This window comes from Trichomycterus rosablanca, chromosome 19 (assembly GCF_030014385.1).
Source record: "Trichomycterus rosablanca isolate fTriRos1 chromosome 19, fTriRos1.hap1, whole genome shotgun sequence".
Taxonomy (NCBI): Eukaryota; Metazoa; Chordata; class Actinopteri; order Siluriformes; family Trichomycteridae; genus Trichomycterus; species Trichomycterus rosablanca.
The window spans coordinates 28,549,008-28,621,096 of NC_086006.1; the positions used below are offsets into that span (position 1 = coordinate 28,549,008).

Genomic DNA, 72,089 nt, shown 5'->3' on the forward strand with positions numbered 1-72,089 from the left:
AGATGAACTGATTCAACTTTGTGGATTTGTGTACCTGGATTATTGAGCATGCATCAACAGACTCTTAGATGGGTTGCAAGCCAAAAAAATGGATCCAAATAATAATAATAATTAAATAAACAAATTTGAACAGGCACATAAAAAAATGCACTTGTCCATTTACGCCCTCTTGTGGAGGCTTTATGTTACACCTTGTAAACCACAGTGGGACCAGACTGCCACTATTTTCTATTAATTAAGTATATTATAAATTATTAACAATAATATATCGTTTTGTGTTTTGTTTTGATGAATTTGATGTGTCGCCTGGGTCGCGGTAAATATCATGGACAAAATGTGGGTCACTTGAAAAGAAATTTTAAAAACCCTGACCTGAATGGGTCCTAAATCAGGAAATAATTATTATTATATGAAAATTTACTACTGTTTAATAGCTCCATACATGAAACAACCTTCAAACCACCTGAAGTTTTCTTTGAATTATGAATGACCACCATCAGAAAATAATATAATGAAATACATACAAAGGTGGATCGGCTGCTCTAAATGACACCTAGGCGGAAGTAGAGTCCAGTTTTTTCTGGATGTCACTGCACCAGGAACCCTGACCAGGATAAAGTTGTAGGTAAAACTTGACTATTTCAAAGTGGCGTCTACATACTTCTGGCTACATAGTGCAAATGTAAAAAAAAAAGGAGGGCTTGCTCTCTGTAACTTCTCTCTGATTCCTGGGTAGATTGTGAAAAATCTATTTTTATAGACACACACACACACACACACACACACACACAGCCAGCCGGGGTGTTATGTATGAAGGGAGTCTCTCAGTAGAGAAGTTGATGCTGTGTTAGAATGGTAGGAACTGTGAATTTAAAGTGTGTGTGTGTACGTGTGTGTGTGTGTGTGTGTGTGTGAGAGTGTGTTCGCAGATTCTATAGAAATCTAGACATTTCCACAAAGTCACAGCAATCACGGTCTCGCTGTCTTACACCTCCGAGGTGTACAAATGGCCCTGTCGTCGTCACACACTCGCTCATGTTTAGTGCTCGCTCCATGATTTTCACTCATTTCGTGTTGGGGGTGACAGAGTCACCTGAGTCACTTCTGTCATTACTTCTCAAACCAAACGATCTTTAATCTTACTAAAGTCGTTATGTGCAGCAAATCAACTCATTTCCTGAATAATCTGAATATAAAAGCACAAACCTACTGCAAACACCACTTTTTTATTAGCGTCAAACTTTATTTATACTTCCCACATAGGGTGTGTTGGAGAAGCTAGCTCTCTCTCCACATAGACGCATTTTACGTCGTCCTGTGCTGCGCTCCCGAGAACGAGGCTGTTCCAAATCCTAGATGCCGTAATATCCTCACTACTGAGGCATCTTAATATTTCAACGTTATTTTGACTCAAGACGCTGCCTTAGTGATCAAGGCAATCCCAGAATTCAGTGCGGCTCGGGTGCTCTTCTCTCACAGAAAAATAAACATGGCTGACGGTGCGGACAAACGAATGGAGTTATTTTCAAACGTAAATAAAATATTACTGATTTTTAACTTGTATAAACTTGTACCGAGTGTTTTTATTTGCAAGTTCGGGCTCGTCAGGAAATGCAACCGTTATCGGTACATGAAGGGTGACGCTATATTGACATGTTCGCGTGCTGTGCTACCTCAATCCATTGGTTTTAATGGCAAGATGCTAAACGCGAAACCCGATGTTATCGCTGTCTAAGTAGCGCGTTCGAATAACCTGCCTTATGAGTCGTTAACTTATTAGAATCCTCTCTACTGAGGCAGCTGCCTGTGTAGGCAGTAAGACAGCGAGGCAGCTCACTAGGTTTTCGAACACACCCATAGTGTGCGGCTGTTAATTCAGTAACCCACCAGTGCTGAGATCTCTAGCTCCTGAGTTCAAATCTCAGCTCTGCTATCAGCTGACCGGGCGCCTACACGGACATACGATTGGCCGCGAGTCCTTACGGCTGAAGCAGGGTTCCTCTGCTGACCAGTTTGAGGAGCCTGTACATGGCGGCTGAGCACGGATGGCATTACGTGACACTCCGCACACTACGCTGTGCTCTTGGCGGGTACGTCTGGGGTGGGGGTGCCAAGGTAACGAGGACGCAGAACAGTAGCTACTGATTTTTGGTAATCAATTAATTAATACCTTTTTTTAATTTAAGGTAACTTCTAAACTTTTGAACCAATCCAATTTAATATCTCTTACAACAGATATGCTACTATAAAGTAATTCATTCAGAACTCTGAGGAAACACAGGCGACTCGAGGAGAACATGCAAAACCCCTGACAAACAGTGATCAGAAAAGTGAATTGCGTGTGGAGAATAAGCTCAGCTTGCTGAAAGCACTGTGTACATGTAGGACTTGATCTGGTCTGCCGATTCTGGATTGTTTAAAAATAATTTATTCTCAATAGCCAAAAGCTATAATATTAGCTGCCATACAATCACAACTGACAATATAAACATGTCTGTTGGCAGAGATTTGGCTATTGGATCTGGTCCTCATATTAGACCTGGCACAGTTTTTACACTGGATGTCCTTCCTGAAGCAACCCTCCTATTTCTATCCGGGCTTGGGACCTGCACTAAGAGTGCACCGACTAGTGCACCTCCCAATGGCTAGGCTGTTTCAGCCATACACCTTCTCGGACATTGGCCAATCATGTCCGTGGAGACGGCTGGCCAGCCGATAGCACCTCTGAGATTTGAACCCTCGGTCTCCAGGTCTCAGCAGTAGTGGGCTAGCATACTTTACCGCTGTGCCACCTGTAGCGTTTATAGAGTAATATAAAAAACTCAATAGCATTGTGATGTAATCAGTAAACAGTTCTGCTGGATCATGAAAAGCAGCGCTGATCAGTCACATGGACTTGATTTAGTTCTTTAACTTCACAACAAGCGGAACAGAAAGTAGAACGTCAGCAATCTTCTCCACAAAAAACTACCAAACAGCCGAAAATTTGTGGGCAAGAGTTCGCTGGACATTCCAAAACCATGGGCATTAATATCTGGCTGCCTCTTTTATTCGACTCAAAATTTCCACAGGATTTGGGGTGGCGTCTGTAGGAATTTGCCCCAACTCAGTCATTTGTAAGGTCCGACACTGATGCCAGGCAAGAAGCCCTGGCTTACAATCAAAGTTCCAAATTAAAATGATGAGAAAATGAGAGAAGATGACCACCGTAAAAAAAAAAAAAAAAAAATAGGAACCATTTTTTTATTATTTAGAAACAGTACCTAAATGTCAAAAAGAATAGACACTCTGCAGCAGTAACACACCTAAAACAGGACACCAGTCCATCATGGCCCCCGAATAATTGCCATTGATGTCTGTATTTAGATTATGTAGATACCCGACTGGCCAGCAGCACTGCTCGGTATCTGTGGGCATCTGTGTGACTGAAAGGTCTGGCATGATGTACACAACAGCACATATTGTTTTTCTTATTTATGTGTATTTATAAAGGCACTCTATAACGTTTGCCCACCATTAATGACATCTGGGTGGAGCCTCTAAGCGATGCTATTAGCCGGCCGGGAGTCTACACAGACACGACTGGCTATATCTCTGGGGAAGATGGGTATCTAGAGTCCTATAACGTTTTGGCACCAGGGTATTCCCACTGAACCCACCACAACCTTGTCCAGGATAACCGTTTGATAAAATACAAGTTGGGACGTTGTAGTCTAGTGGTTAAGGTATTGGACTAATAATTGAAAGGTCGCTGGTTCAAGCCCCACCACTGCCAGGTTGGCACTGTTGGGCCCTTAACCCTCAATTGCTCAGCCAGTATTCTGTCACGATACTGTAAGTCGCTTTGGATAAAAGCGTCTGCTAAATGCCGAAAAAGTAAAATGTAAATAAAATGAAATCTAAATAAATTAATGCAGTTATAGACTATTTAATTTATACAAATAACCACGCCCATCTCTACTACACATAGAAAGAAAAGAATTGAGGAATAGAAAGGAAAGCAAGAAATGAAAGTAGAGTCAGCGGTTCTCAGAGTGCAACTTTTATAAACACTGCTCTTTACACACCTGCTTTACAAAGACAAAGCAATGCAGATTCAGCATCTCACACACACACACACACACACACACACACACACACACACACACACACACACACACACACACACACACACACACACACACACACACACACACACACACACACACACACACACACACACGTCCTTGTTATGTTAGAAGGTACTGTAAACGCATGAACAATGCTATAAATGTCCAGGGTGACAGCACAATGTGTGTGTGTGTGTGTGTGTGTCAGGATTACAAAGAGAATCCTTTACTATCACTGAAGAAAATTGGCTTACACTGTGTAACTCTTGACTCATGGGATCACCAGCACACACACACACACACACACACACTTAAAACTCCTGCTGAATACAAAACTACAAAAACTGCATGTGTCAGTAAGCTCTTAGTGCAAGTCCCAAGTCCGGATACAAATAGACGGGTTGCGTCAGAAACGTAGTTCGAAATAAAAACTGTGCTGGTATGCGGACCAGAACGGCCCCTAAATGTGGGCATTTTTTGTTTGGACCACACCTGACCATCCGGTTTGGTTGCTTTTGAGATCTGGGCATACGAGCACAGTTCTGTGCAGTACAGCTAGCCCTATTTATATGGACACAGACATGTCATCAGGTATAGTCAATCTTAGTGACTAATTGTGAATGCATGAGCCACGCCAAGTTTTCACCAAATTGACCAATTCTGTTATATTATGAACACAGATATAAATAAAAATTAATAAATAAACATATATAAAAGATAATGCATCACACACTTACCCAAGCAATGAGGCAATTTAAAGCAGCCAATTCTTGTACTGGCACGATTGGCACATACTATAAACCCATGTGGACACAGAGATATACCAGCTTCTTACCAACAGCTACCTCAGATAAGGTTCTAAACAGAACCAACAGAATTCTGGAGCTGTGCACCACCTACACTATATGATATATTCATTTATTTACAATGTTTATGTGTGTAATGCAATACAACAGTTTTCTGTTAGCATTACCAGTGTTACATATAGAGACTCAGTTGCTTATTTTACCCCATAAAAGTGATTAAAATGATTAAAAGTTAGACACGATGGAGATTGAGATAATTAGCCCTGTTGCTGGGTCACATTAAATGAACGTTATACTGTGGACTTATGTTAGCCGTTAGCTCCTTAGCTTGGTTGCTTGGTAGAGTTAGGCAAAACTTTTTTCCTCTGAATAACTGTGATCGATTTAAAAAATATACATTTAATAATAAAGAAAAGATATGTATTTAATCCAGTTTCTGAGTAAACTATATTAATTTTCAGTGGTAAATATGATTAAAGACGTTTCTTACCTCAGCTCATTCACTTGCTGTCTGAGGTAAAATTGGCCGCAATTCAAACCACATCCTGCACGCTACACATACAAGCTACATAGTGTGCCTAAATAGAATACCACCATGGTTAGTCCACTAATCAGTGCACACTATGTAGTGAGGTCTAGTGTATTTTGAAACACAGCCTCAGTTTAGCAGCTTCCAGAAGTTTCTCTCAGCACTTTTGCCGCCACAAATATGAACAATAGTTTAAGAGTAATTAATAAAAGATTGTTAGGAGATTTAACAGCATAAAAATAATTTATTTATAAAAATGACTAAAGTTAATGTTAATGTTGACAGAAATATGTGTATACATGAAAAACAAATGTTTTAAAATAATCTGTTTGTTTTGTTTATGCTTTATGTCATGTATACATACAAACCACCGATAAAATGCTACAACATATTAAAATAAGTTATAATTAATATAAACAAATGTAAAACAGGTAGATTTGTTTATATTAACATGTCAAAGAAATAATATTACACAAAGACAATTGTAATGAATATGAAACTTCTCTATTGTAATATTTTATAAAAAAAAAAAAAAAAAAAACTAAATATCAAATAGAATTTTGAAGTCAAATAGAATTGGAAGTTTTGTAAAACAAATTTACATAGATAGATATAAATATAGATAGTAATAGACAGACTGCAGCAGTAACACACCCCGGACAGGACACCACTCCATCGTGGCCCCTGAATAATTGCCAGTCACGTTTGTATGTAGGTGCCCGACTGGTCAATAGCACCACTGGGTATCTGTGTGAGAATTCATGACTGTTTGTGTACTGGTGCCACAGCATTAAAAACAAATGATTCTATTATTAATAATATGCTGCAGCATTTAAATTCTACTAAGGAACCCAAACCCTCACTGGGGCCTCGAAAACTTTGGGGACCGTGGTAGCCTAGTGGATAGAGCTTTGGGCTATCAATTGAAAGGTTGAGGGTTTGAATCCCAGCTCTGCCATACAGCCACTGCTGGGCCCTTGAGCAAGGCCCTTAACCCTGTCAAACAAGCTGGGATACACGGAGAAAGAATTTTGTTGTACTGTACACCAGTCTATGTATATATGGCAAATAAAGGCATTCCAGGCATTCCATTTCATCAAAAATCCCACATCATCATTCCTCCCTCACCAAATTTTACAGTTGGCACTTTTCATTCAGGCTGGTGAACTTATCTTGGTATTTACCAAACCCAGAGTCACCAGTTTCAGAGATGGTATGGCTTCACGGCTGAGCTATTGTTACTTCAACAAATGACATCACTATAACAGTATAGCTTTATAGAAGTAGAAAGTTGATAAACAGCATGTTGGAAGGGTGGCATTGATTATCGGTGCTGTGTTCAAAGCTCATGAACATTTCTACTACCCATTCTACTGCCAACGCATGTCTATATATGCATATATGTCAGTTTCACACAGTAAGAATGAGAATATAGGATATCTGCGGTTGGTACTTGTTTATGAGCAAGTGCGGGTGTATTCAGGAGAAAAATCGTACCCGCCTACATCAGCTGCATACTGATCTGCAGATGTGGGTTTTAATACTGATTACACTTAAAATGAAACTTCTCCCTCAAATGTCTCTAGAACAATAAAGATCTTCAAATGTCACTGTGTATCAGTGGGTTAATGTGGACGCTGACTGTAATGTTCCACACCCACAAGGGTTTAGCTTTGTTTAATAAACACAAAGTTTATATCCACATTTAATAAACAGATAAACATAGACATTAATTTAATGATAAATCCTATATTATAGAGTATCAAAATGACTTCATTAATCATTGCAAAGATTTCTTATTAAAATTGAAACTGCACAATCTGAGTCACACTAGCTACAGCAAAATATTGAAAATATAGGTAATATATAGGTACACAGGATTAAATTTAGAATGTAATACACATATATGTGTGTGTGTGTGTGTGTGTGTGTATGAATTTATGCTGTATCAGGTGGATCTGGTGGCATTGTTAATGGAAACATGATCAGCTTTTAAGGGAAAATGCTGTACAGAGGAAAAACGACACATTACACACTCACACTGAGACACGAACAGGAAGGACATTATATATTTCTGTCACTGTGATTGTACTTTTATTTTAAAAAAAACATGAGTGGATTAGCACATCCATCCTTCCATACATCCAATCACCCATCCATCCATCCATCCATCCATTCATCCATCCGTCCAACTAATCATCAATCTATCCAAATGCTTAAAAGTTTATCTCTGAATTAAATGAACTCAATACAATTTAAAAACTTTTTATCCTCATTAGGATTCCCAATATTTACACAATAAATTCTGTAATAAATGTGGACATTGATTCTTCCATGATGTAAATGTGATGTTGATAAATCTGAAGACTAAAACATGGACTATATACGAGTCATTTTGTGAGTGAATGAGTGAATGAGTGAGTGAATGAGTGAGTAAATGAGTGAGTGAATGAGTGGGTGAGTGAGTGTATTTATACAGACTGTGTGATTGTCAGTCTGATTGTTGGTGTTGGTTCTATATTAAACCTGCTCTGTATTAAACAGCTCTGAACTGTGAGTCATCAAAGAAAAACATCAAATTGATTCATACAGAGAAATAACATCACACAACCACGACATCAATCCATCCATCCATCTAATCATCCATCCATCCATCCATCTAATCATCCATCCATCCATCCATCCATCATCTAATCATTCATCCATCTAATCATCCATCCATCCATCCATCATCTAATCATTCATCCATCCATCCATCTAATCATCCATCCATCCATCATCTAATCATTCATCCATCCATCCATCCATCCATCATCTAATCATTCATCCATCCATCTAATCATCCATCCATCATCTAATCATTCATCCATCTAATCATCCATCCATCCATCATCTAATCATTCATCCATTCATCCATCTAATCATCCATCCATCTAATCATTCATCCATCTAATCATCCATCCATCCATCATCTAATCATCCATCCATCCATCTAATCATTCATCCATCTAATCATCCATCCATCCATCCATCTAACCATTCATCCATCTAATCATTCATCCATCTAATCATTCATCCATCCATCCATCTAACCATCCATCCATCTAATCATTCATCCATCCATCCATCCATCTAATCATCCATCCATCCATCTAACCATCCATCCATCTAATCATTCATCCATCCATCCATCTAATCATTCATCCATCCATCCATCCATCTAATCATCCATCCATCCATCCATCCATCTAATCATTCATCCATCCATCCATCCATCCATCTAATCATCCATCTCTATCTCTCTAATCATTCATCCATCCCTCTAATCATTCATCCATCCATCCATTCAATCATCTGTCCATCTAATCATCCATCTAATCATCCATCTATCCATCCATCCATCCATCTAATCATTCATCCACCCATCCATCCATTCATCCATCTAATCATCCATCCATCCATCTAATCATTCATCCATCTAATCATCCATCCATCCATCCATCTAACCATTCATCCATCTAATCATTCATCCATCTAATCATTCATCCATCCATCCATCTAACCATCCATCCATCTAATCATCCATCCATCCATCCATCCATCTAATCATCCATCCATCCATCTAACCATCCATCCATCTAATCATTCATCCATCCATCCATCCATCTAATCATCCATCCATCCATCCATCCATCTAATCATTCATCCATCCATCCATCCATCCATCTAATCATCCATCTCTATCTCTCTAATCATTCATCCATCCCTCTAATCATTCATCCATCCATCCATTCAATCATCTGTCCATCTAATCATCCATCTATCCATCCATCCATCCATCTAATCATTCATCCACCCATCCATCCATTCATCCATCTAATCATCCACCCATCCAATCATCCACCCACCCATTTGTTTACTTGTTTATCTCTGTATTAAATTAAGTCAATACATACAGACATTTATGTTTTGTCCTGATTAGGATTTCCAGTATTTACACATAAAACCGCTCATTAAAGTACAAAACACATCAGTGGCTTCTAGACAAAACAATCAATAAACACACAGAAATGTTCAACACGCTTAAATGTCCTGTCAGAGGAGTGTCATTATTTTCAATGAAATTTTAGCTTATTTTCAATGAATTTTAGCTTAAACTACATAAAACAAGCCGAGAGATATAATATGAATATTAATTTATATTATTAATTAGGAAATATCAAGATTCAAAAAGAAAAATATCAAGTTTAGTGTTTTGGAACATTATTAGCCAAGAATAAATTGTATACATTAGATATAAACACTTTATTTTTGGTGGGACAGGAGTAGCCTAGTGGGTGGAGCTTTGGGCTATCAATTAAAAGGTTGAGAGTTTGAATCCCAGCTCTGCTATGCTGCCACTGTTTGGCCCTTGAGCCTCTCGGCTCCAGAGGTGTCGTACAATGGCTGACTCCATGCTCTGACTCCAGCTTCCAAATGAGCTGGGATATACGAAGAAAGAATTTCGTTGTACTGTACATTTGTAAATATATATATATATATAAACTAAACTGAATTTATTAGCGTGTCGTTGACTAAATTGGGGACGTTTTGAGTTCTTGGATTAAACTCCTCCAGATGTGAAGAGGGCACAGAACGTGGGCGTAGCCTGTGCCTTATTTTGCCAAGATTCACAACCAACTTTTGAACAGAACTTCTCCGAACCTAAACATAGAGCAGTTTGATGATCTCGACCCACGTTCTGCTGGGTATTTTTATCTAAAACAGTTTGATTATTGGGAATGAAATTGGCTCGGCGTTTAGTGCGAGCCGTCGCGTTCATGCTGGGTCAAAATTCATCGCCATCGACTCTAAATGCCCCTCATAACCTCGTTCCCGGGTCGCCTGTAGTCGATTCTCGCTGGTGTATTTAAAAATAAACAACTTATTTTTGCGCTGCGATGATCTGAAATGAGTGTTATCTGTGTTACTTAAACGCTTTCACAACTTTTACTGATCGGTAAAAAGTGAAGCTTGGCGAAAAAAATGTAATTCAGGTTCTCAGGGTTTCAGAAACAGTGCTGACACTGCACCTGAATGGAATATGAGTCAAAGAGAAATGAGAAGAGTGTGTGTGTGAGTTTTGGTTTGAGTCAGAGATTGAGTGTGTAGGATGAACGTCTTGTTCGTTTTTCTTCCTTCTTTCCATCTTTTTACAGCAGTGTGTGTGTGTGTGTGTGTGTGTGTGTGCACACGTGTGTTTGAGTCCATGTGATCTCCAGCCACTTACTTAGTCCACTTACTTGCATTAGTCCGAGTGTGAGTGTGTGTGTGTGTGTGTGTGTGTGTGTGTGTGTGTGTGTGAGTAAGACAAGTGGGCGAGAGCAGCAACTGGTCGGCCTGTGTGCTGTTGCATGGCAAGATATTACTCATTTCCTTACTGTGTACACACACACACACACACACACACACATACACACACACACACACATACACTTATTCTCTGTCTTGTGACTGTTCGGGTTGAGTGTGTATTGGTACGTTTGTATGGTAAAGAAGCGCTCTTATAGCTCTCTGTGTGTGTGTGTGTGTGTGTGTAGATGAAGCCTGATCAGTAATTGCATTACACACTTGGAGAATTTTAGCCGGATAGTGTGGATAGCTGCTCTGCCCACTCACAGGTCAGTCACACAGCATCACTAGCGTGGAACACACACACACACACACACACACACACACACACACACACACACACACACTTTCAATCTACAATCATTTCATAACTTTGTGTGTTTCTCTATATTATCGCAGCTGCTGATCGATTGATCTGATCACCTCGTACCCGACACCAATATCAGTGATATCACAGTTTACAGAGGGGTGTAACTCGCACCTCAAAAAAACCCAAAAATGTATAACCACCCACTACAAACTGTCATTTCACTGAGGTAAAAACGGTGCCGTTTCATCTGCATGACGGTCGTTTTCATGAGATTTCTGGTGTGATTTGTGCTGATGATGTACGAGGAGCCGATAATAATGCTGCATCCCTAATGCGATTGCTCAGCTCTACCATGATTCATGTATAAAAATCTGATAGTGCTGTTAAACACGGTAAAAACACGACAGCTATAATATAACAGCACGTCTGGAGAGGTGCAGCTCACCAGATAAAATCATGCATTACATCTGCCCTGGATCATCAGAGTATTAGATTATTAGATTATCATTACAGCATTTCATTTATAAATTTTACATTATATAATGGTATAAAATACTACTTATTATCATTAATATTAAATATAATACAGATTAAATATGTACAGTTATGTAGAGTATTTTTTTGCTCACTCCAGGCAGATCAAATGTCCAACAAATCGACTGACCTGATCATTACACTCTAAAATCAATCAACAATAAATAAATTAGAATCAAAATTTAATCAAATATTTTACTACCAGAATAGATCCAGATTTATAATGTGTTTCACTCACGACACACCTCACTGTGGCTAATCTCAGATTTAAAATAATAAATAAATGAAATAAACAGATCTGGCAGCATTACGAAACGGTTAATTCTTTACCGTCCCAACTTTTTTGGAACGTCTTGCAGCCCTGATATGCAGGAATGGATGTTTATTAACGAATTAAATGAAGTCAAACAGACAGAACATAAAATATCTCAGGTTTATCCTGTCTGCAATCAAATAAAAGTCACATGAAATATAAAAAAGTGCACAAGGAGGAGGAATGTAAACAAACAAGCTGCTTCATCAGGCAAATCTTATTATAACACTGTCATCTATTTAACTACTTACCTACCATTCATCCATCCGTCAATCCAACAACGATTTCTGTTTCTTCCAAGCCGTAAAAAGTAACCGCCCCCCTCTCCAGTCAGTTATTGTATACCTGTAAACCAGAACTTTAGTTCATTAAGGTTATCAAACACCTATATCACTCTTCTGAGAAGTAGTTTCATATTAATAGCTGGTTGCACCACCTTCATCCTGCACTGTTCTCAGTCCCCCACAGATTCACTACTGGGTTCAAGTCAGCATTTATCCGCCGCTCCAAACCTTTAATTCTGTTTCATTCACACGTGAACCTGCTTTTGTATTTTCAATTGTATTCCTGCCACGGAAAAATCCAATCGCACCTCTGCGTCAGCTTACGGACTGATGACCCTACAGTCATGCTGGATTTGCTGGATGATTTTCAGCTCTTGTTGGATTTGATGCTGCAGTCTGAGCTCTACTTTTCAAGCCTGGATCTGTTCAATAAATGAGAGCAGCCACCAATTAAATATTATATATAATTATACAGAATCCTATTCAAGATTATTATTAGTTTCGTGATCTGTGATTATTATGCGTGACAGTCTAATAACGGACGATCATCTGGAGTACAAACATTTCTTATGAATTATTTTCAATGTTCGTGTCTAGTACTACGGTGGCTCAGTAGCTTGGTGGGTAGCACAGTCGCCTCACAGCAAGAAGGTCCTGGGTTCAATTCCTTTTCTGTGTGGAGTTTGCATGTTCTCCTTGTGTCCTCCAGGAGCTCCGGTTTCCTCCTACAGTACAAAAACATGCAGTCGGGACAACTGGAGATCCTAGAAATTACACTGTGTGTGTGTGTGTGCGTACTGTGATAGACTGGCGGTGTTTCCTGCCCTTCACCCGGTGTATCGTACCCACCGTGACCCTGATTTGGACAATGCGGTGATTAAATGAATGAATAAATAATTCATTACTGAATGACCCTGATAAAACTGGACACAGATTATAAACAAGGTTTAGAGTAAAATAGTGTTATTTATTTAATTCACTATTCATTTTTGCTCAGCTGAGGAAATCGATACGTCTTCTTCACAAGGACACGCAGCAGCTAGTGAAGAGGATTTTCCATCGACAAGTCTAAGCTTAACGCTGCTGTTCTAACATTTACATTTAAAAACAGACTTTATTAACACACAGCGTCATTCACTACATTTACATTTCTCTTTTAGAGTGAATCCCAGATGCCAGGGCCAGATTTTAATATTATTGACCTCAGTAATGCTGTTGTGATTAAATAAATGTAGATAACTACACTAGAAGTATCAATATATAATACATAATACAAAATGTAGAACATGTAGAAAAGCTTATGGTATGATTGCCAGTAGTCACATTCCAATATTCCAATGTAGAGTGAATATTTTCTTTCCGTTTTATCGCATTCACAGAGCCTCAGTGTGATCCTTCTCTACAGACAAGATTAAAACTTGTTTAAACTGATAAGGTAAGGTCTCTGAGGTATTTAATAAGGGTTTTTCCACTACAATCCCTGCAGTGATGTTTTAAAATCTAGTGTAACAGACACTAGCACACTAACTACTTATTAATGCCATTTATGCATTTAAACACCCATCCATCCATCAGCAGTTCAACCATCTATTGATCCATCTATCAATTCAAACAGCCATTTATCTATTCATCTATCTATCTATTTAACTAGTTAACCATTTACCTATTAATCCACCCATCTATCAATCCTTCTATTCAGCCACCAATTTACCGTCATCTATTAATCCACCAGTGTATCTAATCATCCATCAATCTAATCATCCATCCATCCATCCATCTAATCATCCATCAATTTAATCATCCATCCATCTAATCAACCATCCATCCATCCATCTAATCATCCATCAGTCTAATCAACCATCCATCTAATCATTCATCCATCATTCATCCACCAGTTTACCTAGCCATCTATTAATCCACCAGTGTATCTAATCATCCATCCATATAATCATCCATCAATCTAATCATCCATCAATCTAATCAACCATCCATCCATCTAATCATCCATCCATCTAATCATTCATCCATCATTCATCCACCAATTTACCTAGCCATCTTTTAATCCATCAATTTATCAATTAATCTATCCACCAACGTATTAATATATTTTAACTCCTCTACATTTGCATATACACCATCTATCTGCTCATCCATCCATCATCCATCCATCATTCATCCATCCATCCATTTACTGTACATCTTTTTCCATCCACCTACCAATCAATCTATATTGTCATCTATCATCTATTTATTAATTTATCCAATCATCCATCCATCCATTTATTTAGTCATCTCTCTTTCCCTCCACCTCTCCGTTTCCCTCTCCACCCCGTCTCCATCTCTCCACCTTCTCCAGGTTTATCTCAGTAATAATGGAGATGTTCATACTGACTCACTCGCCGTGTTTATATGAATAAATATTTTATATGTTTTATTAAGTCTCCACATTTCATCAGTGACTGGAGCTCATTACCCATCAGCCCCTGGTTGAGTAAGAGAGATACGGAGCCCGAAATAGCCGAATAAAACGAGGACAGAAATAGAAAAGCTGAAGCGGAAATATGACTGTGTACGCCGGGGTTTTTTACCCGTATTCATTACGAGAAAGTGCTGAGTGTTTTCACTACTGTAATGGAAGCCTTTAGATTTTATTACCACGCTTTTAAACGACGGCGCTCGTGGCTTCACGTCACACCAACTCGGTTATTCTGTTGATTTATAGTGGAAATATTCAAGTCTGTGAAGTTAAAGAAAACCTTATAAAGTTTAGGAGAGAAACTCCTCACAGACGATGTAGAACGGTTAGAACCCGAGTTCCTCAAGATCACGGAGCCCCAGGACTCTACTACAGCATAAAAGCAACACTATATGGCCAAAAGTATTTGGACCCCTGACTGTGAGCTTGCTGGACGTCCTGTTCCAAAAACAAACTGTAGTAAAACAGAGTGACCCTCCGTGTGACGTTTTTAGCTAGAACTCTTCTCAGAAGCTTCTCACAGGACTTCGGAGTGTGTCTGTGAGTGGGAATTTGTGCCCGTCCAGTCAAAACATGACAGCATTTGTACGGCTGGGCGCTGATTGATCAGTCGGTGTTCCGGTTCATCCCAGAGCTGTTAGGGGGGCTGAGCTCAGGGCTCACGTCTTTATAGGGCTTGCTAATGCTGGAACAGGAAAGGTCCTTCCCTAAATGGTTGCTGCACAGTTAGAAGCACGTCATGTCCTTTATTTGATTTATTACACCTTTTAGAAACGGTTGTGCCTGAAACACATCAATTCAATCATTAAAAGGGGCGTCCCAATACTTTTATATAATCCTCAAATAAATGAACAGCATTTCCAGAAACTTAAGAGTGTAAATAATAAATAAAATAATCAATAAAATTGATAATAAATCAAATAATAAATAAAGTAAATAATAAAGTAAATAAATAAAATAATAAATAAAGTAAATAATCAATTAAATAATAAAGTAAATAATAAATAAAATAATAAATAAGTGAATAAAAAATAAAATAAAAAATAAAATGAATAATAAATAAAATAATAAATAAAGTGAATAGAAAATAAAATAATAAATAAAGTTAATAATAAATAAAAGAATAAATAAGGTAAATTATAAATAAAATAATAAATAAAGTGAATAATACATAAAATACTAATAAATAAAATGAAAAATAAATAAAATAATAAATAAAGTGAATAATACATAAAATACTAATAAATAAAATGAAAAATAAATAAAATAATGAATAAAGTGAATAATAAATGAAATACTAATAAATAAAGTTAATAATAAATCAAGTGAAAAATAAATAAAATAATAAGTGAAATACTAATAAATAAAGTGAATAATAAATAAAATAATAAAGTGAATAATAAATAAAATAATAAATAAAGTGAATAATAAATAAAATAATAGAGTGAATAATAAATAAAATAATAAATAAAGTGAATAATAAATAAAATAATAAATAAAGTGAACAGTTACAGCAGCACAAATCATTTTCTGCTTCACAATTACTGCTGACACACGAGCGCTGGTTTTAAGTAAATACTTGGGGTGCCCCTGCGAGATGTTATTTTTAATATAATTATAATTTTAAGATGTTTGTTCGTGTCTGTTAGAAACACTGATGTGAATTGTTGGCGCTTTATGTAAATAAAATCTTTTATTACAGTTTCATCTGATGAGAAATGTAAATGGGTTAAAAGGTTAAACTCACTTTTGAGTCACTTGTGAAAATCGCGGCGGTTTCTTACATCAACATATAAAGTGTATGTGTGTGTGTGTGTGTGTGTGTGTGTATGTGAGAGTGTGTGTGAGTAAAAGAAAAACCCAAATTAAACCTCAGCAGTGAGTAAAAACACGTCTGATGACATTTAACATGAAGCGTGCCGAGTTTCATTAGCTATATCTAAATACCCTGTTTTATAAATCCTGTATTGAATTCTGTCTAAACGCACCGCCGATTCCAAACATGAAGGTGAGAGATTGAGATTCGTTCTGATTTTCCAGGTGACGGCACCACCTACTAACTGCTCTGAGCTAATCTGTTCTAGCTACCACAGAGCTGCCAAAAATCCAGGAACTAAATACTCGGTTACACCAGAAACTGGCCGTTCGCGCCACTTTGTGAAGTGGGCGTGGTCAGGGCGTGGTCAGGGCGTGGTTAGACTGAGGTTGACAGTTTCTCAACACACAATAGCAAATCATTTAAGCCGTTCACCATCTACTGTACATAATATTGTAAAAAGATTCAGGAATTCCAGAAAGATCTCAGAAATATATAAATGTAGACACGGGTTTGGGAGCAGTTCAGAAAAGCATTGTTACTTAACACGTCCCGCCACTGCATCAAGATATGCAACCTGAAAGTCTTTATCACATCAGTTCTATACACTTCAGAGTTCTCTGGGCCTGAGATCATCCCAGATGGACTGGAAGACAGTGAACACACGTTGAAATCTTTATGTCATTTACATTCATGACATTTAGCACTTTTATCCAAAGCAAATACATTTTGTGCAAGTGAGAACTAAGGGCCTTGCTCAGGGGCCCAACAGTGCCAACTTGGTGGCAGTAAGGTTTGAACCAACAGCCTTCTGATTACTAGTCCAGTATCGTTTTTTACTATTTTATTTCTGCATTTTCTCCCATTTTCTTCCAGTTTAGTCGTAGCCAGTTCCTCTTCCTCTGCTGGAGACCCTGAGGTGTATTAGGAGGGTATATTCTCCTGACATGCCCTCCCTCTGGCACCTTCTATTCCCCCCATTACTTTGGTGGATCGGTGCATGAGGTTGGTCTCAAGTATGGAGAGTCCCACGCTGATCTCCACATTCCTCCACTTCTGTACAGGCGCCTCAGCCTACTAACCAGGGTCCTTACACAGCATCCAAGACCCCGCCCACTTTTTAGTCCCGTCTTTTCCCACCCAGCAGACTAGTGGCTGATTTTGTGCGGTTGAAGTTGCTGATTGTGCCCGGCCAACCGGTAGCGAAGCTGAGATTCGAACTCGGAGAGATTCTTAATCCTGAGCTACGACTGCACAAAGATTAGAGGACCATCCAGACTGTTATAAGTGAAAGGTGCAATATGATGGTGCATCAGTTAGAAGGCCGTCCCAATACTTGGAGTGTATGTATTGAAAACATGTTATATCATGATGTAAATAAAACGGTACGTATGGAAGCTTGACATTTGCGTATTGTTTCATCACACGGATAAAAAACGTATAAAAACCATTTCTATTGAATTCTGCCATGTGGGCGAGAGAACAATCACCGCTCTGTCCAATAGGGATCTATATATAACTTACATGTGGTCACTACGATGTACAACACACACACACACACACATGCTGCAATATGCTGCGCCCTGAAGAGCAAAAAAATGCAGCAAAGTTCTTGCAGCTCGTGGAAGCGACGTGGGAATCCGACGCAGCGTCGCCATCCACGGGAACACTTCACACGCTTCACACACACACACACACGGCGCACACTTCACACACACTCCACTTCGACGGGCCCGGCCGTCAGTCACCGTTACCGTAGCAATCGAAGGCGCCGCTCGCCACCCACCCGTAATTGCCATAAGCTCACCGCAGGGTGTGCGGGGGTGTTCTCGAAAAGCAGAGAGAGTCTCCGAGAGGGAGACGGAGGGAAAGGAAACGACAACGGAGAGAATGAGAGAGGAAAGTGAGAAGCGACAGAATGAGAGAGGTAACGATGATGGTGGAGGGGGGCGAGGGAGGAGAAAACATGAAAGAAAAACGGGGGGGGAGACGGACAGAGAGTTTACAGAAGTTAGAAAGAAGGAAAAGAGAGAAACTGAGCAGCGTCAGGAGGTTGGATTGACGTAAGGATTCCTCATACCTGCTGCAGTTACGCCCTCTGCTGGCTGATCGATGGTGCTGCACTACACAGAGACGGGGGATAATGGACATCAGTGCGTGACTCTCCATGCGCGATACAGAACTAGTGCAGGTGAAAAGAAGCGGTCGGTGCTGCACACGTGTCGGAGGGGGCGTGTGTTAGTGTTAGCAGCAGTAGAGGGGAAATAGATATTGGGGAACTGGGTATGACTAAATTGGGAGAAAAATGCACAAAAAAAACAACAACAAATAAGGACAAAAGGAATGACGGTAGAGAAAAGGAGAGACGGAGAGAATAAAAAAAGGGAAAAAAATGACGGTTAAGGTGCTGGACTAGTAATCAGAAGGTTCCTGGTTCAAGCCCCTTGCCAGGTTGCTGCTGTTGGGCCCTTGGGCAAGGCCCTTAACCCTCAATTTGTCAGAATGTATACTGTCAAACTACTGTAAGTCGGTTTGGATAAAAGCGTCTGCTTGAGAACAGAGGGAAATAATGGCCCAAAAAATATGTGTGACTAAGCACAGCCTTGTTACCTGTCTTATTTTAAAGCCATTTTGTCGCTATAACAGCCTCCACTCTTTTTAAAGCCACTCAGACCTGTTAGAAACTGCTGTGGCTAAAACACATAGAAACACATATTAGCACTTTGATGTGAAGTCCACATACTTTTGGCTATACAGTAATCCCTCCGGATAATCCCTCCGGGCCCCCCCCCCCCCCCCCCCCCCCCCCCCCACAAAAGGTGAAAATCCACGAAGTAAAAACCATTATTTTTATATATTTTAAGCCCTTATAAACCCTCCCACACTCTTATGAACATTTCCCGCACAGTTATACAGCATAAAGCGGAATATAACGCTTCTCTCCTTCGCTGAGCCAATCAGCACCCAGGATACTTAACCGCGTGCTCTGATTGGGTAACTTCTCAGCCATCCGCCAATAGCGTCCCGTGTATGAAATCAACTGGGCAAACCAACTGAGGAAGCATGTATCAGAAATAAAAAGACTCCTTGTCCGCAGAAATCTGCGAACCAGCGAAAAATCCACAATTTATATTTAGACATGCTTGCATATAAAATCCGCGATAGAGTGAAGCCGCGAACGTCGAAGCGCGATATAGCGAGGGATTACTGTACAGTCAGTGTACTGTAAAGAGGTAGGGTGCTGTCAGCCGGACGGGCGTCTACATACAGACGTGATTGGCTGTGTCTGAGGGGTGTCAGGTTTAAAGAAAAGGATCAAAATTGAACCACAATGCTGCAAAACGTTGGTTATTCGTTACTGTGTGAATCCTGCATCTGTAATAAATTCCCATAGTACCAGTTAGTGTCAGACTGACTCTCACAGTGCAAACACCAGCCGTGGGATTTAGACGTGACCGCGTCTTTAAAACACAGCTACATAAAAAAAGTCTGGTGATTCTGGTGTCGTGAAACTTGACCATGTCTAGTAGCTTTGGGATGAATTAGAATGCCAACTGCAAGCCTGACATGACTGTGAGATACCAAGTGCTGAATGGAGGGAATTCGAGCGTGTTACCTAAATCGAGGCTGGTACAGTGCGTGCCACCGCGTCCATAAAATGCTGCGTAGGTGTGTGTGTACATGTGTGTGTGTGTGTGTGTGTGTGTGTACACGAGTGTGTGTGTGTGTGTGTACACGTGTGTGCGTGTGTGTGTGTGTGTGTGTGTGTGTGTGTGGGTGGGGTTTCTCTAATGTCTCTAAATTAAACTATTTGATGTTTCGGCGCCACATCTGCACCTCCGTCTGTAGCCTGCTGCTGTCGCCATGGAAACTGAGTCCATACATCCATGCATCGTGTGTGTGTGTGTGTGTGTGTGTGTGTGTGTGTGTGTGTTTGTTTGTAATTAAGGGGTTGCATGGGGATACCAGTCTGAGACACACAACACACACACACACACACACACACCCACACACAACTACACTCCAAAGCAATGAAAGAATGGACGTGACATACATCAACAGTTGATGGCCGAGGTTAGGGTTAGGGTGGCTCCTTCCATAACCCCAAAAATGAGGAACATCAGACCCCATAAAGAAAAAACATCAGACCCCAAAAAGAGAATATCAGACCCCAAAATGGAGGAACATCAGACCCCAAAAAGAAAAAACATCAGACCCAAAAAAGAGAATATCAGACCCCAAAAAGGAGGAACATCAGACCCAAAAAAGAAAAAACATCAGACCCAAAAAAGAGAACATCAGACCCCAAAAAGAAAAAACATCAGACCCCAAAATGATCAAACCCCAAAAAAGAGAATATCAGACCCCAAAAAGGAGGAACATCAGACTCCAAAAAGAAAAAACATCAGACCCCAAAAAAGAGATCAGACCCCAAAAAGTAGGAACATCAGACCTTAAAAAGAACCATTGACTTTCTGATTACTAGTCCAGTACCTTAACCACCCGGCTACAACGTCCCAATGATTCGAACTCGGAGAGTCCAGAATCCCAGAATTACGTTGGTTTAGACACTATAAAGAAAATATTTAAAAGAAAAAACACGATTAATGTTGCTGTGGGCGTGGCTCCTCACTGCTGCATTTGTTAAATAAAGAAATATAATTTAAAATAAATTAAGTTCTACTATTTTAATAAGTAAAAAGTCGTTTTCTTTGTTTGATTGTTTCTTTGATTGTGTTTGTTTGTCCTTGTTTTGCAGGTGAGGAGATCTGAGCACGGGTCTGGGTGAGTTGCGATCTTCTTCGTGATGCTGTTCAACCGAGCCACTCGTCACCATCCACACCCCTCGTTCTCCCCATCAGCCCATGTGACCTAGTTTCGGCCCCTCTGGCCTGGGGGAGACCCCATGAATCCCAGCCTTCCCCCAAAGAAGCGCGAGTCCCGCCAAGGCTCGTCGGGGCAGCGCCCCCTGGAGGAGGACTTCAAGTTTCCAGCGCCACTTCAGACCCGGAGACAGCACCTTCCGGAAGGGCGGGAGGCTGAATTACGCTCCGATAAGGACCTCCTTCCACCACCGCCGCCACCTCCTCCACTTCCACCTCTACCGTTGGCGCTGCCATGGCATCTGCCGTACTACTCGTCCCTTCACAGTGCGTACCTCACTGGGCATGTGCGAGACAGGCGTGGCTCTGGTTCACCTTCTTGGAGAGATGGATCGAGTGGGCGAAGACCAGAGGGACTGGAACCATCAATTGCTCAAAATTCTAGCTGGCTACGAAGAGATATTAATCCCCTCAGTGTGCACCCGTCCATCCCCATACCTACGTACAAGAGCAATTATGGAGTCAACTCCAGGGATATGTGGCCCTGCATGGGTCACGACCGCAGAGACTATACCTCCTCTCTCTTTTCTCCTTCCTCCTCCTCCTCGTCACATCTTTTCCCCCAGCCGTCGATCTACCACCATAATATCCCTTCAGACAGCAGGCTCAGGTACTCATGCAGGAGGCCGAACGGTCTGGATGGACAGGCCAGCAGACTAGAACCTGGTGCAACTACAGACGCTGCAAACGACCCCCTACAGAGAATGGGTGCCACCGAAAGGATGAACAATCAAGATGACCCAGCAAGGCACGGTGCTGCGAGGGGATCCCTGTCCCGGGACGGACGTAACGCACATTCCTTTTCTCAAAATACTGACAGGGACTCCCGTCTGGGAATCCCAAAACCTCAAACGTACACCTCTGAATCAAGAAGAGGAAAGCCACATGCTCCTGGAAGTGCCTCCCAGTCAGGAGCTCAGATCTACTATGCCCTGGGGTCTCTGTACCCCTCAACTCACCACAACCCTCAGGCGTACCCTCATCTTAAACCTTCAGGTCCTCCTCCGTCCCCCCTGAGAAACTCGCAGCACCCACACGCTCAGCCTAACAGCCACGGGGTCGATCAGGAGCGGGACTTTTCTCTGGAATCCTACCGTCCCTCGGTTTCAGTCCTCAGTGGTCCTGACCCACCACCAAGTGCAGTCCTACCTCATTTTGCCAAGGGTTCCCTCATCGAGTTGGCCGGCGGCCGTCTGAAGAGGGTGGAGGAGTTGCTGACGGAGGATTTCCTGCACAGTGCCGACACCTCACCCGAGTTCCACCTGAGTACCTGCACCATCCTGCTGATATCACCTGGACCCAGTGATGGCTTCAACCATCTGCAGGTTCTGCTGACCGATCGAAACACTCAGGTTAGTCGAGTCGAACAATTACTGACTTTACCAGCTACAAGGAGGATTAAACTAGTGCGTCTTCACCTTCACGTTTAGTTGTTTAGCAGAGAGTAAAGAGCGATAGCACTCAAATATGTACTTGAAGTAATCTTTAGAACAATAATAACAGAGTAATATGATCTAAGTCACTGTTTTAGGAGGTAAGTCTTCAGACCCTTCTTGAAGAGTGAAACTGGGTTATTTGAACTGGAGGTTGGTCCACCACTAAGGAATCTTTATCAGCAAGATCTCGCCTCACCAACATGCATAGATCTCAGAAAATGGCATCACTACATCCTAAAAAATAGCATAATTTAATAAACTAGTAGTACGTAATTAGATCTCAGATCTTAGTAAAGAAAATGCTTAGCTTGTGGAGCAGGACGTGTCCAAATCCCAAATAAAGACTCAAATCTCAGAGAAGAGCATCCCTAAATCTTACATGCAGTATATTTACATTTTATTCAAAGCGACTTACAGTTGTAACAGTATACAATGTAAGGGTTAAGGGCCTTGCTCAAGGGCCCAACAGTGGCAACCTGGCTTTGGTGAGGATTTAACCGGCACCCTTCTGATTACTGAACCAGAACCTTAACCTCTAGGCTACAAGCCTCTAGCTGGTCTAAATCTTAGAGAAAAACACGTTTAACACATTTAATCTTTACAATAATATTACAATCTTCCGTACACTTTATGTTTGTTTGTTTGTTTATTAGGATTTTAACGTCATGTTTTACACTTTTGGTCACATTCATGCCAGGAACGGTAGTTACTCATTACACACGATTCATCAGTTCACACGTTTATATCAAACACAGTCGTGGACAATTTTGTATCTCCAATTCACCTCACTTGCATGTTTTTGGACTGTGGGAGGAAACCCACGCGGACATGGGAAGAACATGCAAACTCCACACAGAAAGGACCCGGACCGCCTCACCCGGGGATGGAACCCAGGACCTTCTTGCTGTGAGGCGACAGTGCTACCCACTTAGCCACCATGCACTTTATGACAAGTTCTGCCCACTGTGTAGTGCACACTGGGTTTATGTGATGATGCGATTGTTTGTGAGGAGGATTTTGATGAAGTAATGATCCATAATGTTTTGGTGATGATTTTCTCTCTGCTGGTTTCTGGTTATGTTTCCGAGCTTGAACTGGAGTCTTCATTTCTGTTTCTTAGCTTCTGCAGAACTTTAGAGAAGGATGCAGGAACCCAGGCTGGGGTTTGTTCAGACAAGAGAAGATGGGTCAGAGTCGTGTTTCAGAAACTAACTAGCTTAGAGATAAAAAAAAATGGACATGCTCAAATCTCAAAGGAGAACGTGCTCAGATCTCGGGGGACATTCCTAACTGTGAGAAGGACATGCTCAAGGACAGGCTCAGATCTCAGAGGAGAAATCGATTGAATTTTAGTGAATGACGAGATGAACATCTAAGAAACTGACATGTACGGATCTCAGAGTAGGACATGTTCAAATCTCACAGAAGCAGTAAAGGCTTAGAACTCAGGTAGGGCTTAGAATTTAAAAAATGACATGAATAGATCTCAGAGAAGGATGTACTTTAAACCTGGAAAAGATTTATTTGGGATGGGAGGTGGTTACTAATGGCTTCCACCCCACTCTGACCACAGAGCTTTTTCATGTACTGAGAGTCACTGAGAGTCCCCTGACCATCAACCCGGTGCCCCAGTTAGTGACATGGATGAACCCCGATCTGATCTCCCACCCACAGACACAGCCAATCTGTTAGTTAGATGCCCTGGCTCAGCTGAGATTCGAACATCAGACTGCTACGGCACTCGAGCACCATAAAGTAAATCTCTTAAACCTCTATTCATTTTCATTTTCATTTTCAGCATTTAGCAGACGCTTTTATCCAAAGCGACTTACACAATGAGCAATTGAGGGTTAAGGGCCTTGCTCAGGGACCCAACAGTGGCAACCTGGTGGTGGCGGGGCTTGAACCGGCAACCTTCTGTTTACTAGTCCAGTACCTTAACCACTATCACCAGTACCTATGAGCTATCACTGGCCTTCCTCTATAAAACACCTGAGTGGTTTTTGTGGTCAAATAACTTCTCATGTTCTTCTGATGTTCTAAAGAACGTTTGTTTTACATTTGGTGGTTGATGACACGGTCAGAAAACTTGAGGTTCCAGAATTACAGCAACGCTGGCCGGAGGAACCACCATGGTGTCTGTGGTGATCAGTTGGCATGGGTAAGGTCTTTTGCAGAATGGTAGATCAGTTGCCCAGGTTAAATCTTCGGTGGTGCCCCTACAGTCTTGAAGGTCAGATGTTTATGGACAGAGCTGCCTTGCCTGAAGGTACGGTGTAAAAGACACCTTAAAAGTACCTTTTTGGCCGGGGTAAGGGGTGGTGAGACAGGGTACTATCCCAGCAATCGAGGTTTAAGACTTTTATACAAAAAATATATCGATAAGAGGCCAAAAGTATTTAGACACTGAAAATAAACAACATTTGTACTCTGTTGTACAGTTGTAGTCGGCCACAGCAGCTTTGAGAGATCTATTGAGATCTATAATCAACTCTTTGCAGCATTATGGTTCAATTTTGATTTATTGTGTTTGGCAAATTGGTTACAAACGTCCTTCTTATGTAACAGCAAAATATTTTAAACGTTTTTAAAAGGGTGTAAGTCAGGAGATTTGAGGTTTGACCATGCAAGCACCTTCATCTTCTTCTTTAGAAACAAGATTGAAGTTATCGTGGCTTTAAGTTTCGACGTCTTGACTTGCTGAAACGTTTCGAGAGCTTTATGATGTTCCCGAAGCTCTGTTGCTTTTTCCATCCCAGTTTTATTGCAAGGAATCTTTCTAACCCATCACATCGTCTTCTGTTACGTCTGTGGTTGTATTTTTCTTAAATATTAAGTGGATATCTGCGCTGGAAGTAGACGAGTTAGATTCCTGTCTGAAGTCACGTCCTGGTTTTGGTGTGTTTGTGTGAATCGGGGTGTAAACGATGGCCGATTAGGTTTGTGGTTAATATGCATTTTCTGAAACATCTCACATCGGTAGCTTCCCGTTCACGCCTGTCTCTATAATTACGGCTTACAGCTATATTTATAGTTCTGGTGTTTCAGCTGTGGGAGAACCGAGCTTTGTTGCTGCAGATCCTCCTGAAGTATAAAGTCTGTAATTTAAGACAACGATGATGCAGAAAAAGATTCAAAATGTTCAAAATCTGAATCTATAAGTTCACATCAAACCCAAGGAACATTGTAATGTGCAGAATAAATGGTCAAACTGGTTGATTATTCAATTACCCAACACAATAAGCTACTGGACGCACTGAGCAGGATTAACTTACATACAAAACACTCTACCAGAGACCAGTTCCTGTTCCAAACCAGTTCCAATTCTAGTCTCGAGCCTGAAACCCTGGTGACCCGCCCTGCTCCCCACTACCTACCTGATCAGCTGCCTCAGTACAGAGGATTCTAATCAGACATGGAGCTCATAATCAGATTATTTAGACGCTCTACTTAGACAGAGATACACCCATTACGCTAGCATTACAGTTAGCCAGTTAGCGCACCAGCTAACGTCTCCCTGCGTGTACCGAAAACGCCCCGATTTACAAATAAACCACACTCGTATAATTCCACCTTTATACAGATTAAACATCAACCAGAATTTATTTACATGTGAAAGGACTCTGTTGGTTGCTCCGCATTTCATTCGTCCACCATGTTTGTAGGTTTTGGTGAGAGAAGTCGTGGCGCACTGAATGCTGGGATTGATCTTCAGCGCTGAGGAGGCGTCGGACGCTCCCTCATCATTCAGTCAGATCATCACTCAGAATTAAGGCGCCTCAGTAGGAGCATTTTAAGGGAGCTAAGAATTTAGACACGCCCTCTTCTCGGGAGTGGAGGATGATGGGAAATGCGTCTGTGTAGAGAGAGAGCTAGAGTTTCACACAGACCCTCAGATTTACATTTTACATTTTACTCATTTAGCGGACGCTTTTATCCAAAGCGACTTACATTACAGTATACAGTCTGAGCAATTGAGGGTTAAGGGCCTTGCTCAAGGGCCCAACAGCAGCAACCTGGCGGTGGTGGGGTTTGAACCAGCGTCCTTTTGATTACTAGTCCAGTACCTTAACTGCTAGGTTACAGCTTGCCTTGGATTATAAACTGATCTCCTCTTTGCAGGAATTGCTGACGGTTTTGGAGGAGTACCCGTTTTTCGTCCGGGACCGGGGTTGGTCCTCATGCAGTCCTAGAAGAAGCGCTCAGCTCTACGGCCTCCAGTGTCGGCAGCTGAGCACCGGAGACGTCTGCCTGGCTCTGACGCCGACACCCACCCTGTTATTTCCACCAACGACCTCTCCGACTTCTACACCCACCTCAGTGACCCCGGTGCCCTCCTCGACCTCCTCAGCGACCTCCACGAGAACCTCGTCCACCCCGACGCCCACGAACCTGCGGCCACTTTCATGCACTCGCATTTCTACAGGATCGGACAGAACGGATCGGCGCCTCGCTCCACCCGCTCCGTCTGATTCGCGGAGGGAGAACCAGGATCACCCACGTCCACGGAAGAGACGCTGGTCCGCCCCCGAGCTGCAGGAACGAAACACAGATTTACCTCAAGGATGTAAACGAGTCAAACAGCAGTAAAGTCTCGCCGCAAAGTCTGAGCTCGCAAAGTTTTTATTTCATCATTTACTCAGAAATAAGTTCTAATAACTTTCAAATTATATCAATAATTCTTTAATATCACACCAACACATTGTTGATCAGCCAATCACAAATCAGATAATATAACATCGTTACAGAAGTTCAGTAGTTTAGTGATGTTTTGCTAATCAGACGGCTTTTGGCTTCACACATTCTTCCTGTCTATTGCTAATATTAGCCAGTTAGCAATCTTGATCTATTCTGATATATTTCTTTACAAAAAAAACTAAAAATGAAACATTTACATATTGCAACACATGATTGAAAATGTAAACGAGTGGCTATGCTCCCATCACTCTGACTATTAGAAACAAAAAATCTGACCCCTCGCTGTTATCAACTCTAAAAATTCATCTATTTAGCATCGTTTCAAAAACTGGGTGTCACCAGCCGGCCTGGTGGAAAGGCTGGAAAAATTCTTCATCACTAGACGCCTGGCAAGATCGACCATGGTGGGTAGCACATCAGACCCCTGCTCCACACAAGTGCCATATTTTATTTTATTTATTCTATTTTTTGGGGCGACACGGTGGCTCGGTGGGTAGCCAGATAAATAGGGAGGGTCGTGTCAGGAAGGGCATCCGGCATAAAACTGTGCCAAATCCCGCCGGCGACCCCTAACGGGAAGAAGCCGGAAATGCCGACCCTGTAACCGAAAAACGGGACAAAGGCTGAGGAACAAGAAGAAGAAGAAGATTTATTCTATTTTTTGCATTTAGTCGCATCCAATTCTTAGCCAGTAACAAGCATGAATCAATGTACACATACTTTATAGAAAACTGCACATAATAAATTATAACTTTTGCTTTTTTAAATTGCTAAATTCAGTAAATAAGCATTCTTTTAAACAAATTGTGCAGAAGTTTCCTGTAAGGAACGTGTTATTTTCACTTATTTTCACAAATTAAATTATATTAAATTAAAAACAGACAAAAGATATATTTATATTTACATTTTCAGCAGACACTTTTATCCAAAGCGACTTACATTATACAGTCTAAGCAATTGAGGGTTAAGGGCCTTGCACAGGGGCCCAACAGTGACAACCTGGCAGTGGTGGGGTTTGAACCAGCAACCTTCTGCTTGCTAGTCCAGTACCTTGACCGCTAGGCTACACCTGCCCTATATTAAAAATAGAAAAATGTGAAAAGTGTAGAAAATTTTTAATTAAAAATATAATATATAATTTAAAAATATAAAAGCAATTTTTGTATATGTATGAAAATTATAAAGAATATTTATTCATTCATTGGCACAATCAATAAGCAGCAGTGATGAAGAGTTTGGCTACTCGGGTATAAAGTTCACAACAAAACGCTTCACCTTACATTACAAGCAAACTTAGCCTGATGTTCGCTAGATTTCTTACAAACCTTACACTCGTTTTTATAAACATGCAACACGATAGTGCAAGTCAGATTATCCTGATAACAAACCGGGTTACTGGTTATCTAACACGGTGGTTATTAGCGGCACATTAGCTAGTTTGCAAGTATTGGCACACATGTTCAATACAAAAGTACAATATAGCAGCAAGCGGCTTGTTTACAGCTGTGATCTCTAATAAAAGAATATCTGGGGAAAGTTTGTGCAAAATTTGACTATAAACAGCGCTAAAAATAAGAGTGGCTTCAACCACATTCTTTAGAAACGCAACCAGCTAACATCAGACTAGTTTAATCTGAGACAAAGGCAAAAAACAACATGTTATATTCAAACTTATCTATAGATAAAAAACAAACACATTAGGACCTGGACTTTGGTGAACTGTGATGTCCAGCTGATTGGATCAATAAATAAAAGAGGAACGAACCCATATTAAACGATCAGACTTGTAATCTGGCGCCATCTGGTGGGTTAGTGGTGAAACTGCATAAACAAGCAAAATCAAGCTTCTATTTAACGTAACGGTAATATTAGCTGTGCTAACTGTCAGTTTGCTGACGTTACTAAAGTGCTATGTTTACTTAGCTAGCTGAATGTTATTTTCATTCTAATTTTAATCAATACAAACATATTAATCTTAGATTATAAACAAAACAAAACGTATTTACAGTGATGACATAAAAACACTCGTTAGCGCTCTCAGACTTTCGGACAGCGACTCCGCGGCGATGTGATGTGAAAATGTTAAGAGAAACTGATCATTTATGACCTCACGGTTACAGGATGAGCCATGTTTTATTTTTGGATAACACGGGTTTGGAAATGAGAACAGAGGATTAAAAAAAATGCAATGCTAGTGATGCACAGTCGGACTTTACGTCTTAACGTAAGACAATCAGAATCACCCGTCGCTAACCACGCCACCGGTTTTCTGTCTGTTCTCGTGTTTTCTGCAGGGTATCGCATCTCAATCAGTATTATAATGAGAGTTCTATTAAATCAAATCAGAAGGCGTATATAAATATATGAATAGTTTTATCTTATTACAAGTGGTAAATATAAATATGCTAAAAATACGACAATGTTAATAGTTACGTTTGCAATGCAATTTTATTTCACGCTTCTGAAGCGAGAGCTCAGGCTCCCAACGTGAATGTACAAACGACTTTTAGCCAAGCTTCTTCTTAACACGAGGTCAGAATGCTAATTCACGTTAGCATTACGCTCCAGTGTGTTAGTAAAATGGGAAAAAACACTAAAAGGAAGAAAAGAGATTGTGTGAAAACGTCCGTTAGTGTTTTTTTCATTAGAGAAGGGTATAAAGGTGCTAATAACATGTTGGATGATGATGCTTTGTGAGAGCACTTGACCTCGCAATGTGCTTTTCTTTTCTTTTCCCCTTTTTTATGTTTCTGTACGACACAAATACAGGGAGAGAAAAAACCCCTAAACTATGGAGAGTATTCGAACCTCAGATACGGGTATTCATTCTTGTTCAAGCACACTCTTTCACTTTAGGATTTATTTTTATTTCATTTTTCTTTTTTGTTGTTGTTATTTTTCCACAACAGAGAATATTGTTATTTTTGTTTCCTTTATAAATGTATAGCTATAAAATTGTATATTTTTTAAAATTGTGAGACTGTAAAACAGTGTTCGCTAGAAATAAAGAAAGCTTTATAGATTTATACCAGTGAGATTTTGTTTTTATTTTATTTCTGGAATTTAAAAAAATCGAGTCTAAGATGAACCAGACGAGTCGTCTCTGTTAAAATCATGAAGTTTAAATTAAATAAATAATAAGAATAAATGAAAGACGTATGAAGTCATAATGCAGTGATTTACATTCTTTAGTTTGATTACAAATAATAGCAAAATAACCTCTTCAGCAGTGAATAATAAATAAATTATTATGTACATTAGAAACATTTAGTTTAGCATTTATTGTTATACACAGATTTCTGAACTGCTCTTTGTGAACCTTCAATTTTGCTTGTAGGAACCTCAACCAGCCAGCAGAGGTCACAGAAGCAGCAATGAGGAACCTATTCCACCTGCTTCCCATCCCTATCAGACACAGCCAGTCGTGTCCGTTTAGACGCCACAGATAACAAGATTGATAGCACAGCTAAGATTTGAGCTCAGATCTCACACAAGCACTTTAACCATTTATGTTTGGTAATGAAAAATACTTAACTAATATTACTAAAATACTTAATTCAACAACAACAACAAAAATAATCAGGATTGTCACCTAATAGTTAATGAGACATAAAAGCTATAAAAGACATTTTGTTGTAGGTAGCAGCAGTGATCCATTTCTTTGTCTTGATTTTAATGAAGCAGATACATAACCTGACTAAATAAATACACAGAATATTACGTGTGTAGTAAATCATAAATAAAATATCTAGCTTAATTATTATAAACAATTATTCTTTTTGGTTTCTGTGGAACTAATGACTTGGTAAAAAAAAAGGTACCCAATGATTCTACATTTTATAATAATAAATAAAAGGATACAGAGCAAACAAAGCTAAATCTAAAATGACGTTTTATAAAAAAAAAAAAAGACATTTGTTTATTTATTTTACACCTAAAGAATGAACCCAGTTGTGTGCTCTGGGTTGGTGTCACCAACAAAACATCTAAAAATAAATAAATACACATTTTTGGAATAAATACGGTCTATAAAAGGGCATCTATTGTAAGATAAGCACATTTCTGAAAAAAAAAAAAAAAAAATATCATTTAAATAACCAATGTTAATATCCAGTAAATAACAATTTTTTTAACGATTCTGGTTGTGGTAATTTAACGATAATAGTCCAGTGAAGCGCATTTGATCTTCCCAGTAAAATAACCTCCGAACAGCTCCCTCTGCTGGCCAGAGTAGTAATAACATGATAGCAGGAGTAACCCAGAAAGCTCTGCGGTTCTTCCCTTTATCGCTGGAGTTTGTTCATTTTGTGGTCGATTTTAAATGTCCACTGAAATCTGATTCCTCTGATCACTCAAGTCAAATATTTAAAAAACCACATCAATATTTACATGAACATTTATACTTTTTATATATAAAATACAAGACAAGAAATCAAGAGCATCGTTTCAGGTCCATATAAACACAAGTTTATTTCTCCTCCAGTAGAAACTCCTGAAGGGAATCAAACACTTTATTTTCTATACATGTCGTATTGTTATTATTTTTATTATTATTATTATTATTGTTGTTGTTGCGCCTTAACTACTGGGTTTGGACTCGTTTGTTTTCAGCACCATGAAAATTCACAAACCGCTTTATACTGTAGTAGGATCTCAAATCTGCCTAGTAACAGCACTCAATTGGCTAATGACCGGTCGTTGTGGTGTTTCTACGTTGCTGATTGGCTGATGTGAAACGCTAAGGGATCTTTATTGGTTTAGGATGAAGATGATCATGAATGAATGAAATGAAAAAACATTTATTATTATTATTATTATTATTATTATTATTATTATTATTATTATTATTATAAACCTCTGTTGTTTCACATGTATAAATAAGAAAGTGTATTTGTTTATTTTTGATGGTAATGTGGTCCTCTCTGCGACGCCGTTCATCTAACAGAGAAAACACTCCAGTTTTCAACACTTCAAATCTTATAATTAAAGTTAAAACTCATTCAGTTGAAGTTTACACTCATAAGTTGTAAATGTTTAATGGCAGATTTTAGTTTTTTGTTTGTTTGTTTTTTGTTGTACAGAACAAGTTCACTAAACCAGCTACTGGTTTAACTGGTTAAGACAAAACATCTAAGCTGGTTTGCCTGAATAAGCATAACAATACAGCTAATCCAATGTTATAAGTGTTACAAAGTACTAATATCTATAAACTTATGTGAAATTATATACAAATCTTTAGTAATGATATAAAATCATAACAATGTAGGGCCAGATTTGGTCCTTCAAGTCAAATTCAGGACGTTCGGTTGCATCTTTGAAGCTGTAAAACCAGAATGAATTCCCAAATTACAGGTAAAGTGACGTTAGCTTAACTGCTAAATGAACTAGATGGCAAACTATTCCTTTGGAAACTACCTTAAATCTCATCTTGATCCAGCCCTCAGGACTCAAGGAGGACGAGAGCACAAGAATCCAAAATCTCTTCTGTACTATCACCCATGTGGTAAAATAAACCCCCATCCTGACGAACATTTCTTTAAAATAAACACACTTCATTCCACTGAGCTACTAAACATGTACACAAACTTGGCTAATGATAAACAAAACCTAGCAGTCACTCATTAGTAATAATATTTTTTATTTCACAACAATTCTTTAAATGGCTTTCATTAATAAATTAGCATGTTCATTAATACCTACAAATAAACAATATATAATGTTCTATAATGTAGCCCCACCCATCCAAGAAACTGTGGGTAGAGCTGCCCAGTTAGCATGATACTAAATGCTTTACGCTACCGTTATGCCGTTTACTGTGATAATCGTTAGCAAGAGTTTTAAACAATCACACTTCATTACAGTTTCACATTTAAACCATGAAAAACGTCTCCTTCTCAAACGCTGTTTGTACTGTAGATGACTGAATGAATTTACAGAGGGAATGAATAGGGGGTGAATATACTGGTGTTGAGTTTGATATACAGAAGGGGCTAAAAATGGATGGATGGATGAAAAAATTGATAAACTGATGGATCTTTGGATGGATAAATGGATGAATGGTTGGATGGATGGATTGGTGGATGAATGGATGGATGAATAGATGAATGGATAAATAAATAGATGGATGAATGGATGATGGATGGATGGATGGATGAATGGATGGATGGATGGATGGATGGATAAATAGATGGATGGATGAATGGATGGATAAATAAATAGATGGATGAATGGATGATGGATGGATGGATAAATAGATGGATGGATAAATAGATGGATGGATGGATAAATAGATGGATGGATGGATGGATGGATGGATAAATAGATGGATGAATGGATGATGGATGGATGGATGGATGAATGGATGGATAAATAGATGGATGGATGGATAAATAGATGGATGGATGGATAAATAGATGGATGAATGGATGATGGATGGATAGATGGATGGATAAATAGATGGATGGATGGATAAATAGATGGATGGATGGATGAATGGATGGATGGATGGATAAATAGATGGATGGATGGATGAATGGATGGATGGATGGATAAATAGATGGATGATGGATGGATGGATGGATGAATGGACTGACGTAGATGGAGGTGGATGAATTTGTGAACTTGTGAATATAGTAATGAATGGATGAATAGGTAGATGACTAGATGATGGATGTAGATGGATAAATGGGTGAATGGATGGATGAGGGGATGAACAGATGAATAAATGGCTGGAGGAAGGGGTGAAAATATGAATAGATGGATGAATGAATGGATGGATAAGGGGATGAATAAATCGTTATGTAGATGGATGAATGGATGAATTAATGATCAAAGAAAATTGAATATTGAACAGATTAATGAATGAATGAATGAATAGATGAATGAGTGGCTGGAGGAGGAGGATAAACATTAAACAGATGAATTAATGGATGAATGAATGGTTATGTAGGTGAATAAATGGATGGATGAATGAACAGATGAATGAATGGATGGTTGGTTATGTAGATGAATGAATGAATGAATGAATGGATGGGTAAAAGAAAGAAGAAGAACTAAACATTAGTTCTGTAGTTCTGACTTCAGCGTCTTTATTTCCGTGATGGGCGGCTGGAGGTGCAGAAGAAGCTCTTTAGCAAACAGGGGCACCACCTACACACACACACACACACACACACACACACACACACACAGTGTGAATGGATGAATGGATAAGAGAAGACACCTGACCATGAGCTGGTTGGACATCATATTCCAAAACCATAAGCATTAAAATGGAGTATGCCACAGTACATCTGAGTGATGCTGGTGAACACGTGCTTCCTTCACGGCCACGACTGACCGGCTTATAACGCCGATTTACAAACTGGTTCCATCAGCATGACCCTGAGACCAGTGCACTTCAACAGTCTCTCTAATCACCTGATCCATTGGAGCACTAGAGTGTACAGCACCCCTGGAGCTGTGAGGGCCTTAACAGAGCCCGGATCTGAACCCACAACCTTTCGATTAATAGCCCAGAGCTCTACTCACCTGCGCTGTGATGAGTTTTTTGTTCTTGGGTTGATTCGGATCAGGAAATTCTTCTCCGAAACACAGATCGATGACGTAGCGTGGCCCCGGGCCCCCAGCGTGAAGGTGCTGATGTATATCTACACAACACACACACACACACACTCTGCATCAGTGGCACACAAAACCTGGTGCAGCACAATAAACTCTGTACGGTCTTGTCCCGCCGGGTGGGAAAGGATGGGAGAAAATAGTGGGCGAGGTGTTCAAGGCTCTGTAAGGACCCTGAGGAACTGGCTATGACTAAACTGGGAGAAAAAGGGAGTCAGTCTGGTGACAGGTACAGGAAGATTTTTGGAACGTATCCGAACAGAGATGCTGCCGTCTTATGTAATGAATGAATTAATAATATAAAAATGATTGATTGTTGTGCACGGCTCAACAGCGACACCTGGTGGAGCCCCAGCGGTCCCTAATGTATAGACGCGTCGGCTCGCAAATATCGCAGCATTTGAGTTGTCCAGTGTTAATCCAGTTCCTCTAGAAATCTCACAAAAACCCCAAACCCCTGGTTTGGACCCCCCAACCTATAGGGACAGAGGAAACATACGAGGGAATACGAGTGGTCCTCACCTCTCAGGAAGAGGCCGATGTCCAGCAGTTTGCAGGTCTTCTCTCTCTCCAGTTTGTTGGGTTGCTGAGCGTGTTGGGCGAGCGGTCCGTCCCAGTATACCCGGCCCTGACAGAAGCGCTTGATGAACACCCCGTCGGGGGCCACCCACACCAGCACACCTTTCTCCAGGTGGGGCAGGAGGCGGCTCATGGCCTCCGCGATGCTGGACGTGATGGACAGGGCGTCCGGGTGAGGGAAGAACAGCGTATAAGCCTCGCACGGCCCGTAGATCCGCTCGCTGCCCACCGGGGTGGAACCCTGCAGGATGAAGCAGCCCTCGGGGGACGAACTGATCACCTCCTGGACCAGATGGCCCTGGTAGAACAAGCGCACGTGGAGTCGGAAATCTGGAGACGGTGGACAAAAATGGTGGGTTTTTATTGGCTGAGAGCAACAGAGACAAGCATGTCAAATTTCCCCCCAATGTTCCTCCCAATTTAGTCGTATCCGATTCCCCGATTGCATTTCGTTTCCTCTCTACTGCTGCGGACCTCCACTTCTGACCGAGGAGGGTCGTGACTAACACACGCCCCCCATGACACATGTGCAGTATGAATCTCTTCTTTTCCTCTGTTCATACGGAGATCCGTATCGCGCACAGAGAGTCACGCACTGATCTCCATTATCCCCCGTCTCTGTGCAGCACCTCGATCGGCCAGCAGAGGGCGTAACTGCAGCACTTATGAGGAGTCGCTCCAACACTCCCACCCGAGTCCGCTGTTTGAGAATTTGAGACGTAGCTCATTCTCATTGCTGCCTAAACGTAAATAGTAAAATGAATTTACCTGAAATTTGGCACCTCGATGGCAGCAGTTTTACAGAAATATGAGCCGGTCTGTCCAAACTGCTGTACTGATTCAGCCTGCTAACGTCCAGTCTCGCTACACACACACACACACACACACACACACATTTACGTTACATTTACAGTCTAAGATAATACACTACACGACAATAAGCTTTGCAGCAACAGTTTAGGGAAGACCCTTTTCTGGTCTCCGGCCCTGTGCACAAAGCAAGATCCATAAAAACACAACTTAATGACTTTGGTCTGAAGGAATTTCAGTGGTCTGTACTGACCTCTGACCCCAACCCAAACTTCATATCTATGTGTGTGTGTGTGTGTGTGTGTTACTGACCGTCTGGTACCCCACTGTTATTTGTTTCACCGTGAACTGCATCCTAAAATAAAGAAACATCACAGAATTAGAGATCAGTCAATGTTTCATACCCGAACACTGAAACACATCATTCAATTCTGTACAGAAAAATTATAATAATAAATATAATAGAAATAAATAAATTATTATTATTATTTTAAAAATATGATAATAAAAATAAACAAGAAAATAATAATTACTATTTTAAAATATGATAATAGAAATAAATACATAAATAATTATTACTGTTTTTAAAATATGATAGTATAAATAAATAAATAAATAATTTTATTTTAAAATATGATAATAGAAATAAATAAGTAATTAAATAATAATAATTGTAATGATGACGATAAATATAATAATAAAATAATAATCTCAAAATCAGAAAAATGCTAAGAATAATAATGATGATAATAATAACAAATATGGTAATAAATATTAACAAAACAATAATATAAATAAATAATAAGAATGTTGATAATAATAATAATAATAATAATAATAATAATAATAATAATAGTAGTAGTAGTAGTAGTAGTAGTAGTAGTAATAGTAGTAGTAGTAGTAGTAGTAGTAGTAGTAGTAGTAATAGTAATAGTAGTAGTAGTAGTAATAGTAGTAGTAGTAGTAGTAGTAGTAGTAATAGTAGTAGTAGTAGTAGTAATAGTAGTAGTAGTAGTAGTAGTAGTAGTAATAGTAGTAGTAGTAATAGTAGTAGTAGTAGTAGTAGTAGTAGTAGTAATAGTAGTAGTAGTAGTAGTAGTAATAGTAGTAGTAGTAGTAGTAATAGTAGTAATAGTAGTAGTAGTAGTAGTAGTAATAGTAGTAGTAGTAGTAGTAATAGTAGTAATAGTAGTAGTGGTAGTAGTAGTAGTAGCGGGTGTTTGTGTGACACAGCGCTCTATTACACCTGCCCAGGGCGGCACGGTGGCTAAGTGGGTAGCGCTGTCGCCTCACAGCAAGAAGGTCCTGGGTTCGATCCCCAGGTGGGGCGGTCCGGGTCCTTTCTGTGTGGAGTTTGCATGTTCTCCCCGTGTCCGCGTGGGTTTCCTCCAGGTGCTCCGGTTTCCTCCCACAGTCCAAAGACGTGCAAGTGAGGTGAATTGGTGATACAAAAAATGGCTTGGCTTTGTCCATGGCTGTGTTTGATATAAACGTGTGAACTGATGAATCTTGTGTAATGAATAACTACCGTTCCTGTCATTAATGTAACCAAAGTGTAAAACATCACGTTAAAATCCTAATAAACAAACAAACACCTGCCCACCACTGCTGGGATCTGGGTTTGAATCTCAGTGGTGCTATCGACCAGTCAGATGTCAACACAGACATTTAGTAAAAAATAATATTAATACACTATATAACAAAAGTATTTGGACACCCTGTTATTAGCTGAGTCAGCATGTATTAGACACACCCTGTGCTGTGCTTATAATTGTAATAAACTGGTTGGTTGGGTAATTAACAGAAAAACTACTGAGGGTGATATATGTGTTACAGATCTTTGTTCCTAAATAAAATACAATATAAAAGTAACTCAGGTTTCATTTTGTGTAATTCACCTGTTTAATGATCCAGAGTGAGAAGTTTATAAAAAGGAGCTTTTCAGTGTGTGTGTGTGTGTGTGTGTGTGTGTGTGTCTGATCTTTGTTGTGTGTATTTCAGTGTTTGTCCAGCAGGTGGCGGTAAAGTTTTTTCTTACAGTTTCGATTTCACTTTCCATTTAAATGTGCAGGGGATTTCCAACATCAACCACACACACACACACACACACACACAATACACTCACACCCTGCATTGTGTGTTTTACCTGAACAACAGTACACACTCTGCTCTTCTCTGCACTCACAACTGATTCTGTAACAGAAACAAACACGAGAAACCAGTTTTACTCAAACCAACCAGAAATGTACAAAATAACACATAAAAATTATTCTACAATCAAAAAGTAAGAGACAGAAGCTAGAAACCGAAATAATTACATTAATAAGTAAGGAAAGAGTAAAAAAAATAATGAATTAGTTACAAATAAAGAAAAGAAACAAACAGAAAAACAAAAAGAAACTGAGAAAGAAACAAAAATTAAATGAGGAAAAGAAGGAGGATTTACTGGTTATGATTCAGAACATAAATAAATATTTAACAGAGGAGGAATTATAACAATAAAAGTAAAATAAAAATTAAAGTTACTAAATAAAGAAAATAAAGGTGGTGCTGATTCAGTTCTTTATTTATATTTATTGTTTCATTTCCTCAATTATTGTTTCATTTTTAATAAATGATTTATACATTATTATTAATACAGAAAGTGGAATGAAGTGAGCGTGTAACAGCAGGTTAAAAACACAAACACTTTTTTAAATGTGAGTGTGTGTGTGTGTGTGTGTGTGTGTGTGTGTGTGAGTGTGGTTACCACTCTGTATGTGTGTGAGTGTGTGTGTGTGTGTGTGAGTGAGTGTGTGTGTGGTTACCACTCTGTGTGTGTGAGTGTGTGTGTGTGTGTGTGTGTGGTTACCACTCTGTATGTGTGTGTGAGTGTGTGTATGTGTGTGTGTGGTTACTACTCTGTGTGTGAGTGTGTGTGTGTGTGTGTGGTATGTGTGTGTGTGTGTGTTTACCGCCCTGTGTGTATCCTCCACTATCCTGTAGACCTTGTACGGAGTGTGTGTGTGTGTGTGTATGTGTATGTGTGTTTGGTGTGTGTGTGTGTGTGTGTGTGGTATGTGTGTGTGTGTGTTTGGTGTGTGTGTGTGTGTGTTTACCGCTCTGTGTGTGTGTATCCTCCACTATCCTGTAGACCTTGTACGGTGTGTGTGTGTGTGTGTATGTGGTGTGTGTGTTTGGTGTGTGTGTGTGTGTATGTGGTGTGTGTGTGTGTGTGTGTGTTTACCGCTCTGTGTGTGTGTATCCTCCACTATCCTGTAGACCTTGTACGGTGTGTGTGTGTGTGTGTGTGTATGTGGTGTGTGTGTGTTTGGTGTGTGTGTTTGGTGTGTGTGTGTGGTATGTGTGTTTGGTGTGTGTGTGTGTGTGTGTGTTTACCGCTCTGTGTGTGTGTATCCTCCACTATCCTGTAGACCTTGTACGGTGTGTGTGTGTGTGTGTGTGTGTGTATGTGGTGTGTGTGTGTTTGGTGTGTGTGTGTGTGTGTGTATGTGGTGTGTGTGTGTGGTATGTGTGTTTGGTGTGTGTGTGTGTGTTTACCGCTCTGTGTGTGTGTATCCTCCACTATCCTGTAGACCTTGTACGGTTCTGAAATGTCCAGTTGGCTTCGTTCTGGAACCTCCTGAAATTCGGAGCTCTTGTTGAGGGCGCAGCGGAGACGAGTTTTCCACGCTGACGGGTCGGCCTTGTCTCGGCCCTCGCGGTACTTTCCTTTATACACGGCCCAGGCCTGCACACACCACAGCGGTATGGAATGGAATGTTAGATATATTGGTGAGGCGCTCGAGTGACACAGTGGTAATTTACTCCAAATCCAGGTTTGAATCTTCAGCAGTGCTACCAACCAGCCGGGCATCTACACAGACATGACTGACTGTGTCTGCGGGCGAGGTGGCTGAAGCCCTGGGATCGACTGGCACCCTGTCCAGGATATTCCTGCCTCGTGTCCAGTGTTTTGCAGTAAAACCGGACCCCTCTTGACCCTGTTTATTGTTTATTGTGGGCTGGAGGGACGGAGATGATCGCTGATGGTTCTCTGTGTAGCTGCTGCTGTTCCTGCTGCTGTCAGGTCGTCCGGCTGGTTTCTGTCTGAGAGCAGCTCGTGAGATCTGGTGTTTGTGGTTCTGTGAGGGTTCCACTTACGGATGATGGGAACGGTTGTACTGACGGTGATGTTGAAGGTGTCGCTGTGACTATGGGGCTTTTTGGTCTCACTAAATGAGCACAAATTCCCACAGACACATTCCCTCCAAAGTCGGGGAGCAGAATCGATGCTGCTGGTTTTGGAACAGGATGTAACAACAAGCTCATAGTCGAGTGTCCCGATACTTTTGATCATGTGTCGTATATACAGTGAGGCCAAAAAGTATTTAGTCAGCCACTGATTGTGCAGGTTCTCCTACTTAGAAAGATGAGAGAGGTCTGTAATTTTCATCATAGCTACACTTCAACTATGAGAGACAAAATGAGAAAAAAAATCCAGGAAATCACATTGTAGGATTTTTAAAGAATTTATTTGTAAATTATGGTGGAAAATAAGTATTTGGTCAATAACAAACAAGCAAGATTTCTGGCTCTCACAGACCTGTAACTTCTTCTTTAAGAAGCTCTTCTGTCCTCCACTCGTTACCTGTATTAATGGCACCTGTTTGACCTCGTTATCTGTATAAAAGACACCTGTCCACAGCCTCAAACAGTCAGACTCCAAACTCAACCATGGCCAAGACCAAAGAGCTGTCGAAGGACACCAGGAAGAAAATTGTAGACCTGCACCAGGCTGGGAAGAGTGAATCTACAATAGGCAAGCAGGTCGGTGTGAATAAATCAACTGTGGGAGCAATTGTAAGAAAATGGAAGACATACAAGACCATTGATAATCTCCCTCGATCCCGTGGGGTCAAAATGATCATGAGAACGGTGAGCAGAAATCCCAGAACTACACGGAGGGACCTGATGAATGACCTGCAGAGAGCTGGGACCAAAGTAACAAAGGCTACCATCAGTAAACACACTACGCCGAGAGGGACTCAAATCCTGCAGTGCCAGGCGTGTCCCCCTGCTTAAGCCAGTACATGTCCAGGCCCGTCTGAAGTTTGCCAGAGAGCATATGGATGATCCAGAAGAGGATTGGGAGAATATCATGTGGTCAGATGAAACCAAAATGGAACTTTTTGGTAAAAACTCAACTCGTCGTGTTTGGAGGAAGAAGAAGAACCCAAGAACACCATACCTACTGTGAAGCATGGGGGTGGAAACATCATGCTTTGGGGCTGTTTTTCTGCAAAGGGGACAGGACGACTGATCCGTGTTAAGGGAAGAATGAACGGGGCCATGTATCGTGAGATTTTAAGCCAAAACCTCCTTCCATCAGTGAGAGCATTGAAGATGGAACGTGGCTGGGTCTTCCAGCATGACAATGATCCCAAACACACCGCTCGGGCAACGAAGGAGTGGCTCCGTAAAAAGCATTTCAAGGTCCTGGAGTGGCCTAGCCAGTCTCCAGACCTCAACCCCATAGAAAATTTGTGGAGTCCGTGTTGCCCAGCGACAGCCCCAAAACATCACTGCTCTAGAGGAGATCTGCATGGAGGAATGGGCCAAAATAGCAGCTACAGTGTGTGCAGACCTGGTGAAGACTTACAGGAAACGTTTCACCTCTGTCATTGCCAACAAAGGTTATGTTACAAAGTATTGAGTTGAACTTTTGTTATTGACCAAATACTTATTTTCCACCATAATTTATAAATAAATTCTTTAAAAATCCTACAATGTGATTTCCTGGATTTTTGTTTCTCATTTTGTCTCTCATAGTTGAAGTGTAGCTATGATGAAAATTACAGACCTCTCTCATCTTTCTAAGTAGGAGAACCTGCACAATCAGTGGCTGACTAAATACTTTTTGGCCCCACTGTATGCCATTCATTTCATTTTAATCAACCGCTCCATGCTGGTCAGGGATGCAGAGGGTGAAGTTCCAGAGACGCTCTGGAGCTTTTTGTTCCTGAGAACTTTAGGAAGCTCCTGATTGACACTCACCCACCACCACGTCTTGTAGAATCAAACCAGGAGTGACTCGAACCAGAACGTTAGTTGGGGGGGGGGCTTCTCACAAGACTTTGAAGTGTGTCTGTGTGGGAATTTGTGCCCATTCAGTAGTACAAAAGATGGCAGCATTGTATGGCTGGGTGCTGACTGATCAGTCTGTGTTCCGGTTCATCCCAGAGCTGAGCTCAGGGCTCTGGGCAGGACACTGGAGCTTCTTAGATTGAACTGTAGGGCAGTTGTAGCCTAGTGGTTAAGATTCTGGACTAGTAATCACAACGTTGCCGGTTCAAGTGCCCCACCACTACCAGGTTGCCACTGTTGGGCCCTTGAGCAAGGCCCTTAACCCTCAATTGTTTAGACTGTATACTGTCACAACTGGTTTAAATGGTCTGCTAAGTAATGTAAACAAAACACTCACTCTCTTAACCGCTTATCCAATTAGGGTTGTGGGGGGTGCTGGAGCCTATCCCAGCTTTTCAATGGGCGCAAGGCACACAGTAACACCCTGAACTGGGCACCAGTCCATCGCAGTGCACACACACACACACACACATTCACCTACAGGGCAATTCATTGTCTCCAATGAACCTGGCTGCATGTTTTTGTACTATCCGAGGAAACCGGAGCTCCCGGAGGAAACCCACACAGACACGGGGAGAACATGCAAACTCCACACAGAAAGGACCCGGACCGTTCCACCTGGGGATCGAACCCAGGACCTTCTTGCTGTGAGGTGACAGTGCTACCCACCGAGCCACCGTGCTAAATGAAACACATGAATGTAATCATTAGAAGAGTGTGTATTAATAATGAGAGTTAATTCGGTCGATTCATTAGAATTATAATCAAATAAAGATGAGTTATTAGTATGACGGGTGTTTTCGGACCTTGAAGAGCGCGGCGTCCTCGCTCTGCCGGTAGTCCTGCTTGGCGGCGTGTTTCCAGGGGATTTTGAATAAGGTTTTCTCCTGGTTCTCCCAGCTGAGACCGGCGTACCTCCCACTGTCGATCTGAGCTATCAACCACTCCCGCAGTCGCATGGGGTTCTCCGTCCTCTCCATGGCATTCCTGCTGCAACACACCAACACATCGACCGTCACGGCAATGCCAAGAACCCACATCAGCACCGACAACCAACACCAGAACCCATCCATCTTACCCAACGTCCTGAGCTCCGAGTGTCCCAAAACTTCTGAAAACGACCGGAGAATTAACAACAGTCGATAATTGTGGAGACTCACAGATTAGTGCCTTCGGGCCGGAGCGTCCTCACATGTGCACTCAGGAGTGTAGAGCGCGCTCTCAAAATGAAAGAGAAAGCAAGACAGGAAATACTTTTGCTTTCCTAACACACTCACACACACATACTCACACACACACACACACACACACACACTCACACACACACACAGCAAGCTTTGCCAAAATATCTGGACACCGAATCGTTGTTGTCTGGCTGCCGTACCCAACCCTCCAACCTTCTTCTCCAGGGTCCAGGTCACGACTCGGTGTCATTCCACACCCGCTCACTTCATCGTGGAGCCACATCGTGCTGAAATAGGAAACGAGAAGCTTCTCACAGGACTTTGGAGTACATCTGTGGGAATTTGTGCCCAGGATGTTGAGGTTCCGGTTCATCCCAGAGCTGATAAGGTCAGGGGTCTGTGCAGGATGCTGGAGTTTCATTTGTGCTAAACAGGACAGGACCTTCCCTAAACTGCTGCTGCACAGTTGATTTATTACACCTGTTATTAACTGGTGTGGCTGAAACATATGAACCTGTGTAAGCTTCGAGGCAACAGTTTGGGGAAGGCCAACAGCTGTGTGCTTTATACACATCACAGATCCAATAAGCTCCTGGTGAGCAGTTTGTGTCCTAACCTTGTTTGCAGTTCTAACAGCGTCCACATTCACTCAACTGAAAAGGCTGCAGGAGTGTGTCTGTGGGAACTTGTGCCTTATTAGTCAAAAGAGGATCGATGTTCCTCCACATCAAACTCATGTACGTATAGACCACGTTTTCTGCACACAAAAAAATAAAGGACCTTCCCCAAACTGTTGGCAGAACGTTGAAAGCACTTAATTGATTGTGTACACCTGTTAGCATTGATGTGGTTAAGGAGCCAGAATGTGGTGTCCACATACTTTAGGGATGGTTTGGGACAGAACCTGTGGTTTGAACAGAGTCTGTGGCGCAGGTTGTGGCTACCTGGTGAATTACAGCACCGGAACATTTACACACCATGGCATGATGGGACGCCGGTCGTTCAGTAAGAGAGCCAGACATGTTTTCTTTTGTGAGCAGTAAATGCAGTAAATACATCATATCGAATATCAGCTCTGCCATCCGGCTGGGCTGGGTGGCTACATAAACAACGATTGGCTGATTGCTGGCATCTGCACAGAGTAGAGGAATAATGTAATCAGGGTGTGGCTCTCCGCGCACAAGGCTGATCTGCATATGAACTCGCCTCATGCAGGTCAAAGGATGCAGTCGGGTACTGCACACTTGTCGGAGGGGGCGTGTGTCAATTCACTCTCCTCAATCAGGGGTGGGGGTCAGCACCAGTAGAGAGGAAGCATACTGTAGTCGGGTAAAAATTGGATGCGCTAAAAATCGGGAGAAAATGCATAAAATATAAGGTTTTATATTTTTAAAAAATTTAACAAAGATAGAAATATAAGATTTTATATTTAAATGTAAACGAAAATGTGCAAAAGTATTTGCCCCCTCATAATTTATTTTGTTTGTTTATTTGTGGAAATACATGTACTGTATGGAAATACTGTACATGTTATGTGGGACAAAAATGTTTTAGTTTTTTTTTTGTCCTGTGTAAAAAAAGTAAGTGCACCTTTAAATAATCTCTGTGGAAACACGAGGGCTTGATTTACATTTTTAAAAAAAATAAACACACTGGAAACTCCCGAACCTTTCAGAATAACAAAAAACCGAAAGTGGAAAGAGTCACGGTCATGGGGACAGTGGGAGCCTAGTGGGTGAAGCTTTGGGCTGTCAACTGAAAGGTTGAGAGTTTGAATCCCAGCTCTGCCATTAAGCCACTGTTGGACCCTTGAGTCTCTCGGCTCCAAAGGACACTGTGCTGTGACCCCAGCTTCCAAAAAAGAAAGAATTTCATTGTACTGTACACATGTATCTGTATACAGTGCCTTGCAAAAGTATTCAGCCCCCTTGAACTTTTCAACCTTTTGCCACATTTCAGGCTTCAAACATAACGATATGAAATTTTAATTTTTTGTGACGAATCAACAACAAGTGGGACACAATCGTGAAGTGGAACGAAATTTATTGGATATTTTAAACTTTTTTTAGAAATAAAAAACTGAAAAGTGGGGCGTGCAATATTATTCAGCCCCCTTGCGTTAATACTTTGTAGCGCCACCTTTTGCTGCGATTACAGCTGCAAGTCGCTTGGGGTATGTCTCTATCAGTTTTGCACATCGAGAGACAGAAATTTTTGCCCATTCTTCCTTGCAAAACAGCTCGAGCTCAGTGAGGTTGGATGGAGAGCGTTTGTGAACAGCAGTTTTCAGCTCTTTCCACAGATTCTCGATGGGATTCAGGTCTGGACTTTGACTTGGCCAATCTAACACCTGGATACGTTTATTTGTGAACCATTCCATTGTAGATTTTGCTTTATGTTTTGGATCATTGTCTTGTTGGAAGATAAATCTCCGTCCCAGTCTCAGGTCTTTTGCAGACTGCAACAGGTTTTCTTCCAGAATGGTCCTGTATTTGGCTCCATCCATCTTCCCATCAATTTTAACCATCTTCCCTGTCCCTGCTGAAGAAAAGCAGGCCCAAACCATGATGCTGCCACCACCATGTTTGACAGTGGGGATGGTGTGTTCAGGGTGATGAGCTGTGTTGCTTTTACGCCAAACATAACGTTTTGCATTGTGGCCAAAAAGTTCGATTTTGGTTTCATCTGACCAGATCACCTTCTTCCACATGCTTGGTGTGTCTCCCAGGTGACTTTTTATGGATATCTTTGAGAAATGGCTTTCTTCTTGCCACTCTTCCATAAAGGCCAGATTTGTGCAGTGTACGACTGATTGTGTCCTATGGACAGAGTCTCCCACCTCAGCTGTAGATCTCTGCAGTTCATTCAGAGTGATCATGGGCCTCTTGGCTGCATCTCTGATCAGTCTTCTCCTTGTTTGAGCTGAAAGTTTAGAGGGACGGCCGGGTCTTGGTAGATTTGCAGTGGTCTGATACTCCCTTCATTTCAATATGATCGCTTGCACAGTGCTCCTTGAGATGTTTAAAGCTTGGGAAATCTTTTTGTATCCAAATCCGGCTTTAAACTTCTCCACAACAGTATCTCGGACCTGCCTGGTGTGTTCCTTGGTCTTCATGATGCTCTCTGCGCTTTAAACAGAACTCTGAGACTGTCACAGAGCAGGTGCATTTATACGGAGACTTGATTACACACAGGTGGATTCTATTTATCACCATCAGTCATTTAGGTCAACATTGGATCATTCAGAGATCCTCACTGAACTTCTGGAGTGAGTTTGCTGCACTGAAAGTAAAGGGGCTGAATAATATTGCACGCCCCACTTTTTAGTTTTTTATTTCTAAAAAAAGTTTAAAATATCCAATAAATTTCGTTCTACTTCACGATTGTGTCCCACTTGTTGTTGATTCTTCACAAAAAATTAAAATTTCATATCGTTATGTTTGAAGCCTGAAATGTGGCAAAAGGTTGAAAAGTTCAAGGGGGCTGAATACTTTTGCAAGGCACTGTATATGACAAATAAAGGCGTTTTATTTTATTCTATTATATCAGGTGTAAATCTAACGCGGTAAACCATAATAACTCCCGGCAATTTAAGACGATTGATGAGTCCATCGGTTTTGCTCTCTACCACAAAATCCTTAAGGACAAAATCCGCTCATCAGCCTGAGATTAAGAGTTAAGTGGTTGCACTACACAACAAAATGATTCATGGCACAAGAGCAAGTCTGATGGTTTCAAAAAATCCCCAAAATATTGTGTCATGGGCGTCGTATAGTCAAAGTCCCGACCTCAATCATAATGAAATGATCTGAAGGAAACGTGGGTCCAGTTTCTGGAAGCTGATCTCTAGTTTTGGAGGCTTTTGCTGTGGAACGACCCGATAATAATTTTAGAAAACAGATTTTCACCAGGTTTGTGTTTAAGCGGCTCGTGGAGTCACATCTGAGGAAGCTTCTCAGAGCTTCAGACCAGAAACAGAACTGAAACTGAAGCCGTTTTTAGCTGAAGCTCTTCGTTTCTTTCCCTGCCGTAAACAGACGTTAATATTTAATCCAGACCTCGTGGTGGAGAGTTTCGGTTATGTTTTTATAATTTCCACTTCTATTACTGGACAGAAGTTCACGCAGAGAAACGAGGAACTGGTTTCATTAGCTCGACGCTTCTTATTAAACTTACTCATCAGGTTTTACTGAATGACTGGGACGTCCGACCGAAATGGTTTCAGTTTCTGTCAGACTGGTATCAGGATTAGTACCAGCTCAGGAGGCACTAACACGCCCAGAATTTGCACACAAGCATGAAGACCAATCAGAACAGAACGGAGTTCAGATAAAACAAAAGTAAATGATAAATAATATAATAAATAAAATAAATGGTTCCAGTCTGCTGAGTCACTGCAGGAGCGTTCGGAGTTCAGAGCAGGAATTCACTTCATAGATAAATAAATGAATATTTGATTAATCTGCAAGATAATGGCAAGCAACAACAACAAGTCTGTGTGTGTGTGTGTGTGTGTGTGTGTGTGTGTGTGTGTGTGTGGTAAGATGATGGATGGAATCACCACACCGCCTGAAATGAATAATTAAAAGAAACACACTGGCACTGAGAAACCTTCAAACTTAAAAACCTTCAGAAATGAACATAAAGATAGAAAACCTATCGACCCGCCCTGCTCCCCTCTACCTACCATGTTTGTAGTTTTTGTAGTACACCCCTCCTCTTCTCGCCCCTGCTATCTGCACAGGCATCTCTTCCGCCAATCAGGGTCCTTACACAGCCTATGAAGACCCCACCCACACATAGTCCGGCCCCCACCCTGCAGATACGGTGGCCAATTAGTAACTGCTGCAGGCACTGCCAATTATGCCCGCTAGAGGCAACACCAAGTTTCGAACCGAGGAGTTCAGAAACTCGGTGCTGGTGTGCTAGCGGAATATCCCGCTGCGCCACCTGGGTGCCTTCAGTAAGAGCATTTTAAGGGATCTAAGAGCTTCTAAGTTTGTAATGGACCTGCACAGATTTCTGAATTCAACCTCCACTCAACCCAGACCTGCCCAAGCTTGATGCTCTTGTGGCTGATGGCAAGTGAATCCCTGCAGTTACTTCCCAAATATAAAGAAAATCTTTTAAAAGAACTGGACGCGGGTACGACAGCACCTCGTTATTAATGCTCGTCTAGGTTGTAAATAAAATCCGATCGATGTAGCAGTAGAAAATGTCGTGCCTGACGTCACCCGGGTCTCTGTCTCCGGCGTCTTGTCTGACGGTACGTTTCCGTGTCTCATGCCGCCCCTCTTCCTTCATCCTGAATTGGATTTAGGTGATGGATCAGACGGGCGTGATGTAATCCGAGAGCGTCGGCTCCATCTGTCCTCCTTCTTCTGCTCCCTCGTTCCTCTCCCGCCGTTTAGTGGAGTAATTCACTTAATGTAAGAGGAGCAGGACAAGGTCAATCAATACCCATCAACTTCACAGATGTTATCATTACCACCACAACCAGGATCACCAGCATGAGTTACCAACAAAACCAACACTAGCAGCATCGCCAGTAACCATCACCTACATCATCACTGTACACGTCGTCAGGAACACTGCCCTTCAACATCACCACCATATGAAACATAACTGGAACCACCACTATCATTCCTATGCCCAGTATTAGTGCCATTACCAACATACCCAACATCAAAAACATCAATACTGCCCATTAGCATCCCCAGCATCACCTCACCACCATAACTCAACATCAGTAAGATCAGTCCTGTCCATCAGCATCATCAACATCACTAACACACCCAGAATCAACATGACTAGTGACTTTACCAACATACCCAACACTAGTATCATCACCAAACACAATCACCAACATCACCACTATACCCAACATCAGGAACATCAACACTGCCCATCAGCATCACCATCATTACACCATACCCAAAATCACCAACATTACCACCACACCCAGTATCGCCAGCGTGAGTTACCAACATCAACACTAGACATCACCAACATCATCACCACACCCAACATCAGTAACATCAATACTGCCCATCAGCATCAGCAACATCACCAACATCACCACCACACTCAACATCACCAACATCACCACCACACTCAACATCAGTGACATGAACACTGTTCATCAGCATCACCATCATACCCAGGATCACCAAACATCCATAACTTTACCAACATACCCAGCACATCACCACCACAGAAAACAATTCTGGTAACAACACTATCATTTCCATGCCCAGCATTAGTGCCATCACCAAAATACCCAACAGCACCAACAACAGCCACAATGTTCTGTTTGCCCCATTAAAAAACACAAAATGTTCTCTTTAGCTAAAAGCTCATTCATCCAGATAGTCAGTTGTACCATCAACAAAGAGCTCTGCCATGAATGAAAAGCTGCTGGAACATGGGTCCACAGCCAAGAGAGCTAAGAGTCAAACTAACCTTATTTATATGGTTTAATTAACCTTATTTATTTAAAGATGGAAGAGAATGAACACATCACACATTCTTCTTGGGGGGGGGGGCTACTTTTGTCCCTGTGCTGTTCATCTTGTTATAAGTGCAGCGTCATGAGAGGAAGAATAAAACGTCTCTCTGTGGAAGAACATTTGTGGTTGAATGGTTAACCGTGGGTAATCCTGACCTGCACTCTTCATCTTACTCCCACCAACCGGAACACAGAGGAACACCAGCGCACCATCATCCCACCAGCACCCCACCCATCCTCTCCATCTGTCCCTCTGCTTCTTTAAAACACTGTATGAAGGGAGGAGGGGTGTTAGGATGTCCTGCATTAGTTAAGATTAGTTATCTTCTTTTTTATAGAGCTGATGATACAAATAATGTAAGTCCAAAAGTATATGGACACCTTAAGCTTGTTCTAACCCTGTAGGACAGCACATTCTAAATCATTGAGGTGATGGAGGTGGAGATGAATTTGACCCTCTCACCATTTGGCCACATCCCAAAGGTCCTTATATAAACTGGGATCTGGTGACCCCATTGTAATGTTTATTTAACCAGTTTAAGGTGAATTGTTCTTTAAAGTGACCATTATAAGAAAGCACATGTTCAGCAACAACACTCTCGCCATAAGCTGTGACATTTACACCATGCTCGACTGGTATTATGTGCCAGGAAATCATTTCTCTCACTGTAGCCCCACCACCACCACCACCACCAGCAGCAGCAGGACCAGTTTATGGATTTATCCTGTTAATGCTGAATTCTGACCTGGCTAAATGCTTTCAGAGCACTTATAATATAATCTGAATTAGAAATGATGCCATTCCTGATGCAACCCTTCTATTTTAGAAGCTTGGGACCAGCACTGAGAGCGCACTGACAGGTACACCGCCCAATGGCAAGGCTGTTTCAGCCACTATTTCCCTCCAGACACGAGGGAGACGCCCGACTGGCCGATAGCACGACTGTAATATGAAAAAAAAGAAGAAGGGTAAATGACAGCGTGATAACAAAGTTCTGAGTGGGTAGCGCTGACCGGGCTCTGTGAATACTCAGTAATGCTGTTTGGTTCAGTCGACGCCCCCGTCTGTCTTTTGATCGTTTAGGGAAGTCGAGGTCTCAGAACGAAACTACAAAGTGGGAAACGGGAACGGAATCAAACAAAATCAGCTCTGATGAAGCAAACGCAAGAAAATAATGAAGGAAAGACGAGAGAGAATTTTCTTACTCACATAAATTATAAATCAGTGGAACCGCAAATTAAAAAATAAATAAAGTTTAAATATATATTAAAGAGAAAATTAATAATGATAATAAAAATAATAATAATAATAATGACAATGACAATAATGATAATAAAATATAATAAAATAATTATAACCATAATATTAATAATAATAATAACAACAATAATAATAAAACAATAAGATAATACAAATGATGGTAAAAATAATAAAATATCAATAATAACAATATAAACAATATATAATTACAAAATAAAAACAATAATAATAATAATACTAACAAGCTTGAAATAAGAAGAAAAAAAGAAAAAGAATTAATAATAATAATAATAATAACATTAATAAAATGAAATAAATAAATAATAATATAAAAAAATAATATATAATAATAATAATGACAATAACAATAATAAGAAAATGTAAGTAATTAATAATGTCACATAATAATAAAAATGATATTAGTAATAATAACAATAGATCAAAGCTGGAGCAAAGGAAGCGTTTAGTGATAGAGAGAGAGAGAGAGAGAGAGAGAGAGAGAGAGAGAGAGAGAGAGAGAGAGAGAGAGAGAGAATGTGTGAGTGAGAGAGAGGATAAGAGAGTGAGATAGAGTGAGAGAGGATGAGAGAGCGAGAGTGAGAGAGCTTTCCAAGGATGAAGTGATGATGTCATCTTTTTTCGGGAAGCGAATGAGAGTGTAGATGAGAGGAGGGGTGAGAAGGAGGGGACACAAGGAGGGGGCAGAGGAGATGAAGGGAGGAGAGCACGAGCGAGAGCGAGAGAGAGAGAGAGAGAGAGAGAGAAAGTATATTCTCCATCACTGCAGAATCTCAGCAGAAGGTACGAATCACACACTGGATACCAGAGGAACAGAGGAACAGAACCCGAGACCTACAGAGAGAGAGAGAGTAAGGTGTGGTTCAAGACGTGGACGAGATCTAGGAGAAACATCTGTGGACCTCAGGACCTGCAGAGGTAAGACATGTTTCATACAGCAGCAGCATCCAGCAGAACAATGTGTGTGTGTGTGTGTGTGTGTGTGTGTGTGTGTGTGTGTGTGTGTGTGTGTGTGGACACACCTTTGATGGGTGATGCTGTGGGGCGATGGTGCTGGTGCTGGTGCTGGAGGTTTGGTGGGTTAGTGACGTAGGCGTGGTGCCTCATAACGTGTCTATTGTAGACATGTTCTATATACTGTATATACATATGGACACAGATGTGTGTGTGTGTGTGTGTGTGTACAGTCATGTAAATGTGTGTGAGGAGATTTTAGCTGATCTGATTTTTCTTTATCATCGTGACTCATAATCACCGAGCGGCCTGAACTGAACTAAACACCTCAGAACACCGCCGTGGTGCTTCAGTACTGATCAGTGTTTTATATTCCGTTAACAATTAAATATTAGTGAAGGGTTAGAAAATATGGATACAATAATTTAAAAATAATAATAATAATAAAATAATGATAATAACAGCAGCAAAATACTACTAATAATAATAAAAGTAAAATAATAATAATTATAATAACAGCAATAATAATAATTATTATTATTATAATTATAATAACAGTAAAAATAATAATAATAACAGCAAAATTAATAATAATATTAATAACGATAAATATAATAATAATAAAAACAGTAATAATAATAATAACAGTAATAATAATAATAATAATAACAGCATTAATAATATGAATAATAAAAACAACAATGTGTAATTATAATTAATTTAATAACTGACCTATAATATTAATAATAAAAATCATAGCAACATAAATAATAACAATAATAATAGCAATAATATCATTAATAATAATCATGTTAATCATAATAATTATTATTTAAATTATTAGCAGTAGTATTAACATTATAAACACAGTAAGTAAAAAAATGTAAGCATGCACAATATTATTAGTGGTAGAGTAATGTCAATATTTATGACAGTATATAAACACTGCACTATACTGTAATACCGTAATTATATGGATGGTACTTATACGTGACTATAATATAGTTTGATAGTAACTCATAACATGACATGTTTATTACCTCCAACCAAGTGTAGATAACGGGCAACATCTGGTCACCTATAAATATAGAACATACACACACACAGCGCAATAACAGCAGTCAGTCCATTTTATTTCACATAAAAGGTTTGGAAATAAAAATAAAATGTCAGTCCTATCACGTGTGCACTGGACCCGGGCGAGCCCTGTGAATGCTGGGTAATTATCTGTCCCGTAATGTTGACCCCTCACAAACATCCCTGCCTGTGTCCGTACCGGCCGCCCGGTGATGACCTGCAGGTCGACCCCACCTCAGAGTCTCATCTGTTTGTCTGGCAGCGCTCGGCTCACAATGAGGAACATTTCTGAACGTCACCATGAGGACCCTGTACGTTTAAATTACACACACTGTGTGTGTGTGTGTGTGTGTGTGTGTGTGTGAGGTTAAAGGTCAGGAATGAATCTGTTTCTAGTCACTCTATGGGAAGTAAATGTCACAGTACAGAATGAAAGAATTCCCCTCATAGTTCAGAATAAAGAGACGATTATTTCCAACAAAGGGAAAAAATGAGGGAAAAATGCAGAGACGTGTGAAAAGCTTCGATGTTAACAGGAAGAAGCGCTTTGTAATATAGGAATAAATTATTAATGAATAATAAGAGGAACAAGAAAAAAGAAGAAGAATTTAATCAGCACGTTTATATTTATATAAGACATTTAGTCGACGTTTTCATCCAAACAGCTGAAAGCTAAGGGCCTTGCTTAGGGGCCCAACATTGGAAAGTTGGCAGCGACGGGGCTTGAAACAGCAACCTTCCGAGTCCAGAATCTTACGCAGTAGAAAGCATTTATTTATTTTATTTATTTACGTTAAGAAAATATGTTTTGCTGGCGGTTTTGGGATTTCATGGATTTTTGAGCCAATTTTTCAGTTTTTAGAAAATATTTATAATTTTTTTATGTTTTTATTATTGTATTTCAAGTTTTTATTTTTAAAAAGCTGAGCCAACAATACATACATACAGTATATATATATAACTTAAATTCCACTGTCTACAGTCAACCAAGTTTTACATCAGCATGAGCATCAAGGGTCTGATTTTGTGTAATATAGGAATAAATATATAATAATATATAATAATTAATAATAATAAAAATAATAAGAAGAATTAAATCAGCAAGTTTATGTTTATATAAGACATTTAGTCGATGTTGACGTTGAAACAGCAACCTTCTGATTACTAGTCCAGAATCTTAAGAAACAGAAAGCGTTGATTTATTTTATTTACGTCAAGAAAATTGTTTTGGTGGCGGTTTTGGGATTTCATGGTTTTTCAAGCTGATTTTTTAGAAAACATTTATACATATATATTACATACATATATATACAACTTAGATTCCACTGTCTACAGTCAAGCAAGATTTACATCAGTGTGAGCTTCAAGTCAAGCAATCAAGGGTCTGATTTTGGTGATTTTTATTTTATTTTGGATGGTAGGAGTTTAGTGGGTAGAGCTTTGGGCTATCAACTGAAGGTTCTTCCATGGAGCCACTGTTGGGCCCTTGAGCCAGGCCCTTAACCCTGTTTGCTCCAGGGGTGGCTGACCCTGTGCTCTGACCCCAGCTTCCAAACAAACTGGGATATGCGAAAAATGAATATCATTGTACTGGTGTGTAGATGTGTATTTCACAAATAAAGCCATTCCTCTTGATTGTACAGCAGCCTGAGACCACACTGAAATAAAGCCTGCTTGACTGTAGACAGTTTTACCCGCATCTCATCAGGTGTTCCTGGATTCCATCTGAGCGCCTATACAAGCTTTCTTCTCTTCATCGAGTATCGGTGAGGGTTTTCCCCCCAACCTTAACAAGAGACCACTGTTCCATGTACTCTGTATCAGGATCAGTCGAACTAACCCTAATTATATGGACACAGACAGATCAGCTGTAGATCTACAAGGATATGCCACAAAGTTAAACGGCAGTAAAAATTTGGCACAGTCTTTACGCTAGATACCCTTCCTGATGCAACTCTCCTCTTTCTATCTGGGCTTGGAACCTGCTCAGAGAGGGCACTGACAAGTGCACCTCAGTGGCCTGGCTGTTTCAACCATCCCACCCTTGGACGTTAGTCAATCATGTCCAAGCAGACGCATGCCTTGCCGACAGCACTGCTGATTCAAACCCTGGATCCCTAAATCTCAGCAGTGGTGGGCGAGCGTACTTTACTGCTGCTCCACCCGAGCGCCTCACATCAATCATCTAAACTGCCGTCTGTACGTTTCTGACCCTGCAGATTTCGGAAATCCCACAATAAACGTTCCTTACTGTGTAGCTGTACGTAAACTTCCGCCTTCAGTCAGAAAAATCTGGATTTTATTTTTGTTGTTGATGGAAATGAAAGCAGATGAATGAATTATAAATGTGAGATTAACGTTAGCGCTGTTGCTCTGGAACAGAACAGCACTAAGTGCTCTCGCTACAGGAGGATGTGGATGCGGCTCGAGCTCGTTAGTGCTAATTAGGCTAATGAGCGGGAATTAGAAGCATTTCTATTGGAAACATCCTCACACACTGCAGTGATCTCATTATACACACGACATCATGTTGTTCTACACCAGAATAATAGGACGATGGTGCAGTCAAAACCCCAAACTTAGAACGCCTTATTCGTCAGATATACGTCCACACGTGTTCAGTACAACGAAATTCCTTCTTCACGTATCCCAGCTCGTTTCAGCTTCACTCCTCCCTCACCGAGCTGCTCGTTTCCTTCTGTTGATTCTTGAGCTCCGTATACTTTCATCTTGAGATCTGCAGCTTGTCGTACCGCTCAGAGGCTTCGGCACTGACTAAACGACCGGAGAGGGAACTGGAGGTGACAGAGATAAAGATGCTGGAAGTCTCGTTAGGCGTGACGAATATGGACTGGATCGGGAAGGAGTTTATCAGAGAGACAGTAAAGACAGAGTTAGGGTGGAGAGACTGGGGACAGTCTGAGCGTGTGCAGAGGAGGGATGAGAGTTCTATAGGGAGAAGGTGCTGAGGATGGAGGAGGTCGAGAAGGACGTTCAGGACAGGGTGAGATGGAGACGAATGAGCAGCAGCAAGACAAAGATGATGATAGGTGTAGGATGAAGTCTTATTTACCCAGAAGACTTTGTCACTTTTTGTGAGTTTTGTTACTCTGATCCATCGATCTGTAGCATAGTGACGGATATAAACTAAACTTTATGGTCAAAAGTATTTGGACACCTGACCATGATTTTGTTTGACGTCCCATTCCAAAAACAAATGCTGTTTGAGTGTGTCTGTGTGGGAATTTGAGCCCGTTCAGTCAAAACAAAAAAGCATTTTTATGGCACTGATTGATCAGTCGGTGTTCCGGTTCATCCCAGAGCTGTTGAGTGGGGCTGAGATCAGGGCTCTGTGCAGGACACTGGAGAGTTTCTTCACATCTTTATAAAGCTCGCTCATGCTGAAACAGGAAGGGACCTTCCCTTTAGACCCCTTATAATTTACTTTTACTTATTAATTAGACAGGTGTATCTTTTATCAGCGCTTTATCCTGGTCAGAGTTGCAGCATTGTAGTTTCTTCTCAATCGCTGGACGCAGTGCAGTAACGCACCCCGAACAGAACGCCAATCCATCACGGCGCCTCCAAACAGCAAGACTCAGTAGAAGAGAATTAGCGCTGCAATCCCCGTCTACTCCCACCAGCTTTCCGATCAACACAAGGATCTGAGTGGCACTTCCAGCTCCAAACAACCGTGAACCTGTCAAGTCTTCAAGCCAGTGGAAAATTCCCAGTAATTCCAGCTCCGTTTCCCAACCCATCAATGTTTCTGCTTCCAACTATTAAACCCTAGAGATGATCTCCACTGAGCGAGTGTACAAGACGGCCAGAACAGAAAAAGAGCTCCAGAACCTCATTTTACTTTGGGCGTGATGATGAGGAGCCCACATGAGAACATTGAGGAAGACCAAGAATAAGCTGGATTGATGACATCACAACATGGATTGTGTTATCAGGGGCGACCCGAGACAGAAGGTGTTGGAGAAAGCTGTCTCATCTGTGCAGCCAACCATCACAAAGCGATGATGGTGCAGTGACATGAAATGACACAAACCAGTATAAACTGGGAATGGCTTCAGGCTGAAGTAATTGGTTTTATGTAGATTGTGTGGCACCTCATTAAAAAAAACATAATAATACTGGATGGAAACCAGCTTTACATCACATCAACGCTGCAGATCTGTCAGCTACCACATCTCACAGCTCCAGGATCTACTGCAAGGTTCTCAAACATCTCAGTCCAGAACCTTCCAGTTGCAACTCATGCAGGTTTTACTATTTTATTTCTGCATTTTCTCCAAGTTTAGTCGTAGCCAGTTCCTCTTCCTCTGCTGGAGACCCCGATGGCGTACGGAGGGTATATTCTCCTGACACGCCCTCCCTCCGACCCCTTCTTAGTCGACCGTACTTCAATGGATCAGTGCATGAGGTCGGTCTCGCGTACGGAGAGTCACACACTGATCTCCACGTTCCTCCACTTCTGTACAGGCGCCTCGGCCTACTAACCAGGGTCCTTACACAGCTTTGAAGACCCCGCCCAGTTTTTAGTCCCGTCTTTTCCCACCCAGCAGACTAGCGGCCGATTTTACCAATTTTAGGAATACCCCGCTGCGCTACCTGGGCGCTCAAGATCCACTGGTTTACATTTACACTGTACATCCAACAGTTCATCCATTCATCACAGACAGACCCTGCAGTGGTCCTGTGGGGCGGAGCTACGGTATCTAGCTGTGATCGTTATGAATGGATGAATAATTAAAGCTCTGATTTAAATAACCCCACCATCATCATCTTCACCCCTCCACGTTAACCTCATCCATTCATAAAGAGAGAGCGGGAGAGGTGTGGAGGAGCGGGGGGATGGAGGATGTGGCGACGGGGGGGATGGTGAAAAACTGCTGTGTGCTGCAGGAGTCAGACGGTTACCATGGTGACGGGAGAGTAGGGAGCGGCATCGTGCACACACACACACACACACACACACACACTGAACACACTGGTACAGTAGGTAGGGTGGGTGCTGCACATCACCAGCGTCCTGGGTCGGTCTGTTTTCTCTAAGTATTGGGTACCTCATCCTCCTCTCCTCTTAAAAACATGCAGAAGGTGGATTGACTGCTATTGCTACCCAGGTGTGTGTGAGTGAACGGTTGACGTTTATTGATTGTTTGCCTTGCACCCTGTGTTTTTAGGTAATGCTGCACCCCCAAAATGAACGAGCTACTGTGAAAGAATGAATGAATGAATGACAGTTGTTAGTCACACACACACACATCACACACTCATGTCTCCAGATGAGTGGGCGTGGTCAGACTAAGACTGGAGGATTTTAGCCCTTTTTTTTAGCTACCAGCTTTCTCCAGAGACGGGGACTCGAGTCCAAGTCGCAAGTAAGTGGCACACACAGCGACTTCAGACTCGACTCGGACTCGTTTCAAATGAATCAGACTCGACTCGTGACTTGAAAAAATGACTCGTATACAACAAGTCACTAGTTTTTATTGCAGATAGATGAAACGTCGATCTGACATCATTCTGATCGAGTCATTTTCTGCTCTTTAATAATAATAATAACGCTCCGGCCGTCTTAACCCACAACACACACGATGTGTAAATGTTCCAGCCAGCTTCCAGTGTAGTGATGAAGCGTCGCTCCCTACTTAAAATGGTGGAATACCCTACGTAGTGCACTTCACAGGAACAACCGGGGTGAATGGAACGCTCCTACAGAATCGGTGCTAATAGTTGAAAGATGCTTTCTGAACCAATCAGAGCTTCTGATTGTAATTGTTAGTAAGAAATGCTGTTATTTGCATTTATTCAGTTTGCGTCACACAGATGACGTGGTAATGAAACGCTCGATCGGCTTTCTAACCACTTCCTGTTTTACTTCACCACCGGGAAAAGTTTGGAGGTTTTTAATTATAAGCACATTTACAAAATAACGGATTCTGTTCCTAATGGACAGAAGCTAAGGTAAGCAGCGGTTATGATGGTTTTTGCCGTGTTTGGGATTTTGGCCGCCGTGCCGTGATTTATCGAGCGCTTTTGTTCTGTAATGAAAACAAAACGTATCAGTTGAAGCTTTTAACTGGAACCTTCTTGTTACAGAAATTACATTCATTTACACAATGAGGAGGAAAGTAAAGACACGAAGTAAAACGGCTAAATACACTCGCTAATCTGTCGTTGTTTTTATCTGAACTTACAGATTATTTCTTTATTTCTGCGCTACATTTACAATATACAGGTCCTTCTCAAAAAATTAGCATATTGTGATAAAGTTCATTATTTTCCATAATGTAATGATAAAAATTAAACTTTCATATATTTTAGATTCATTGCACACCAACTGAAATATTTCAGGTCTTTTATTGTTTTAATACTGATGATTTTGGCATACAGCTCATGAAAACCCAAAATTCTCAAAAAATTAGCATATTTCATCCGACCAATAAAAGAAAAGTGTTTTTAATACAAAAAAAGTCAACCTTCAAATAATTATGTTCAGTTATGCACTCAATACTTGGTCGGGAATCCTTTTGCAGAAATGACTGCTTCAATGCGGCGTGGCATGGAGGCAATCAGCCTGTGGCACTGCTGAGGTGTTATGGAGGCCCAGGATGCTCCGATAGCGGCCTTAAGCTCATCCAGAGTGTTGGGTCTTGTGTCTCTCAACTTTCTCTTCACAATATCCCACAGATTCTCTATGGGGTTCAGGTCAGGAGAGTTAGCAGGCCAATTGAGCACAGTAATACCATGGTCAGTAAACCATTCACCAGTGGTTTTGGCACTGTGAGCAGGTGCCAGGTCGTGCTGAAAAATGAAATCTTCATCTCCATAAAGCTTTTCAGCAGATGGAAGCATGAAGTGCTCCCAAATCTCCTGATAGCTAGCTGCATTGACCCTGCCCTTGATAAAACACAGTGGACCAACACCAGCAGCTGACATGGCACCCCAGACCATCACTGACTGTGGGTACTTGACACTGGACTTCAGGCATTTTGGCATTTCCTTCTCCCCAGTCTTCCTCCAGACTCTGGCACCTTGATTTCCGAAAACAGTACTTTGGACCACTGAGCAACAGTCCAGTGCTGCTTCTCTGTAGCCCAGGTCAGGCGCTTCTGCCGCTGTTTCTGGTTCAAAAGTGGCTTGACCTGGGGAATGCGGCACCTGTAGCCCATTTCCTGCACACGCCTGTGCACGGTGGCTCTGGATGTTTCTACTCCAGACTCAGTCCACTGCTTCCGCAGGTCCCCCAAGGTCTGGAATCGGCCCTTCTCCACAATCTTCCTCAGGGTCCGGTCACCTCTTCTCGTTGTGCAGCGTTTTCTGCCACACTTTTTCCTTCCCACAGACTTCCCACTGAGGTGCCTTGATACAGCACTCTGGGAACAGCCTATTCGTTCAGAAATTTCTTTCTGTGTCTTACCCTCTTGCTTGAGGGTGTCAATGATGGCCTTCTGGACAGCAGTCAGGTCGGCAGTCTTACCCATGATTGCAGTTTTGAGTAATGAACCAGGCTGGGAGTTTTTAAAAGCCTCAGGAATCTTTTGCAGGTGTTTAGAGTTAATTCGTTGATTCAGATGATTAGGTTAATAGCTCGTTTAGAGAACCTTTTCATGATATGCTAATTTTTTGAGATAGGAATTTTGGGTTTTCATGAGCTGTATGCCAAAATCATCAGTATTAAAACAATAAAAGACCTGAAATATTTCAGTTGGTGTGCAATGAATCTAAAATATATGAAAGTTAAATTTTTATCATTACATTATGGAAAATAATGAACTTTATCACAATATGCTAATTTTTTGAGAAGGACCTGTATGTTCTGTGTAGATTATATTGACTCCTGACTCGACTCGGACTCGTATTTTGTGACTTGTGAACATCTCTGGCTTTCTCCAGTACCAAATATCATGTGTCTCATGTAGCACTAGCCCTTGGTAATACAATCCATGTTGTGATGTCATCAATCCAGCTTCTTCTTGGTCTTCTTCGTCTTCTGAGTCCTTCCACGAGTCCTGTCGTACAGTAACGTCGCCGCCTTCAATGTCGTCATGTGGGCGCCTCATCACACACCCAAAACAACATAACTTACAGGACTTGATGCAGTTCAGGAGTTCCTTTTCTGTTCTGTTCGTCTCGTACACTCACTCAGTGGTGATCATCTTCCTCCGGGAGATTTTCAGCAGTTTAATTGTTGAATTATTAGCCTAACTTACATTTTTTGTATATAATAAATACTTTTACTATTAATAAAATACTATTACTCATATAAGACAAAGGCATTTTTTCCCACATTGATATACATGTTTTAAACATAATTCATGATGAATGTGAAACACTGGTGTATTATTGGAAGAAGGTACAACCCCAAATCCCGGTGGACTTCTATTTGAATGCAGACAGACAGGATGAACCTGTTCTGTCTGCTCGACGTTATTTATTGTTATTAAACATCCATTCCTGCATTTCAGACCTGCAACACGTTCCAAAAGAAGTAAAGAATTTACCATTCTGTAATGTTGTCGTTCCTTCTCACCTAAAACACTTAAAAAACGCTTTGGCAGCAAGGATACCAAGCGATTTAGTGTTTCAGCTCTTATTTTGTTCTGTTCTTTCCTTTTTAAATTGCGTTGTCCATACTGTCCCAATCTTTTCTGATTTGGGGTTGTAAAAGTCACTGGTGGGACGAGAGCTCCGACCAAGGAAGGATAAAGTAAATGGGAAAAGATGTCCAGCTGAAGGAAATAAATAAAACCACCGTTTCCAGTTTGGTAACTGAAAAGACGTCTTCCAAAAATAAATGAATAAGTGAATAAAGGTATTCAGATGCAACAAGAACTAAATTGTAGTAAATTGGTAGGTAGAGTGGGTAGCACTGTTGCCTCACAGCAAGAAGGTCCTGAGTTCGATTCCCAGGTGGTGCGGTCCGGGTCCTTTCTGTGTGGAGTGAGCATGTTTTCACCGTGTCTGTTTGGGTTTCTTTCAGGAGCTCCGGTTTCCTCCAACAGCACAAAAACATGCAGTCAGGTTAATTGGAGACACTGAATTGCCCTATAGGTGAATGTGTGTGTTTGCCCTGTGATGGACTGGCTTCTCGTCCAGGGTGTTACTGTGTACCCTTGCGCCCATTGAGCGGTTAAGAAAGTGAGTGAGTGCTAGGTGGAGTTTGGGTATCAAAACGCCCGATGATTCTCAGTTTGTGGTTTGTGGAAGCTTTAATAAACTCATTGATTATTTTTTAATATTATTTCTCTTATTAAATCTAAATGATTTTGTATTTGCCGAGAACTTGATTTTGAGATGGTGGGACTGGTAGGATTGGTGTGAAATTGAAACAGTCGCCTGTAACTTGTTTTTTAGCACCTTTAAGGTGTATTTGATGGGAATCGGCTGGTTTTAAGGTCACGTTTCACAAATCTAACTGAAAGCACCTTGTGCAAACCTGAATCTCCCAAGTGTAGGATTGACTTGCCGCTCATCTCTCGTTATGTTAGCGGAATCGATTCTCTCTCTCTCTCTCTGTTGTGGAGTTATGGAGCAGTGAGTCCTGTAACTCCATCCAGGCTCAGGTTTCTTCTTCTCTTCGTTTTATTTGAGGTCAGATTCAGAGGTAATGAAATCAAACCTTTCCGAGATTTCTGTAGAGCTTCTTACATTCAGTGCTCAGAGATTTTAAACGCTTTTCTACACAGATTATTATTCAATACAGAAATTTGGGTTTATTTAATCTACGATTGTGCTGATATTACAGGTTGTGGATAAAATAAGAGGCACTGAGTGAAAAACGTTCCTTTAAAAACACTAAGCTGTGCTAATGAGGCAAAACGGCCAACTAACAGAGTTCCAAACAGGTGAACTAGTGGATGGTGCAGAATGGATTTGCGAAAGCATGAGCTGCAAAAACTGCAGAATATTTAGGAATGTTGGGAGACTTAAAAGTCAAAACAGCGCAGTTCAAACATGAATTGGGTCGTTGCTCAATACCCAAAAATCAGCACAGCTTCATAAATACCCGAGGACTGAACGAGCACCTCTGTGATCCAGTCTCGACCCCACCACCATCCTGAAACCAGCTATAATATATAACACTGAATAAAGAAGAGTGTCCGCATACTTTTGGCTATACAGTGAGTAAGTGTTTGATTCCGGATGAAGTGACAGTACAGTGTCTCACATGGAGCTCGCCGGCAGCATTATGAACGATGAATGATGAATAAAAGAGGAATGGAGTGTAAATGTGTGACCACTTGCCGGCGGTCTGAGCGGCGTCTGTATTATTCGGAGCTGAATGGGGTTTTATTCCGTGTTTACATTCATCACTTCTTCCAGGAAATGCAATAAAATAAAATAATTTCTAAAAGCTGAATTTCTAAAGGCTAGGGTGGAACACATTCACTTATACATGATGAAGCACAACACCAGGACCAACCACACAACATGCTGTCAACACATGGTTCACAGGCCGGCATTCTAGGATCTTCTTTTTGAAAAACCGTCATGGTGCAACCACGTCACAGCAACCTTCTGAGCAAAGTTTGAAAGATGGATCCACACTAGAAACAAGTGCAGTCCAGGTTTGTGCTGAGTTCATCTATCTTTATCTTCTTGAAAAACACTGGTTAGCGTTCACTGGTGGACTGAGTAGCTGGTGCTGTAATAAGTATTTATCTGTGGTTGTGTGTTTCGCTGGGGGCATGTTGCTAATACCCCTGTGGGGATAAGCACATGGCTACAGTCTTCACTGGGGATCGCGAGTGTGGAGTGTGTGGAGTGTGATACCCCCTGCTTCACTAATGCCCTTGTTTATCCGTTATGAGATTTTTTACTTGGCTTCTTTTGTTTCCATTATTTTGGGAACTTGTACTTCTCTTTTCTCTTCAGTTTGTGAATGTTTGGCTGCAGTTGTGTTCTAACTTGGTTAAGCATCCTGCATTTTGGGTTCAGTTTTTCTGGTTGGGCACTACTCCTGGCACCGCAGTGGCGAGACGCGGCGAGGCGAGGCGAGGCGCAACCCGCCCCATTATGAATCTGAAACTAATTGACAGTGTAGGTGCACTGATGCGCTGCAGATCTGTCACCAAGAGTCGGATGATTATTTCAGTGGAAATGTATGATGGTTGTGTGGTGTGTGTGTGGTATGTGTGGTGTGTGTATGGTGCTTTCACATCACGCTGAGATTATTTTGAGCGTGTTGTGACATGTTTAGAGCGAACGATGCTGGAAACGTTGGGCCCGTCGTAGAGAACGATTTCCTAATGACGAGACAGCTGACAGACACACAAAGGGGACGGGGTACCTCATTTCCCCCTCGTTTTTATTCAGGTCGCCCCTTTTAGGGTCGCCGGATCACTTGTGGTTATTAAGTTATCAGGGAAAAACGTCCACTGGGAATAAGAGACTCATTAAAAATAAAACACTGCAGCTCCGCCAGAAATAATTCAGACGGTTTCAGACGGACCCGTCACTGCACATCTCTGCACCAGGATGAATAACATAAAGCTTCATGATGTGATGGATGGTTCTCATGTTCTGTTTTCCTCATAAATCACTTCCTACTGATTTACATTATTACTGAAACCTTGTCTGAAGCCTCAGGGTGGGAAGAATGAAGACTCTGGAACGTTCTCCAATAATGGAGGAAAGTTTATTCCAGGTTTCCACTCTGGGGTAGCAGTTCTCTAGAATCATTATATGAGATTATTTTAAAAGATCTCGTCCCATTGTACTATATCATGTATCCTCAGTGTCTGGTTATCCAATCAGAATCTTTAAATATAACCACAAGCAACGATTTATCAGGGTAAAAGCACAAATGGATCCAAGGTGGCCCTTTATGTGAGTATGGGACCATTTTTGAAGGAGTATATGCCAAATTTCATGGCAATCAGACAGTCTTTGTTTGCATAACATTATCTTGCATGTTATAGTGCCACGTAGCAGTGCAGTTCCACCACATTTGGCCACCCAAAAAGGACGGAGGTCCCTGCTGAGTCTGGTTCCTGTCAAGGTTTCTTCCTGTAATTTTAAAGGAAGTTTTTCCTGCCACTGTCGCCCTCGGCTTGCTCAACGGGGGTTTTGGTCTGTTGGTCCTGGATTCTGTAAAGTTGCTTTAAGACAATGTGTATTGTAAAAAGAGGTATATAAATAAAGTTGACTTGACTTGACTTGACATTTCCAGTGCTTTGTGCGTGTGAAGTTTGTGACAGTCAGTTGAAGCTTTCCAAATTAAAGCATCTGATAACGACACTGTATAGAAGTTCCAGCATTTTTTGATAATCATCAAAGTTGAAGCTCTCAGGGTTCCTTTGACACCACATTTGTGTCTTTGTGTGAGTTTGCATATTATACTACATGGTTCTTGATGCTTTTTTTGTAGGGCGCCACCATCAGGCCATTCAGACTGAGCTCAAGCTTCTGAGTAGTGGGAGGGAGGGAGGGAGGGACGACTACCAGTCTACAAGTCTCATGTCTTTGGTCCTTTGGTCTTTGGACCCCTAATTATACACAGTAATGTCACATCATCATCCATCACCAAACATCAGCAGCTGGAACATGACTGATGGGGATTCAACTTGTGCCTAAGGGTTTCCTCTGGGCAGCCTGGTGTTCATTAACCTCTTAAAAACATGCCGAAGGTGGATTGGCTGCTCTGAATTGCACTGTCTAGCAAGGACAGAAATGATGAGAAACTGCTTCTGGTTAATTAAAAAATGCAGATGACGTTACAAACAACATAAAACACCGACAGCTCGGACACAAAACCAGCTTGTCGGTCGTTCCCAGTTCATGTTTACTAGCTTCTTTATCTCTACTGGTATTGACGTTGATGCATAAATGCAGCAGGAAACAGTTTCTTCCACTTCCTGTGCTTGAGTATGATGAGTGGGATTGATTCTTGTTTATAAAGGTGGATTATATTAATATTCTCCATCGACTGGTATGAATAATAAATATCCGCTCAGATTCTTAAGTGAAGCAGGTGTGGCCCTCAGATTCCAGTAAACACGACTGGTTGTGGAAATCCAGCCATTAAGCTACTGAACTCTGAACGAGCTTCGAGAGCCTGGAGGAGCAGCTTCTTGTTTTATGCACCGAAACATTAATTATTCACAAGGCTTCATCCGTCACTGATCTTAAAGAGGAACTCATGCTAAAGAACAGCTGAACAGCTGTGGGATGAACTGGAACATCAACTGAGGTTTTCTTGAGCAGCATCAGTGCCCAGCCATACTGACTGAATGGGCACAAATTCCCATACACAGACCTCCTTCAAAGTGTTGCAGGAAGCTTCTCAGAAGAGCGGCTGTTGTTCTAGTTGAAAAGATCACATAAAGGTCACTCTGTTTTTGAAATGGGACGTTCGACAAGCTCATGGTCAGGTGTCCAAATACTTTTGGCCATATAGTGTAAATTATTCAACAATTTTATGTGCTTCTCAGCACCATGCTGTTGTACGCTGCACTCTGATTGGCTTTGGTGGCACAGCAGTCTGATACACAAGTCCTCCACTGCTAAGTCTTAAATTCTGGGTTTAAGAGTAACAAGTCTACCTGTCCTGTCATGGAGATTGGCAGTGTGGGTCGGCTACAGAATCATGCCTTTCTGCCTTGCCAAATATTGCCGGCAGAAGGGGCATGGAGGCGCAGATGATTGATGTGTCAGTTCTCCTGTTGTTGCCTTGTTAAGTGATAATTCGCTCCAGGTGGAAGTGTTTCTATTTATCACCGTTTATCCCTTACAGACTTGCCGGCTCCTTTGTTGGCAAACCTGCTTCCTCTGGAACCGTGATGCTGAACTCGGTCCAGTCCTGTTTTTGCAGGCATATAAGCCCAGAATGCTTTTTCCTCTTTATACAAGAGCTTGGTTGTTGCAGGTGCTCTGATCAGCCTTTTATATTGTGACATCCAGTCCTCACTTCTGCTTTGTCCCTGTTCTGTCCACTTTCTCAGTTGTTTTTGTATCTTTCATTTGTTACTTGGTTTCCGTTATTCTGGCCATCACGTTTATTTGTGCTTCCTGCAAACGGGCACTTAAGTGGCGAGGCGCGACCTGTCCATCGTTGAGTATTACGTTAAGTGCAGGAAAGGCCACCAGCCTGTAAAAATTGGTCGTGAGAAGCAGAATCAATGGCTCCTACTGTCTGGTCAAGGAGCCGACATGAGAGGTGGAAGAGAGAGTGAGAGAGAGAGAGAGAGAGAGAGAGAGGATTGCGAGAGAAGGGTTGAGAAGGTCGTGGTTAATGATCTCTGGCTTTAATGCAATAATCTCATGATTCTTCTTTCCGTTTGGTTGACCAGAAGGTCGTTATAGTCTCAGTGTCTCTTTTTTACTGGCATCTGTGTGTGTGTGTGTGTGTGTGTGTGCTAACACTACATGACCAAAAGTATGTGGACATTTGACCATGAGCTTGTTGGACTTCCCATTTCCCAATTAAATGCATTAATATTAAGTTGACCCTCACTTTGCATCTCTAACATCTACCAGTCTTCTGCCTTATTTAAGATTCTGAAGTGTTTCTGTGGGATCTTGTGCCCAATTACGCGGTCTGGTTTGCTATCTGGGCCACTGAAAACCAATATTGAATACTCATGACCTTTGATACCTAAGATGTCCTTGTGTCGAATACTGGCCTGCTTCTGTAAACAGTAGAACCACATGGACTCCTGTGGTCCTTCAGAAAACCCTGGTCAGTCCACTATACAGAGCAGAACCTGAATATAAACTGTACTGTGCTAGTGTCCTCCATTTGTGTACACTTCTACTCTTGGTTAAGGTAGGCGTCTTGTTTAAGTACACTCTCTGTTTTAACCTGTGCTAGAATTGAACTTTGTAAGAAACTAAAGCTAGTCTGAAGTCCTTTGGTTTGCTGATTAGTTGGTTTCAGGTGTCTACTGTTAGAACCCAAGGTGTTAAACCTATAACTGACTGTAAACCATCACTATATTTACCTCACTAGAAGTAAAAACAGCAGAGCAGCTCCGCTATTGGTTGATGATGTGGCTTCAAACTCTAAAATCTCTAGAATGACCTAGAGCAGTGTGTAAAGAGAATGAATAAATCAGGAGCAGAAGAGTGGAGGCTGTTAGAGATGCAAAGGGAGGGAGAGATTAAATCTATTTTAACGTTCATGGTTTTAGAAAGATACGTCCATATACTTTAGGCGAAATCTAAAATGAACGAACACACACTAACATACATATACGAAATACTACATACAGTGTATCACAAAAGTGAGTACACCCCTCACATTTCTGCAGATATTTAAGTATATCTTTTCATGGGACAACACTGACAAAATGACACTTTGACACAATGAAAAGTAGTCTGTGTGCAGCTTATATAACAGTGTACATTTATTCTTCCCTCAAAATAACTCAATATACAGCCATTAATGTCTAAACCACCGGCAACAAAAGTGAGTACACCCCTAAGAGACTACACCCCTAAATGTCCAAATTGAGCACTGCTTGTCATTTTCCCTCCAAAATGTCATGTGATTTGTTAGTGTTACTAGGTCTCAGGTGTGCATAGGGAGCAGGTGTGTTCAATTTAGTAGTACAGCTCTCACACTCTCTCATACTGGTCACTGAAAGTTCCAACATGGCACCTCATGGCAAAGAACTCTCTGAGGATCTTAAAAGACGAATTGTTGCGCTACATGAAGATGGCCAAGGCTACAAGAAGATTGCCAACACCCTGAAACTGAGCTGCAGCACAGTGGCCAAGATCATCCAGCGTTTTAAAAGAGCAGGGTCCACTCAGAACAGACCTCGCGTTGGTCGTCCAAAGAAGCTGAGTGCACGTGCTCAGCGTCACATCCAACTGCTGTCTTTGAAAGATAGGCGCAGGAGTGCTGTCAGCATTGCTGCAGAGATTGAAAAGTTGGGGGGTCAGCCTGTCAGTGCTCAGACCATACGCCGCACACTACATCAAATTGGTCTGCATGGCTGTCACCCCAGAAGGAAGCCTCTTCTGAAGTCTCTACACAAGAAAGTCCGCAAACAGTTTGCTGAAGACATGTCAACAAAGGACATGGATTACTGGAACCATGTCCTATGGTCTGATGAGACCAAGATTAATTTGTTTGGTTCAGATGGTCTCAAGCATGTGTGGCGGTAGTACAAAGATAAGTGTGTCATGCCTACAGTCAAGCATGGTGGTGGGAATGCCATGGTCTGGGGCTGCATGAGTGCAGCAGGTGTTGGGGAGTTACATTTCATTGAGGGACACATGAACTCCAATATGTACTGTGAAATACTGAAGCAGAGCATGATCCCCTCCCTCCGGAAACTGGGTCGCAGGGCAGTGTTCCAGCATGATAATGACCCCAAACACACCTCTAAGACGACCACTGCTTTATTGAAGAGGCTGAGGGTAAAGGTGATGGACTGGCCAAGCATGTCTCCAGACCTAAACCCAATAGAACATCTTTGGGGCATCCTCAAGCGGAAGGTGGAGGAGCGCAAAGTCTCGAATATCCGCCAGCTCCGTGATGTCGTCATGGAGGAGTGGAAAAGCATTCCAGTGGCAACCTGTGAAGCTCTGGTAAACTCCATGCCCAGGAGAGTTAAGGCAGTTCTGGGAAATAATGGTGGCCACACAAAATATTGACACTTCAGGAACTTTCACTAAGGGGTGTACTCACTTTTGTTGCCGGTGGTTTAGACATTAATGGCTGTATATTGAGTTATTTTGAGGGAAGAATAAATTTACACTGTTATATAAGCTGCACACAGACTACTTTTCATTGTGTCAAAGTGTCATTTTGTCAGTGTTGTCCCATGAAAAGATATACTTAAATATCTGCAGAAATGTGAGGGGTGTACTCACTTTTGTGATACACTGTACACACACACACACACATGCACACTAACACACACACACACACACACATGCACACTAACACACACACACACATACACACTAACACACACATGCACACTAACACACACACACACATGCACACTAACACACACACACATGCACACTAACACCCACACACACATGCACACACACACACACACATGCACACTAACACACACACACACATGCACACTAACACCCACAGGGATTAGTGCGGGTGCAGAATGAAGCAAGACTGATCTGAATTTGAGGAGGACAGATAAAGACAGAGGGGCTTATACAGGAAATGGGATTAATTTACAGATAAAAAGAACAGGGAGTGGTGTGTGTGTGTGTGTGTGTGTGTGTGTGTGTGTGTTGGAGGTTCTTTATCTTCTTTATAGAACACAACAGTATTTCAGCTCTGAGTGTGAGAGCCTGAGAGAGCAGCGAATGCATTTTTATTGTTTAAACACACTGTAGTGATTATATATAGTGTGTGTGTGTGTGTGTGTGTGTGTGTACATTATATGTATTTACTTTTATATAAAATATTTTGGGAGATTTCTGTGGAATGCAGCTCTTTATATGATCAGAAGAATGAAATGTTATTTCTTTATCCTGTTCTTGTTCAATGTTGCACTCACTGTCGCTTCATCACACTGACAGCTTCATTATGCAGTAACGACATGTTAATGAACACCGACGTCATTATCACAACACGCCTGTGTTCAGAACAAAGCCAAACACACACACACACACACACACTATTATTCATCTTTCATGTACAACCATCAGATTATAGTAACAACACACTTACTCTATTCACACACAATTCAGTGATCTGATCATCAGAAGCTCCGGGTCTATATGAGTCTCTCACAGTACTGGATTCATTTTAATGATCCTGATTCTGCTGGTTTAACTGGTATCACTGGTCAAACTGTTATTTTCATAAAAACTAAAAAACTATTAAAGCTGGCAGTTACTACTATTATTTTTATTATTATCATTATTATTACTATTATTGTTATAATTATTATTATCATTATTATTATTACTGTAATTATTATTATTATTATTATTATTTTAATATTATTATTATTATCATTATTATTATTACTATTATTGTTATAATTATTATTATCATTATTATTATTACTGTAATTATTATTATTATTATTATTTTAATATTATTATTATCATCATTATTATTACTATTATTGTAATTATTATTATTATTGTTATTATTATTATTATCATTATTATAAATTATTTTACAAACTGGTTGGAAAAGAATAAAAAATGCGAAGGATAATTGATTCCATTTATAGACTTAGCCGACAAACTACTAAGACTAAGGAGAGAGGGCGCTTGGTGGAACTGTGACTGTGGTCAGCGCACCAGCTACTCGATCTACCAACACACTGACTCACAGTCACAGTCCCAATGCTTCTCTTTCAATCCTGCCTAACTAAAGAACGGAAAAAAATGAAGAATCGGGTTAATGAGCCGA

The 72,089-nt window shown here is 41.1% G+C and overlaps 2 protein-coding genes across 2 annotated transcripts; one reads left to right on the forward strand and one right to left on the reverse strand.

Annotated features, from left to right (window-relative positions):
- The first annotated feature begins 21,474 nt into the window (after positions 1–21,474).
- Positions 21,475–27,477, forward strand: zmp:0000000926 (ataxin-1). Its single transcript, XM_063016111.1, has 2 exons — positions 21,475–22,803; positions 27,010–27,477. Exons 1-2 carry the CDS (start codon positions 21,475–21,477, stop codon positions 27,475–27,477), a joined length of 1,797 nt encoding a protein of 598 aa, XP_062872181.1.
- A 7,001-nt stretch (positions 27,478–34,478) lies between these two features.
- On the reverse strand, positions 34,479–43,867 carry irf10 (interferon regulatory factor 10). Its single transcript, XM_063015100.1, has 9 exons — positions 43,799–43,867; positions 43,527–43,710; positions 40,135–40,324; positions 38,741–38,787; positions 36,907–36,949; positions 36,553–36,648; positions 35,728–36,114; positions 35,116–35,234; positions 34,479–34,734 (listed from the first exon to the last, which is right to left on the reverse strand). The coding sequence occupies exons 2-9, from the start codon at positions 43,698–43,700 to the stop codon at positions 34,645–34,647; spliced, it is 1,146 nt and encodes a 381-aa protein (XP_062871170.1). The 5' UTR covers positions 43,701–43,710; positions 43,799–43,867; the 3' UTR covers positions 34,479–34,644.
- Positions 43,868–72,089: the final 28,222 nt, after the last annotated feature.

Bases quoted from the DNA above. Each gene is read 5' to 3' on its own strand.
- zmp:0000000926 (XM_063016111.1), top strand. From the start codon at position 21,475: ATGAATCCCAGCCTTCCCCCAAAGAAGCGCGAGTCCCGCCAAGGCTCG. The intron at 22,804-27,009 runs GTTAGTCGAGTC...TCCTCTTTGCAG, and splicing joins TGACCGATCGAAACACTCAG to GAATTGCTGACGGTTTTGGA.
- irf10 (XM_063015100.1), bottom strand. From the start codon at position 43,700: ATGGAGAGGACGGAGAACCCCATGCGACTGCGGGAGTGGTTGATAGCT. The intron at 36,115-36,552 runs GTAAATTCATTT...CACCGTCTCCAG, and splicing joins ATCGAGGTGCCAAATTTCAG to ATTTCCGACTCCACGTGCGC. The intron at 35,235-35,727 runs GTGAGGACCACT...TGTGTTGTGTAG, and splicing joins CATCGGCCTCTTCCTGAGAG to ATATACATCAGCACCTTCAC.